Genomic DNA, 72,089 nt, shown 5'->3' on the forward strand with positions numbered 1-72,089 from the left:
TGTTGCTCTTTTAATATGTTGGCTACGGCTAGGGCATGGGAGGTGATAGAGGCAGAAGCAGTTTCAAAGTCCTCTATTCTTCGGCCCATCTGTTTAAAGTCCTCCTTTATTTCTGCAAGATCTGCTATAATGGGGTTCAGGGCATACAGAATTAACTCCTTCATGAAGCCCCTAGATACATTTTCAGTGTCCTCCTCGTCCGATGAGGACTCTCCCTCCCCCTCCTTACTGTAAGTAGAAGCAGTTCCCTGGGCCGGCGCCATCTTGGAGGATGGGTGCGGGGAGCGGGAGCCGCGTTCCTTTAGGTAGCGCTGCATGCCCGTCTGGTTTTTTGTTGCTTTGGGTGTGCAGGGTTGCTCTCCCCCCCTGTCCTTCATTATCCTCCTCATCTCCGTGGCTGTAAGCGGTGCTGGGAGACCTCTGTGAGCGCTGTACTGAGGGGGCTCTGGTCTCACGTGGCCATGTTGCTCTGTGGTCAGGCTCCGCCCCCCATTTCATGTTATTTAACACAACAACAAATAATGATGATGATGATTATCCTTTAGTCGCATCTGATCGGTCACTCCATGGATCTATGTTCTCCATGAATGGCAGTCTTTCAACAAACAATACAGATGCAGAATGCACTTTCTTAGAAAAACAACTAAACAGAAATCTTGTATATTTTGAATTTTTTGACATCATATATAGTAGTTGAACTCATTGATGAGGCCTACAAGTGAGCCAAGCATCCACATTTTCGAAAGATTTGCTATTTTTTGGAGTCAACCTAAAGGGAATTTCTGGGCAAAAACTATGGATAGTTAATTGCTGGAGACCTGCAGCTCATAAGTGCTGATTTTAACACTTGATCTAGGAAAGAGAGACATAAGAGTGGTAGAACCCTACTTTTATGTGTTTTGAAATCAAGATAGCAAGTTATCACCTATCCACATTGAGTCTCCCCAAGCAGTTATGTCAGAATAAATGGAGTGCTGCACGAGCATGCGTGGTCAACGCTCCATTGAACGGAAATAGCACAAATCTCCACAATCCCATTGAAAGGGAATGAAGAGTCAGCATGCTTGTGTGACCAGTGCTACATTCAGTGAGAGGATTAGGGACACAGGACCCCCATTCTTGGAATTAGTGGGGATTACAGATGATATCTCCCTCATTCAACTAGTTATCCGGTAGGTAGGAGATAACTTGCAATTCTGGATCAACTCCTTTTGATTTACTTTACAAAAATAGAATTCCTTACAATTATACAAAAATGTTCATCTTAATATTTTAATTCGATGACTTATGTTTTAGATACCAGTTTCTAAATGTTCTGAGGACTGCCCACCTGGTTATCGAAGAATCCTAATGAGAGGAAGACATAAGTGTTGTTTTGAATGTCTAAAATGTTTAGATGGAGAAATATCTAATGACACAGGTAATGGGTTTTATTTCATAGTCTATAAGATATTTTGATTACATTGGTAGTGCATTTTTCCAGAACAGTGGCGTTGTTACTGCCTAACACTGGGGGCATATTTACATGGTCTTTTGATGGTGCCCTGGGTCTTTTATTTCCAGCAATCAAAACATTCAATTGGATTCTGTCTGCCAGTGACTCAGGTATCTTCATTCCATACCAGTCTTATATATTTATTCATTTATTATTTATTGGGCTCTGTCTATCCTGTTAGTACAAGAGTCAAAGGGGTTTACTTACTAATAACATTAATCCTCTATCCACAGGAAATGGAATACATGACTGATTGCTGGAGATCTGATTGCTGGGACCCTGAGTAATCCCGACATCCTTACACCTCATGCTCTCAATGTTGATGGATTGGCGGACTCATGCGTGATCACCACTCAATTTACTCTTTGCGCTAGAAGTGAATGGAGTGGTGGTCATTATTGCTCACCACCAGTCCTTTCACATGAATATCTCAGGATGTGCAGATTTTGAGATCACTGGAGGTCCAAATGTTAAACCTCCAGTACTGTGAACAGGCCTTTTCGCCTATCCTATAACAGTGGATTCAGTTCATTATTGAGAAAATCCCAATAAGTATTTACTCCAATCACTGAACATTATTACAGTTTCATTGTAAATTTAAATCAATGAAAACATAATATTCTTTCATGGACAAAAAATTTCAAACTGGAGACACCAACTTAATTTCAATAAGAGAAATTAAGCCACTATACAGGGGTTTCTGCTCAAACCTCTGTGAATATTGGCACTGACAACATGCACACACTCTGGATGCAGGACAACAGACCCAGGTTGATCCACTATTGAAGGCTGGGTGTCTTTATCATTTTTGTTCTATTCTACTTATTTTGATCTTACATTTGTGCCCCTGATGAGGTAGCGAGGGCTAGGGCTGCTTAAGCATGTAGGGAAATTTCCAAAAAGATAGCTTTACAGCTTTAAATACAGTTACTGGAATAGGGACTATTATTGCATGGTATGTGAGTCAACACACCCTTTATTCATCCTGTGATGAGAATGAATAGAGGATGAGGGCCATACAGGCTATGAAAGGGTGATCAGATCTATCTAATGGGAGATCCACATTATGACTAGCTTTTCATATATAGTTCATTGCTTTTACTCTTGTAGCGGTTATAGTCCCCCTATGTAAAGGTAGCTGCTTGTTACTAATTAACAGGTCAAAAGAGGTGTTATCTCTCTTTAAGGAGAGCACCAAAAAAGTGTGTGGAGACATTAAGTTGGGGGAGGGTTTCACGGGGCAAGCCTTCATCTCTCCCCAAGGAGAACACACAGAAGGCATGTGAGAAGACACCTGAGAGGTGACTGAGTAGACTTATAAGGCCATGCATGCTCCTTTGGGTAATTTATGCAAATAAGGAAGATGAAACAATACCTCTGTAGTGCCAGCTATTAGATGATAGCATACCTTCAAATAATGATTGGGAATAAGAAACCAGATCAGAAAATTTTACATAGACAGCTGTCTTGAGGTGTTTGCCCCTCATCAGTGTGTAGTAGGTATCTGGCTTGGCTAGTGAGAGGCCTATGATGTTTTACAGACTTGTTAAAGAGTTGTACATTGATTTAATGGAATGCTACCATCCAATAGATGGGGCTGCAGAGGTACTGTTCCATCTTCAAAGTTTGGATAATTAATGGGGGTCATCTCATTCTACATCTGAGGGTATAATTGATATTTTTATGTTAGAATTAATAGTGTTATCAGATCTTTTTAATATGTCAATTAAAGTTACATTTCTATCAATAAAAATTACATTTTAGTTAACTCATTGATGTCACAAAATGGTAGTTGAGGATTTGGGACCTTTTTTATTAAAGTTTGTGGACTGGTAGAATTTGGGTTAATTAACTAATCACATTTTCAATTTTGCATTTGTTATAATAAAGTGTTCAAATAAAAAGGTGTTGTTTTATTATTTTATGTTTATGCAAAATATATATTCTTCCTTTATAGACAAGAGCTCATGCTACAGATGTCCCAGAGACCAGTGGCCAAATAATGAGAAGCAATGTGTATCAAAGGAAACAGAATTTTTATCATACACTGAAGACTCAATATCTCTTACTATAACTATTGTTACTGTACTTCTTTTTCTTAAATCTTCAGCTATCTTGGGCATCTTTATTTTACTTAGAGATACACCAGTAGTCAAGGCCAATAATCAAAGCTTGAGCTTCATTCTACTTGTCACCATTATGTTGAGCTTCCTCTGTGTATTTCTGTTTTTGGGCCACCCTATACGTATAACCTGTATGCTTCGTCAGACTTCCTTTGGAATCATCTTTTCAGTAGCTATTTCTTCTATCCTGGCTAAAACCATCACAGTCTACATGGCCTTCAAAGCCACCAAACCTGGAAGTTCCTGGAGGAAATTTTTTGGAGTAAAGATCACAAACTGTCTGATGTTTGTTTGTTCATTTGTCCAAGTGGTAATCAGCATTATCTGGTTATCATTTTCACCCCCATTCCCAGAAAGCAACTTTGACTTGCATTTTGGTAAAATTATTCTCCAATGTAATGAGGGTTCAGTGGTGGCATTCTCCATTGTTCTGGGTTACATGGGTTTTCTTGCTGCAGTCAGCTTCTTGGTTGCTTTCCTGGTAAGAAATTTACCAGATAGTTTTAATGAAGCTAAAAACATCACATTCAGCATGCTGGTTGTCTGCAGTGTCTGGATGGCTTTTATCCCAGCCTATATGAGTATTACTGGGAAAAATACTGTCATTGTGGAAATATTTGCTATAATATCTTCAAATGTTGGCATTTTGGGCTGCTTATTCTTTCCTAAGTGTTATATTATACTGGTGAGACCAGATTTAAACTCAAAAGAAATGTTACATCATAAATATAAAAAGGAAAATAAAGGTACATAATGTTTTTTTCAGCAAATCAAAAGATTCAAACTATTTCAGAAAGTGCATTTTGCTGATTTTGATATAATCTCACATTAATCTGTTTTATCAATGTGCAATTTTAATTATTTTTGTTAACACCCTGTTATGCGTTACCTATGGCTTGCTATTAGAGATGAGCGAGCGTACTCATTAAAGACAGATACTTAAGCGAGTATTGTCCTTTTCAAGTGCCTGCCTGCTCGCCCGCAAAGATTCGGGTGCTGGCGGGTGACGATGGGGGAGAGTGGGGGGAATGGCGGGGAACAGGGGGAATTTCTCCCCCTCCTCCGCTCACTCCAGCAACCCACAGCTCACCCCTGCTGGCACCTGAACCTTTGCAGGCGAGCAGGCAGGTACTCGAAAAGGACGATAATTGCTCAAGTATCTGTCCTTAACGAGTAAGCTCCCTCATCTCTACTTGCTATTCAAAAATCACTGATAGTGGCGACAATCAAAAAATATATATTCACTAAGCAAAAATGTAGATAAAACCAAACTTTATTAGATTCATCTAAAAATAGAGCGCATAAGTCCAATATATATATATATATATATATATATATATATATATATATATATATATATATATATATATATATAATATTATGACATACAATAATGAAAGAAACACAAAGATGTTCCACCACTATCACCCCAGTACAGACTGTGGGAAGGAAGGGTACTCTCAGTATGTTTGAGACATACTACACCTACAAGATGAACAAATAGTGGGTAAAGAAACATGCAGAACTCAAGTTTCTTATGGATAGACCCAACGCTTTTCTACTCTGAGTGTTTCATCACGGGTCTCAAAAACTGGTAATGACTAGAGATGAGCGAGCACCAAAATGCTCGGGTGCTCGTTACTCGAGACGAAATTTTCGCGATGCTCGAGGGTTCGTTTCGAGTAACGAACCCCATTGAAGTCAATGGGCGACTCAAGCATTTTTGTATATCGCCGATACTCGCTAAGGTTTCCATTTGTGAAAATCTGGGCAATTCAAAAAAGTGATGGGAACGACACAGCAACGGATAGGGCAGGCGAGGGGCTACATGTTGGGCTGCATCTCAAGTTCCCAGGTCCCACTATTAAGCCCCCCCTCCCAACAATTTTTACTTCTGAAAAACCCTCATTAGCAATGCATACCTTAACTAAGCACCACACTACCTCCAACAAAGCACAATCACTGCCTGCATGACACTCCGCTGCCACTTCTCCTGGGTTACATGCTTCCCAACCCCCCCACCCCCGCATGACCCAGTGTCCACAGCGCACACCAAAGTGTCCCTGCGCAGCCTTCAGCTGCCCTCATGCCACGCCACCCTCATGTCTATTTATAAGCGCGTCTGCCATGAGGAGGAACCGCAGGCACACACTGCACAGGGTTGGCACGCCAGGCAGCGACCCTCTTTAAATGGGGCGGGGCGATAGCCCATAATGCTGTACAGAAGCAATGAGAAATCCAATCCTGTGCCACCTCCATCAGGAGCTGCACACGTGGGCATAGCAATGGGGAACCCATGTGCCACACACTATTCATTCTGTCAAGGTGTCTGCATGCCCCAGTCAGACCGAGGTTTTTTATAAATAGTCACAGGCAAGTACAACTGCGCAATGAGAATTCCGTGTGCACCCACAGCATGGATGGCTCCCTGGAACCCACCGGCTGTACATAAGTAAATCCCATTGCATTGCCCATCACAGCTGAGGTAACGTCAGGTTTAATGCAGGTGGGCTTCGGCCCACACTGCATGCCCCAGTCAGACTGGGGTTCTTTAGAAATGGACACATGCAGTTACAACTCCGTGTGGACCGACAGCATGGGTGGGTCCCAGGAAGCCACCGGCGGTACATAAATATATCCCATTGCAGTGCCCAGCACAGCTGAGGTAACGTCAGGTTTAATGCAGGTGGTCTTCGGCCCACAGTGCATGCCCCAGTCTGACCGGGGTTTTTAATACATAGACACTGGCAGGTACAAATCCCTAATGTGAAGTCCCTGTGGACCCACAGCATGGGTGGCTCCCTGGAACCCACTGGCGGTACATAAATAAATCCCATTGCAGTGCCCATCACAGCTGAGGTAACGTCAGGTTTAATGCAGGTGGCCTTCGGCCCACACTGCATGCCCCAGTCAGACTGGGATTCTTTAGAAGTGGACACATGCAGTTACAACTCCGTGTGGACCGACAGCATGGGTGGCTCCCTGGAACCCACCGGCGGTACATAAATAAATCCCATTGCAGTGCCCATCACAGCTGAGGTAATGTCAGGTTTAATGCAGGTGGTCTTCGGCCCACACTGCATGCCCCAGTCAGACTGGGGTTCTTTAGAAGTGGACACATGCAGTTACAACTCCGTGTGGACCGACAGCATGGGTGGGTCCCAGGAAGCCACCGACGGTACATAAATAAATCCCATTGCAGTGCCCATCACAGCTGAGGTAACGTCAGGTTTAATGCAGGTTGTCTTCGGCCCACACTGCATGCCCCAGTCAGACTGGGGTGCTTTAGAAGTGGACACATGCAGTTACAACTCCATGTGGACCGACAGCATGGGTGGCTCCCTGGAACCCACCGGCGGTACATAAATATATCCCATTGCAGTGCCCAGCACAGCTGAGGTAACGTCAGCTTTAATGCAGGTGGGCTAAAAATTACTAGGATTACAATGTAGGCGAGGGCCCAAAAAAATTGGTGTACCAACAGTACAAATGTACTTCAGAAAAATTGCCCATGCCCAACCAAGAGGGCAGGTGAAACCCATTAATCGCTTTGGTTAATGTGTCTTAATTTGTAACTAGGCCTGGAGGCAGCCCAGTTAAAATAAAAATTGGTTCAGGTGCAAGTTTCAACGCTTTATTGAATTGAGAATTGAAACGTATAAACATTGTTTACAAAAGTTATATGACTGAGCCTTTTGGGCCTCAGAAAAGTTGCCCGTTCGGCGTGATTACGTAAGGTTTCAGGAGGAGGAGCAGGAGGAGGAGGATGAATATAATACTAGAGATGAGCGAACGTACTCGTCCGAGCTTGATACTCGTTCGAGTATTAGCGTGTTCGAGATGCTCGTTACTCGAGACGAGTACCACGCGATGTTTGAGTTACTTTCACTTTCATCTCTGAGACGTTAGCACACTTTTCTGGCCAATAGAAAGACAGGGAAGGCATTGCAACTTCCCCCTGCGACGTTCAAGCCCTATACCACCCCCCTGCAGTGAGTGGCTGGCGAGATCAGGTGTCACCCGAGTATATAAATCGGCCCCTCCCGCGGCTCGCCACAGATGCATTCTGACATAGTTCAAGGAAAGTGCTGCTGGTGCCGGAGCTGCTCCAGGGAGAGCGTTAGGAGTTATTTTAGGCTTCAAGAACCCCAACGGTCCTTCTTAGGGCCACATCTAACCGTGTGCAGTAGAGTGGAGGCTGCTTTTTGCAGTGTTGCACTTTTTTTTTTTCTTGTATATCGGCCGTGCAGAGCATTGCGTCCTGCAGTAATTTTACATTGTCCAGGGCCAGTAGTGGTGAGGCAGGGACAGAAGACATATTTAGTGTATATAGCCAGTGGGCCTTTCCAAAAACATTTGGGGAAAAAAATCTATTTGGGCTGCCAGTGACCGTCCTCAGTGTACAGGGTCTCTGCTGGGGGTAGTTGTCCTAATTCATACGCAGCCAGCTAAGTGTTACAGCAGACTTGCACAAAATTCTTTCCAGGCTCTGCTGTGCATTCCGTAAGCGAAGTCAGCCTCCAACCACAGGCCAATAAGCGGCACATTTAATTACAGCGTTCTGTTTCTGCACTACTGGTGATACAGCATGCTGAGGGGTAGGGGTAGGCCTAGAGGCAGTGGACGCGGGCGAGGACGCGGAGGCCCAAGTCAGGGTGTAGGCACAGGCCGAGCCAGTGCGGTGGCCAGGGGTAGAGGCAGGGCCAGACCGAATAATCCACCAACTGTTTCCCAAAGCGCCCCCTCGCGCCATGCCACCCTGCAGAGGCCAAGGTGCTCTAAGGTGTGGCAGTTTTTCACAGAGACGCCTGACGACCGACGAACAGTGGTGTTCAACCTTTGTTGCGCCAAGATCAGCTGGGGAGCCACCACCACCAGCATTCGCAGGCATATGATGGCCAAGCACCCCACAAGGTGGGATGAAGGCCATTCACCGCCTCCGGTTTGCACCACTGCCTCTCCCCCTGTGCCCCAACCTGCCACTGAGTTCCAACCCGCCTCTGAGGCCTGCACCCACACCCTCGCCTCCGCTGTCCTCGGCCCCATCCAGCAATGTCTCTCAGCGCTGCGTCCAGCCGTCGCTAGTGCAACTGTTTGAGCACAAGCAGAAGTACGCCACCACGCACCCGCACGCTCAAGCGTTAAACGTGCACATAGCCAAATTGATCAGCCTGGAGATGCTGCCGTATAGGCTTGTGGAAACAGAGGCTTTCAAAAACATGATGGCGGCAGCGGCCCCGCGCTACTCGGTTCCCAGTCGCCACTACTTTTCCCGATGTGCCGTCCCAGCTCTGCACGACCACGTCTCACGCAACATTGTACGCGCCCTCACCAACGCGGCTACTGCCAAGGTCCACTTAACAACGGGCACGTGGACAAGCACAGGCGGGCAGGGCCACTATATCTCCCTGACGGCACATTGGGTGAATTTAGTGGAGGCTGGGACCGAGTCAGAGCCTGGGACCGCTTACTTCCTACCCACCCCCAGAATTGCGGGCCCCAGCTCGGTGCTGGTATCTGCGGCGGTGTATGCTTCCTCCACTAAACCACCCTCCTCCTACTCCTCCTCCTCCTACGCAACCTCTGTCTCGCAATCAAGATGTGTCAGCAGCAGCACGTCACCAGCAGTCGGTGTCGCGCGGCGTGGCAGCACAGCGGTGGCCAAGCGTCAGCAGGCCGTGCTGAAACTACTCAGCTTAGGACATAAGAGGCACACGGCCCACGAACTGCTGCAGGGTCTGACAGAGCAGACCGACCGCTGGCTTTCGCCGCTGAGCCTCCAACCGGGCATGGTCATGTGTGACAACAGCCGTAACCTGGTGGCGGCTCTGCAGCTCGGCAGCCTCACGCACGTGCCATGCCTGGCCCACGTCTTTAATTTGATGGTTCAGCAGTTTCTGAAAAGCTACCCATGCTTGCCAGACCTGCTCGGAAAGGTGCGCTGGGTCAGCGCACATTTCCGCAAGTCCAAGATGGACGCTGCCACCCTGCGCACCCTGCAACATCGGTTTAATCTGCCAGTGCACCGACTGCTGTGCGACGTGCCCACACGGTGGAACTCTATGCTCCACATGTTGGCCAGGCTCTATGAGCAGCGTAGAGCTATAGTGGAATACCAACTCCAACATGGACGGCGTAGTGGGAGTCAGCCTCCTCAATTCTTTACAGAAGAGTGGGCCTGGTTGGCAGACATCTGCCAGGTCCTTGGAAACTTTGAGGAGTCTACCCAGATGGTGAGCGGCGATGTTGCAATCATTAGCATCACCATTCCTCTGCTATGCCTCTTGAGAAGTTCCCTGCAAAGCATAAAGGCAGACGCTTTGCGCTCGGAAACGGAGGCAGGGGAAGACAGTATGTCGCTGAATAGTCAGAGCACCCTCATGTCTATATCTCAGCGCGTTGAGGAGGAGGAGGAAGAGGGGGAGGAGCATGAGGAGGAGGGGAAAGAGACAGCTTGGCCCACTGCTGAGGGTACCAATGCTGCTTGCCTGTCATCCTTTCAGCGTGTATGGCCTGAGGAGCAGGAGGAGGATCCTGAAAGTGATCTTCCTAGTGAGGACAGCCATGTGTTGCGTACAGGTACCCTGGCACACATGGCTGACTTCATGTTAGGATGCCTTTCTCGTGACCCTCGCGTTACACGCATTCTGGCCACTACGGATTACTGGGTGTACACACTGCTCGACCTACGGTATAAGGAGAACCTTTCCACTCTCATACCCGAAGAGGAAAGGGGTTCGAGAGTGATGCTATACCACAGGACCCTGGCGGACAAACTGATGGTAAAATTCCCATTCGACAGCGCTAGTGGCAGAAGGCGCAGTTCCGAGGGCCAGGTAGCAGGGAAGGCGCGGAGATCAGGCAGCATGTACAGCACATGCAGGGGAACACTCTCCAAGGCCTTTGCCAGCTTTATGGCTCCCCAGCAAGACTGTGTCACCGCTCCCCAGTCAAGGCTGAGTCGGCGGGAGCACTGTAAAAGGATGGTGAGATAGTACGTAGCCGATCGCACGACCGTCCTCCGTGACGCCTCTGCTCCCTACAACTACTGGGTGTCGAAGCTGGACAAGTGGCCTGAACTCGCACTGTATGCCCTGGAGGTGCTTGCTTGTCCTGCGGCTAGCGTCTTGTCAGAGAGGGTGTTTAGTGCGGCTGGGGGAATCATCACGGATACGTGTACCCGCCTGTCAACTGACAGTGCCGACAGGCTTACACTCATAAAGATGAACAAAGCCTGGATTTCCCCAGACTTCTCTTCTCCACCAGCGGACAGCAGCGATACCTAAACAATACGTTGGCTGCACCCGCGGATGGAAGCATCGTTCTCTATCACCATAAAAAACGGGGACCTTTTAGCTTCATAAATCTGTGTATTATATTCATCCTCCTCCTTCTGCTCCTCCTCCTTAAACCTCACGTAATCACGCTGAACGGCAATTTTTGTTAGGCCCACAAGGCTCAGTCATATGACTTTTGTAAACAATGTTTATACGTTTCAATTCTCATTAAAGCGTTGGAACTTGACCTGAACCAATTTTTATTTTAACTGGGCAGCCTCCAGGCCTAGTTACAAATTAAACCACATTAACCAAAGCGATTAATGGGTTTCACCTGCCCTCTTGGTTGGGCATGGGCAATTTTTCTGAGGTACATTAGTACTCTTGGTACACCATTTTTGGGGCCCTCGCCTACAGCGTAATCCTAGTAATTTTTATGGGCTTCGCCTGCACTCATGGTACAGCAAGGTGTGTGGGGTTGGCCTACACTTTTGCTACATAAATGTAACTGGGGCCTTGTATATAATGCAACTACTGAAATGTGAAAAAGACTCTTATCTCCCTAAACTGCTGCAACGGGAATGCTACTGTGGCCTGTCTTGACTGCTACTACTACTGAAATGGAACTAATACTGTGCTCCCCCTATACTGCTGCTTCGGAATTGTTACTGGGGCCTGTCTTGACTGCTACTATTACTGAAATGGAACGAAGACTGTGCTCCCCCTATACTGCTGCTTCGGAATTGTTACTGGGGCCTGTCTGGACTGCTGCTACTACTACTGAAATGGAACTAATACTGTGCTCCCCCTATAATGCTGCTAGTGATATGTTACTGGGGCCTGTCCCTAATGCTACCGCTGAAATGTTACTAATTCTGGGCTCTGCCTATACCGCTACTAATGCTATGTCACTGGGGTGTGGAAACGGAGGCTTCCCAAAGACATAATGGTGCCGAGGCCATTTTCCACCATTGCGGTTACTGTTAAGGTGCATATAACCACGGACACGTGGAGAGGACACGTAGTGCCTCAAAAACATCCCCCTCCTCCTCCAACAATGAAAACATTCTTGGCCAATACATTTGCATTGGTCCGTCTGGTGGCAGTCCAAGAATTTCACCTTTACCGACACAACAAGAGAGCCCCCCCCCACCACGGCCCACTTAATCCTGGCCACATTCCGAAAACCAACTAAATAAAACCTCGCTACTAGGTCCGCAGTTTCCACCACATTTCCACCAACGCGGTTACTGTTAAGGTACATATTACCAGTCTGACTGGGGCATGTACTGTGGGCCGAAGCACACTTGTATTGTATGTGACGTTAGCTCTGCTGAGCAGGGCACTGCAATGGGATACATTTATGTACCGCCGATGGGTTCCAGGGAGCCACCCATGCTGTGGGTCCACAGGGACTTCACATTAGGGATTTGTACCTGCCAGTGTCTATGTATTAAAAACCCCAGTCTGACTAGGCCATGCAGTGTGGGCCGAAGACCACCTGCATTTAATCGGACGTAACCCCAGCTGTGCTGGGCAATGCAATGGGATATATTTATGTACCGCCGGTGGCTTCCTGGGACCCACCCATGCTGTCGGTCCACACGGAGTTGTAACTGCATGTGTCTACTTATAAAGAACCCCAGTCTGACTGGGGCATGCAGTGTGGGCCGAAGCCCACCTGCATTAAATCTGACGTTACCTCAGCTGTGCTGGGCACTGCAATGGGATATATTTATGTACCGCCGGTGGGTTCCCGGGAGCCACCCATGCTGTCGGTCCACACGGACTTCACATTAGTGAGTTGTACCTGCCTGTGTCTATGTATTAAAAACCCCAGTCTGACTGGGGCATACAGTGTGGGCCGAAGTCCACCTGCATTTAATCTGACGTTAGCTCTGCTGTCCAGGGCACTGCAATGGGATACATTTATGTACAGCCGGTGGGTTCCAGGGAGCCACCCATGCCGTGGGTGTACACCGAATTCCCATTGCGGAGTTGTACCTGCCTGTGACTATTTATAAAAAACCCCGGTCTGACTGGGGCATGCAGTGTGGGCCGAAGCCCATCTGTATTCAATCTGACGTTAGTTCTACTATCTGGGGCACAGCATTGGGACAAACTACAGGAGCAATACAGCGCTAATGAGACGTGCACAGCTACGCTTGCATAGGAGTCCGCTGTAGGCCCGCGATTGCTGAGGGTTTGTGCAGAGGCCTATGTCGTTGGCGCAGTAAAAGTCCACTTACTGCCTAGGATTGCTGAAGCTGTGGGCCGAGACCTATGTCGTGGGCTCGGTGCAACTCTGCCATGTTTGGCCACTCAGATCAATTTTTTGTTCATGTCTTGGGCTTCCTAGGACCCCCCTATGCTGTTGGTGCAAACTTAGTTCCCATCGCGGTGTTTGACCTGTCTGGCACAAAGGCCCTGACTGACTTGGGTAGAGGGTAGAGCGCTGACGGCTTTCCCCTTGCAGTGTGGATTGAGCTATGCGACACCTTGATAGAATGAATACTGTGTGGCAGATGGATTCCCCATTGCTATGCCCACGCTTGCAGCTCCTGATGGAGTTGGCACAGGATTGGAGTTCTCATTGCATCTGTACAGCATTGTTGGCTATCGCCCCGCCCCTTTTAAAGAGGGTCGCTGCCTGGCCCTGCCAACCCTCTGCAGTGTGTGCCTGCGGTTCCTCCTCATGGCAGACACACTTATAAATAGACATGAGGGTGGCGTGGCATGAGGGCAGCTGAAGGCCGCGCAGGAAAACTTTGGTGTGCGCTGTGGACACTGGGTCGTGTGGGGGGGGGGGGTTGTTCAGCATGTAACCCAGGAGAAGTGGCAGCGGAGTGTCATACAGGCAGTGATTGTGCTTTGTTGGAGGTAGTGTGGTGCTTAGCTAAGGTATGCATTGCTAATGAGGGTTTTACAGAAGTAAAAATTGTTGGGAGGGGGGGGCACTCTTGCCACTTTTGTGGCTTAATAGTGGGACCTGGGAACTTGAGATGCAGCCCAACATGTAGCCCCTCGCCTGCCCTATCCGTTTCTGTGTCGTTCCCATCACTTTCTTGAATTTCCCAGATTTTCACAAATGAAAACCTTAGCGAGCATCGGCGATATACAAAAATGCTCGAGTCGCCTATTGACTTCAATGGGGTTCGTTACTCGAAACAAACCCTCGAGCATCGCGACAAGTTCGACTCGAGTAACAGGCACCTTTTGGTGCTCGCTCATCTCTATTCTTGACGGAACTTTCTGACAAGCTACTAACTGACAGAGAGACTGGGTGCTAGGAGACTTAAAGGGGTTGTCCCGCGAAAGCAAGTGGGGTTATACACTTCTGTATGGCCATATTAATACACTTTGTAATATACATCGTGCATTAAATATGAGCCATACAGAAGTTATTCACTTACCTGCTCCGTTGCTGGCGTCCCCGTCGCCATGGTGCCGTCTAATTTCAGCGTCTAATCTCCCGATTAGACGCGCTTGCGCAGAAGGGTCTTCTCCCTTCTCTTGGGTCTCGGCACGAGCGGGGTTCTGGCTCCGCCCCTTCTACGCGTCATTGCGTAGCTCCGCCCCGCCACATGTGCCGATTCCAGCCAATCAGGAGGCTGGAATCGGCAATGGACCGCACAGAGCCCACGGTGCACCATGGGAAAGGACCCACGGTCCATCGTGGGTGAAGATCCCGGCGGCCATCTTGGCTGCAAAGAAGAAAGAAGCTGCAGAGACGGGATTCGGGTAAGTAAAATTATAATTTTTTTTATCACGTCCCTTGGGTTTGTCCCGCGCTGAACGGGGGGTCTATGGGAAAAAAAAAAGCCGTTTCGGCGCAGGACAACCCCTTTAAACCTGGTTATCAAAATGGGAGTAGATTGATGTAGCCAGGCTGTCTAGGGCAACAACATTAGATACAATGACTCCAATCTGCAAAATTTGGTCCATGCATCTAAACTCAGGGATATGTGGCAGGAGGTCAGCCCAGAGGGACGAGAATTCACACATTTTTCACATATGCATAATTCTTGGTCTAGAATAGACTACATACTTATGTCACCCCACTTGATGCCATAATTGACTACATTTATTTTATAGGGGACATGGTGTTTCAGACCTTGCTCCAGTGGTATTGTCCCTGTGCAAGGAGCTCCTGAGATGTGTGGATTATATATATGCAGATTCCCATCACATCTGGCAGAGGATGAGACTTTTTGTGCACTATTGAAGGGATGGTGGCTAGAATACATGTCAGATAATGAAGAACATTCTAATAACCCTCAGTTGCTCTGGAATGCGTCCAAAGCAGTTATGCGAAGCAAGATAATTGCCTATGTGATTTCTTTAAAAAGAAATATCAAGGACAAAATAAGTCAGTTCAGTGAACAATTATGCGATACATACACCCGGTTTCAGGATAGGCCAAGTGACCAGAATATGCAGAAATGGACAACAGCAAAAAAATCTTATGAAACATGGCTACATAAAAGGTAGTTATCCTCGTATTCACGAAAGGAAGCAAAACTATCTAAATATAGGAATTAGACAGGCAACATTATGGCTAATTTAGGAAGGGAGCCCTTTCATAGGTGAAGTAGCCGCAGTTAGCAGCACTATCCACTGGCTTTATAGCTTTCTGCCCCTGTGCAGAGCATCTCACAATATCCTTTCCTTGGGGGGGTTAAGGTAGCCGCAGTTATCAGCACTATTCACTGGCTTTTTAGCTTTCTGCCACTGTGCAGTGTCTCACAATACCCTTTCCTTGGGTGCGGTGAAATAGCTGCAGTTAGCAGCACTATCTACTGGCTTTATAACTTTCTGCCACTGAGCAGAGCATCTCACAATATCCTTTCCTTGGGAATCAAATAGAAAATAGCTATTAGCACAAAAAACTTTTCTGCGCTCAAAGAATTGTACGTTTCAACAACTGATAGTTGTCAAATAATAAACAGGAGTTACACTTACTCGGGAGGAGGGGGGTATGAAGACAGAAAGCCCCCTCCTTTTATTGATGTCTCCTCTCTGTCCAAGTAAACGTCACGTTCCAAGCGTGTAGGTAGGAAAATATCACTTTTATTCCAATGTACGGTAAAACGGGCAACGCGTTTCTGTGCCAACAGGCACCTTTCTCAAGCCATATTTAGATAATAAAACAAACATACATATATAGTCATATAAGTTAACTTACACTAGGAGTCATCTGTGTCTGCCGGTAGTCGCGGCGGTATTGGGGGCGTGTCAGGATTTGCCAACGTCATCACGGCCGTCACGTGATCGGCGTGTGGCGTTCCTAGGATCAGTTACATTGAGGTTGTTGTTAGAGGCGTGTCAGGTGTCTCCGATGTCATCACGGCCGTCACGTGATCGGCGCGTGACGTCCCCATGTTCCACATGTTGTGGGCAACGCCAAGTATATGGATGCAATGTCACGTTGAGCTAGCTGCAGTTATCAGCACTATCCACTGGCTTTATAGCTTTCTGCCACTGTGCAGTGTCTCACAATACCCTTTCCTTGGGTGCGGTGAAGTAGCCGCAGTTAGCAGCACTATCCACTGGCTTTATAACTTTCTGCCACTGAGCAGAGCATCTCACAATACCCTTTCCTTGGGAAGGTTGAGGTAGCTGCAGTTATCAGCACTATCCACTGGCTTTATAGCTTTCTACCACTGTGCAGAGCATTTCACAATACCCTTTTCTTGGGTGCGGTGAAGTAGCTGTAGTTATCATTACTATCCACTGGCTAGTGTTTAGCGATGAGACCTCTGCACTGAACTCATAGAATGGTATAGCTGAAATGGTGTGCAGTGGCCCAGGAAATATTAGAATACTGTTGAGCGATAAGACCTCTGCCTAATGCACTGCACACATAGAATGGCATTGCTGAAATGGTCTGCAGTGGCCCAGGAAAAGTTAGAGTACTGCTTAGCGTTCACAAATCTGCCTAATGCACTGCACACAAAGAATGGTATATCTGAAATGCTCTGCACAGGCCTAGATGCTTTAAAAAACGGTGCACTCCTGCTCCCAGCCAGCTACAACAGTAAGGCACACAATGAGGAGTAGCCCTAAGAAGGACCAATGGGGTTCTTGAAGAGAGGATGCCTACTCCAACACTTTCCCTATATCATCATCAGCACTTTCCCTAACCTCTGCCAGCATGCGTCTGAGGCGAGCCGCAGGTGGGACCAGTTTAAGTACTCGGCGGTCACCTGATCGGCCCAGCCACTCACTGCTGTTGGCAGGCAGAGGGCTGGCATGTCACAGCAGGAAGTGGTAATGCCTTCCCCGCATGTTTATTGGCAAAAAAATGGTGCTAAACATGTGGGGAAGGGAAATGAAATTCTCTCAAGTACGGCGTGTTGCTCAACTCGAGTACCGAACATCTCGAGCAGCCTAATACTCGAACAAGCATCAAGCTCGGACGAGTGTGTTCGCTCATCTCTAGCTGGGACACATTGGTGGAGGCAGTGGAGGACCATAGAGGTGAGGGTGTGGGTGCAGTCCCGGAGGCACTCATGCCTGCATCCTGGGAGGGGGATTGCATCTCTGTGTCAGGTTGTGACACTGGAGAAGAGACAATGGTGTGACCCGCAGGCGGTAAATGGCCTTCGCTCTACCTCATGGGGTACTTAGCCATCATATGCCTGCGCATGCTGGTGGTGGTCAGGCTGGTAGTGGTGGCTCCCCGGCTGATCTTGGTGCAGCACAGGTTGCACACCACTGTTCGTCGGTCGTCTGCGCTCTCAATAAAAAACCTCCAGACCTTCGAACACCTAGCCCTCTGCATGTAGGCTTGCTGCAAGGGGGTGCTGTGGGGAACAGTTGGTGGATTTTTTGCTCTGGCCCTGCTTCTCCCCCTTGCCACCCCACTGCCTCTACCAACCTGTTCTGCTGCAGCACTTGCCTCCCCCTCTGAAGCCCTGTCTTCAGTAGGCTTAGCAAGCCGGGTGGGGTCAGTCACCTCATCATCCACCAGCTCTTCCTCTGACTCCTCAGTCTGCTCCTTCCTCAGACTTACTGCCCTAACAACCACCTCGCTGACAGACAACTGTGTCTCATCCTTCTCATCCACAAATAGCTCTTGAGACAGTAATTGGAAGTCTTCACCCTCATCACCCAAATCAGTCTGTGAAAGTTCCACATTTCCGTCATCGGTCACGACAAACTCCTCACATGGCTGTGGAACCGGTTTCTCAGACTCAGGGCAGGGACCTGAGAAGAGTTCTTGGGTGTATGCCTGTTCATCATAATCTCTCCTTTTCCTGGAGTGACCAGGCTGGGAGGAAGGAGGAGAAGCCTGAGGATTCAGAGGTGCATTCCCTTGGGTGGCGTGAGTGGACTGCGTGGAAGACTGGGTGTTGAATAAAGTAGTGGAGGTGTCATTCGCTATCCACGTCAGCACCTGATCACATTGCTCTGCTTTTAATAATGGTCTACCACGCGGACCTGCAAAATGTTACATGAAGCTGGAGAGTGGAGATACGCGGCGCTCTACCAATCCCTCAGCAGCCGGCGCTGTTTTACCCTGCCCAGGATCTCGGCCTCTAACCACACCCTCATTTGAACGCCCGCGTCCACGTCCTCGACCTCGACCCTTACCCTATTCTTCACCATGTAGGAAAAAGGATAGAGCAGGGCTAGAAACAATTTAATCAGTATATACCGCTGATCCCTGGGGCTAATTCACCACCCACAGAGACTGGTAGATTTGAGAGACTCTGAGCAAGGCCAGAAAATATTTAACCAAGGTATAATGCTGCAAACTAGGCTTAAGTCACCGCCCACAGAGACTGGTCGATTTGAGAAACTCTGAGCAAGGCCAGAACAAACTTAACCAGTGTGTAGCACTGAGAACTAGGGATAATTGACTGCACACAGAGACTGGAAGATTTGAGAGACACTGAGCTGCGCCAGAAATAATTAACTCACTGTATACCTCAGATACCTAGCCCTAATTCACTGCCCACAGACTTGTAGATATGAGAGGTTGTATGCAGGGCCAGAAAAATTGTAACCAGTGTGTAGTGCTGAGATCTAGGGCTAATTCACTGCACAGAGACTTTTAGATTTGAGAAACTGTGAGCAAGGCCAGAAAAAATGTAACCAGTGTGTAGCGCTGAGAACTAGGGTGTTACGTGTGCTGCTGGGATCTGTAGTTCTAAGCTTCCTAGCAGCACAGACCTCACAGGGTTAATTGATTGAGCTGGCTGGGTGTGGTACTTCCTGCTAGCCAATCTCCTGAGTTTGTGCTCACATATAAACCCAGCTCCTGGTCAGTCTTTGTCTGGTGTTCAGGGTGAGCAGTCATGAATCCTTGTCTGTTGAAGCTTGCTGTGGGATCTATGTCTTGCTGGTTCATGTCCGTTTGTTCATTTATATTCTGTCAGTTTTGTGTTAGCTTGCTGTGTGACCTGCTATCTGTGTCCTGTCCTGTTGCAGCATTCTGTGTGAACTGTGTCCTGTTCTGCTGGACTCCTGGTTAGTGTAGGGACTAGCAGTATACCCAGAAGCTGTGAAGTGGCCAGCTAGCTTTCATGTTTTGCACAAAATGTCAACTAATACCTGGTATTTAGATTCCGCTTCCTATCTGTTACTAGTGGTTGCATTTTGACTGCTGAATGCTGTGTATTCTGTCTCTGTGTGTCCTGTTGTTCAGTCCCAGTCATGTGGCATTTGAATGCATCCTGTTCTGGTGCGTGGCTCCTAGGATCAGCTAGGGCTGAGATCTGAAGACCGCTGGGCTGCCCTTATTGGGGCAATGTCCCCACTCAGGTAGGGCCATGTCATCCTCCGGTAGCACAGGGTCAATTTGCCTGAAAACCATGTGACCCTGGTGAAACCTGTGTGCGTACCCAGTACTCCTTGGTCGCGATTGTGTGGGCCCCGTGCTTAGTTTGCCGCACAACCGTAACATAGGGCTCATAGGGCACACAGAGACTTGTAGATTTGAAAAACTTTGAGCAAGACCAGAAAAAATTTAACCAGTCTATAGCACTGAGAACTCGGGATAATTGACCACACACAGAGACTGGTAGATTTGAGAGACGCTGAGCTGTGCCAGAAATAATTAACCAATTGTATACCTCAGATACATAGCCCTAATTCACCGCCCACAAACTTGTAGATATGAGAGGCTGTATGCAGGACCAGAAAAAATTTAACCAGTGTGTAGCGCTGAGATCTAGGGCTAATTCACTGCACACAGAGACTTTTAGATTTGAGAAACTGTGAGCAAGGCCAGAAAAAATGTAACCAGTGTATAGCGATGAGAACTAGGCCTTATTCACCGCACACAGAGACTGGTAGATTTGAGACCCTCTGAGCTGCGCCAGAAAAAATAACCCACGGTATAGCACTGGTAGATACACTGCAAAACAGCACCCACACATGGGTATGTAGTGTACACCAACACATTTGGGCAGATTACAGCCGGGATGCTTGAAAAAGAAAATTGGTGAACTACGGGTCCCAGCCAGCCAAAATGCTAATGCTAATGAGAGGAGTAGTCCTAAGAAGGACTGTTGGGTTCTTTTAGTGAGGATCCCTGCCTAACCGCAGCCTAATCCCTACACTAACACTTTCATGCATGGTGCTCGACTCGAGTAGCTAGCATCTCGAGTAGTCTAATACTCGATGGAGCATGAAGCTCGGACAAGTGTGCTCGCTCATCTCTAAACATGACATATCTTGTAAATGAGTAACCAGATCCAAGAACAAGCAACAGTTTTCAACTCAACAAGCCTGATAATTAAAAACTCACATTTGGGCACAAAAAACAGACTTTAGGTCACTTTATTATGGCAGAGTTTTGGTCAATGTTTGACATCAGTATTTGTAAACCAAAACCAGAAGTGGCCCAAAAGCAAATGGGGAGATAAGGCACTATCACACTGCTGTTACTATAGAATTACAGATCTGCAGACCTCCTTTACTTTAGAAATACGTGTCTTAATATGCTCCTTAATTTTGAGATACTATAGGTAATTTTGTCACCATGGACTATGAGTTGGAGATGCACCAGATAGAGATGTCTTCTCTAAAGGACGAAATTCAGAGTCATTTGTGCAGTTAATAAAGATAAGGAGGGGTGTGCTCCTAGTTTCTCCATTGATGGGTCAGCCCAAGGTGTAAGATTTGGCAGAAGGGTAGAAAGAGGTTTGCATGGAATACCTCTGTGCTTTAAATTTTATCAGAAGAAGGTGAGGAAATTAAGGACACAGAAGAGAACCTCACTTCTATTGTAAACAGGACTCTCTTGGCAGCAGTACCAGTGCTTTCAGTCCTGAATAAGTTCTACTGCTAACAATGAGTGAACACCGCTCTAAGTCTCGGAAAGTTGTTAGAACCCCTCTGGAGAGGAATTCTGCCTTGTGATGTCTAAAGTTGCTGGAGCTGTAGAGGATGGAGGCATATAGTGGTTGTGTACCCTTTTGTGATCAGAAGTGGTGTGGGTGGAGATTGGGTTATAGGTGTGATACTGAAGCACAATATATATTCTCATTCTTGGCTTCTCTGAAGCACATAGGAGAAGTGGAGAAACCTATAGGATTTGATGGCAGACAGGGGGCACATATGCTTCCTCCCGGACCTCAGATGAAGCCAGACTGTGGACTTGGAAGACCTGCCAGGAGCCAGAAATACTTTTTTTTTTTTTTTTTAAGTTTTCAATTCTTTATTCAAATCTTTTTCAATACAGTAAACAAAATCAGACCTTGGACAGCTTTCGGTCTGGTACAGTACACTTTTGAAAACACTTCCGCTCACTGAAAAATGCGTCACGGGTACTGAGCATACTTATAACTATACTCCAAAGCCAGTCTTGGGTCAATCAAAACAAAGTTGCCGGGCGTGCAGCTTAAGTGGGCAGGGGGCATATAAAACATAGCATAAAACTCTTTATACCCCTGACTTGGACAACTGTAGGGCATAGACCCTGTTCCTGCAGGCTAGTTAGGCACATCTACCCCCTAGGGAGCACCGTGCCTATACAGAACCGTTGTCTTCAGGATTCTCCTGGAGGGGTTAACCTGCTTTGGCCTAACGCACGGCCTTATAACTCCACATACAACACAAAACACACAAGGCATTTAACGTAGGGTCGGGGGGGTGGGGGAAGGTAGGTAGGGGGGGGGGGGAGAATCATAGTGAAGGTGGTACCTCCAATTTTGCTTCTCGTGGGGGGTTTTCGTAGGAGTTTTGCTCTCGATCACCAGATGACTCTGAAATCGGGGGGAACCGATACTCGAATCAGGCGCTCCTCTCCGGTGCTCCTCGCATTGGGTCATCCTCAACGTCCGGGGTATGCTCTCTCCGCATATCATAGTATAGTGTTGGGCTCTCCACCAGGACAGGAATTCTCCCCAAGGGGAGAGGAAAGGAATGAGGGCCCGAAAGTACCTCCTCCCTTATCCAGTAGGGGGAGAGGGGGTCTTTCCACATCAGGGAGAGGGGCCCCATCCTGGAGTTCAACAGATGCGCTTCCACCACTCCCACTCCTTTATGAATTTCTCATGCGTGTTCCTTTTCCAACTAGTGAGTTCCTCCAAATTATAAATCAAATCAACTTTGTTTTTCCATTGGGTCACGGTCGGGGGTAGTTTTTGTGACCATAATGTTGGGATGAGAGCCTTTGCTGCATCTATGAGCAGGGCGATGATTTTGTCTTTCAAGGGATGGAAGTGTGGCGAAGGCCTCCACAGGAAGATTATCTCTGGAGAAAGCTTGAAGTTCGGTCTAATGCTTTGTATGGCGCACTCGATCTCTCCCCAGAACGGAACAACAATCGGGCAATCCCACCAAATGTGACGATACGAGCCGGTAGCAGCTTCGCAGCGCCAACACCTGTCGTGGGTGGCGAGCTTATGTTCATGTAGCCATTGTGGGGTTCTATACCATCTGACTAACGCTTTGTAATGGACCTATTGCATAATCACGCACGGGGAGAGACCGAACGCCAACCTCAGAATGAGTTTTATTTCCTCTGCGGAAAGGGAGGTATTTAGCTCCAGTTCCCACGAGGTGAGAAATGCAGGCTTGTACCCTACAGGAGGGTCGATAAAGTTTTTTTGTGCTTTCGTTGTTTGTTTCTTTTTAGGAGCGCCTTCTGTAAAGAATCTCTCAAAAGAGGTAGAAGGTCTGGTGGACCTATGCTTCTCAAGGAACTCCTTGACAGCTTTACTGATGTGCGCTTTGTGTAAGAACGATCCGCGAAGATTCGCTGTCAGAGACTGCCCCGCTTCCCACGGATTCCGTTCCGTTAGTGCCTGGGCATCTGCTATTTTGGCGTCCGCGAGTCCCGCCCAGATGTTCCTGGTGTTCGTGTCTGTCTCCCAGCCCAGTATGTTACATATGGTACTCAGGGGTGCTGTTGGAGAGGGGACGGGAGCTAGGCTGGACCTCAATGTGTCCCAGGTCTCACAGGGGGCCCTCAGGAGAGGGTTAAATTTCTTGGCGATGTAGCGGTGTCTGCTGGGGGACCATAGATCCTCTACCATGGAGTCTCCATGTGCGTTATCGGCAAGTTTTTGTAAGATGGGGTCTCTTGTTGGGTGTACTAGATCTAGCCAGTATGTAAGCTGTATGGCTTTGTAGATGTTATGTACGTTTGGGAAATCAATCCCTCCTTCCTCTCTTCTTTTGGAGAGCAAACTAAGCGCTATCCTTGGTTTTTTCCCCTTCCACACATATTTTGAAATTAATGTGTTGAGGGCCCGGAAGAATGAACCCGGGACATGGATCGGCAGTAATCTTAGTTTATATGTGATTATAGGGATCACGTATGATTTAATAACATTCTTCCTCCCGAACCATGACAAATATGGAAGATCGTATTTATTGAGTAAGCTCTTGTGGCAGGAGAGGAAGGATATTACTTGTGTAGAGGTTTTCTATCTTCTTAGTAATCTGTATGCCTAGGTATGCAATTGAATTTTCTTTCCAAACGAATGGCGACCCAGACCTCAGGGCGCTGCTATATTTCAGTGGGACAGAGACATTCAGTATCTCTGATTTTGTGTAATTTATTTTAAAGTTTGACATAGAGCCGAACGTTTCTAGGCTGTAGATTACCGCGGGGATGCCCCGTCTTGGGTTAGTTATTAGGAACATGATATCATCGGCATAAGCCGCTAATGAGAGCCTGTATCGGCCCAGCGTCAGTCCCTCGATATCTGTACGCCTTCTTATGTCCTGGAGCAAGGGTTCCAACGCTAAGACAAAGAGGGATGGGGATAGCGGACAACCCTGACGTGTCCCATTTCGTATGTCGAACGCTTGTGACAGGGAATTGTTAACTTTTAATCGTGCGTGGGGAGTGCTATATAGGGAAAAGATCGCTGATACCCAAGGAGCCGGGAAGCCAAAATGAAGAAGCACTCTCTCCAAGTATGTCCAATTAACGCGGTCAAACGCTTTTTCTGCGTCTGTGCTAATCAGGACTGTAGGGATTTTGTGCGTTTGAACAAACCTGATTGCGTGTAGGAGTCTGTGGGCGTTATCTTTGCCTTCCCTTCCTTTGATAAAGCCTGCCTGCTCCCTGTGTACCAGCTTAGGTATGTGGTCCTCTATTCTTTTGACCAGAAATTTTGCCCATAATTTCACATCAATATTTATAAGAGAAATTGGTCTGTAATTTGTGCAATTTTCCGGGTCTTTGTCACCTTTCTGTATGAGAGCAATGTGAGCTTCTAGGGCCTGCTTAGGGAATGTCTCCCCTCGTAGGAGTGAGTTAAAGATGTCCTTTAGTCGTGGGATGAGCGTGGATTTAAAAGTTTTGAAATATGTATCCGAGAAACCGTCAGGGCCAGGGCTTTTACCCGGAGGAATAGATGCTATGATATCCTCTACCTCCTTGTCCGTCGCAGGCGTCTGGAGGGATTGGGCATCTGTCTCGCTTAATTTGGGAAGCTCTAGCGTCTCCAGAAAGGTGTTTATTTTGTTCATGTGTGTGGCATGCTCTGCTGGGGTTTGCTGTTCTTTCAGATTATATAGTTTGTTATAGTAATCGTGGAACACTTTGGCTATCTCCTGGGGGGATTTCATCACTTTACCCGAGTGGTCTTTAATTGCATCAATCTGGTTTCTAGTTTTAGCTTTTTTAAGGAGTGCCGTCATGTATTTACTTCCTCTATTCTCCTGTATATATACTGTTTGCTTGAGAAAGATATGTTTTCTATTGAATCTGGATTGTAATAAGCGATTCAACTCTGTGCTCTTTTCTGTTAGCTCATCTAGGTTACTTTTGGCTAATGAAAGTTTAGCGGCTCTTTCGAGTAAGGCGATTTGGGAAAGTAGTGTGTCTATCTCTTTGTTTTGCTGTTTTTTACGCCTAGAGCCCAGGGCAATAAAAATACCCCTCATGTAGGCATTATGGGCCTCCCATATTATGGGCGTTCCGAGGCCATCACTGCCATTCGTTCGGAAGTACTCCTCCAGGGATTCAGCGAGTTTTTGTCTATCTTCCTCACCATCCAGTAAGGAATTGTTTGGACGCCAGATCCATTCTCCCGGGCCCCCACTTGGGATTCTAATGTCTATATGGATAGGTGCGTGATCTGAAATGGAAATTACCTCTATTTTAGCTCGCATTACTTGCGGGAGGATAGTTGTAGAGGCAAAGAGGTAGTCTAGTCGCTGAAAAGAATTGTGTTGTTGTGAGGAATGAGTGTAGTCCCTATTTAGGGGGAACAGTGTGCGCCAGACGTCGACCAGTCCTAGCTCCGCTACTGCCCTGATAACCTTGCTAATGCGTCCCTGTGAGACCTGGGAGTTGCCCTTGGAGGAATCCAGAAGGGGATTTAGTGTAATATTCCAGTCTCCGCCCAACACGATCTCCCCACTGGCAAACTCCTTGAGAATAGTGACCTGTTTGTGGAGCCACTCCGTTTGGTGGGTATTGGGAGCATAGAAATTTGCTATAGTCACTTTGACTCCATTAATGGAGCCCTTCAGAATTAAGGCCCTCCCTTCGTGGTCCGAGTATTCCGCTGAGAGGACAAAATTTACCAACTTATGGAAAAGAATTGAAACTCCCTTGGAAGCTGAGGAAGGGTGGGAGTTGTGGAAGGCAAGCTCAAACTGTTTGCCGGGGATGGAATAATGTTTACCTCCCTTAAAATGGGTCTCCTGAAGAAGTACAATTTTTGACCTATATTTTTTCAATAGTTGGGACACTTCGTACCTTTTCCGCGGCGTGTTGAGCCCCCGGACGTTGAAGGATGTGTATCTTAGTACTTCCACATGCGAGGTCATGTCGAGAAGAGCGATGATACCATATCACTGAAAGAGAGATTGAAAGGGTAATAATCTGCGAGCTCTACTACGGTTTGTTAGGGAAGCAAGATAATCCTGCTGCTGTCAGCCCTGTCGATCCTCTTACTTCCACTCGGCTTCTTTGGGACCAGGCAGGAGTTCGCAGCGAGTGGGTGCTATACTCGTACCTGGGTAGTGCTAAAAGATGAGGCAGTACGACTGGAGGTTAGGTGTTCCTGTAAAACCAGCAAGACTTACAAGGAAGGGGGAGGGGGGGGAGGAAAGAAGGGTAGGGAAAAAGGGTTTAGACAACACAACAAGACAAACAAATTCGTAACAGTTAGCTTTTTCTCTCACTATATAAGTAAGAGACGGACGTGTTCTGTGAAGAACTTATGGACGTCCGTTCTTGGGAGGCAGTATGAAACAGAAAAAAGAAAACTTGACGGGTGTTAACGCCTGTGTGCCTGATCCGGATGAGGCAGACGGGCACCCCTTATCAATAAGGGCAATACAAGGGAGAAGTCGTGGATAACCGGGTAGTCTCTAGGTCTTTGGTAGGGCGAGGAGACGAAAAACAGGGGATAAGGACGAGAGGAACATAGCCTCTTTTCTTGCCGGGCAGTCCTGGGCGAGTCGCTGGTGTTTCATGAGCATGCTCAAGTTACAGTCCTCTCGTTTCGTCGGGTATCACTAAAAATCAAGAGAAGGTGAGGGGTCATGTTCCAGGACAGTATCTTCAAGTATCGGTCTCCATGGCCTCCTCTCTTGACTTTTTCTTCGCTTTACTTTTAGGCGATTTCGAGTGGGTTACTACACTCCAGTTCTCCGCAGTCGGCAAGCGAGGAAGGGAGGGGAAGTCAGGCAAGGGGAGCCAGCTAGGGATGTCCATGGGTTGAAGATCCAGTGATTGCCAGCTATTGCGTAGGTCCTCGGGGGTCCTAATATTAATTCTTTTTCCCCTGTGGGTCACCCCCAGGCCAAAGGGGTATAACCAGGCGTATCTTAGATTTTTTGCCTTCAGGGCGTCCAACAGGGTTCTCAGGATTCTTCGTTTAGCCAGCGTTGTGGGGGAGATATCCTGATAGATTTGTATTTCCGCTCCCTCGTGACGCAGGCCTCTCTGCTTCCGAGAAGCATCCAGAATAGCAATGGCATCGGGGTATGCTAATAACTTGCAAATCAAGTCCCTTGGCGGGTCCCCTGCTGCTAGTGGTGGGCGTAGCGCCCTATGAACCCACTCTACAGTAATGTTAGCCGCTCTGTCCGCGCCCAAGAGTGTGGAAAATATTTCCATAGCCACCTTATGGAGGGCCTCTGCAGCCCAGGACTCGGGGACCCCTTTAATACGCACGTTACTGCGACGGCTGCGGTTTTCCAAGTCCTCCTGCTGCAGCAAAGCTCTGTTTAATTGCTGGTGCTGTGCTTGGAGGGCCTGAGCCATCTCCAGAGAGTGTGAAGTAATGACTGCAGCTGCCCCCTCCAGGTCCTCTACTCTTCTACCCATATGTCCGACCTCTTCTTTAATGACTGTGAGGTCTGCCAGAACGGGGCTCATGGCTCTGGCTATCAGGTCCCGCATAAAGCCTCTGGAGACCCCCTGCTCCTCTTCTCCCTCCGAGGATGACTCACCCCCTCCTGTGGTCCGCGGAGTCAGCTCGGCCGCCGGCGCCATTTTGCCTGGAGCGCGTGGAGAACGGGCAGATCTCTCCCTGAGGTACTTTTGCAGGTCCGCCTGCACCCGAGGTGGTTTAGGCGTTCCTGAGGTCTCTCCGCTGCTTTCCCTTGTCAGTTTGCCCATTATCTCTGAAGATAGCTGCCGTGGGGGGCCTTCTCTCCTGCCTCAGAGACGGAGCAGTTCTAACATGCGGCCATCTCTTTCCGCGGTCAGGCTCCGCCCCCTCGAGCCAGAAATACTTCATGCCAATGAAGGACCCACCAATTATGCTGAGGCTAGTAGGAATCTCCTCAGGATGTAAATCAATGTACTCAAAGTTGCTGGTTATATTGTTGTGACACCATATGGTCTCATTTAAGACTAGAGATGAGCGAGCACCAAAATGCTCGGGTGTATGTTACTCGAGTCAAACTTTTCGCGATGCTCGAGGGTTCGTTTCGAGTAACGAACCCCATTGAATCAATGGGCGACTCGAGCATTTTTGTATATCGCCGATGCTCGCTAAGGTTTTCATTTGTGAAAATCTGGGAAATTCAAGAAAGTGATGGAAACGACACAGAAACGGATAGGGCAGTCAAGGGGCTACATGTTGGGCTGCATCTCAAGTTCCCAGGTCCCATTATTAAGCCACAATAGCGGCAAGAGTGCCCCCCCTCCCAACAATTTTTACTTCTGAATAACCCTCATTAGCAAGGCATACCTTAGCTAAGCACCACACTACCTCCAACAAAGCACAATCACTGCCTGCATGACACTCCGCTGCCACTTCTCCTGGGTTACATGCTGCCCCCCCCCCCCCCGCATGACCCAGTGTCCACAGTGTACACCAAAGTGTCCCTGCGCAGCCCTCATGCCACACGCTGGCCTCATAGCCACACCACCCTCATGTCTATTTATAAGTGCGCCTGCCATGAGGAGGAACCGGAGGCACACACTGCAGAGGGTTGGCAGGGCCAGGCAGCGGCCCTCTTTAAAAGGGGCAGGGCAATAGCCCACAATGCTGTACAGAAGCAATGAGAAATCCAATCCTGTGCCACCTCCATCAGGAGCTGCACACGTGGGCATAGCAATGGGGAACCCATGTGCTTCACACTATTCATTCTGTCAAGGTGTCTGCATGCCCCAGTCAGACCGGGATTTTTTATAAATAGTCACAGGTAGGTACAACTCCGCAATGGGAATTCCGTGTGCACCCACAGCATGGGTGGCTCCCTGGAACCCACCGGCTGTACATAAATGTATCCCATTGCAGTACCCTGGACAGCAGAGCTAACGTCAGATTAAATGCAGGTGGGCTTCGGCCCACACTGCATGCCCCAGTCAGACTGGGGTTTTTTATAAGTAGACACAGGCAGGTACAACTCCCTATTGTGAAGTCTGTGTGGACTGACAGCATGGGTGGCTCCCTGGAACCCACCGGCGGTACATAAATAAATCCCATTGCATTGCCCAGCACAGCTGAGGTAACATCAGGTTTAATGCAGGTGGGCTTCGGCCCACACTGCATGCCCCAGTCAGACTGGGGTTCTTTAGAAGTAGACACATGCAGTTACAACTCCGTGTGGACCGACAGCATGGGTGGGTCCCAGGAAGCCACCGGCGGTACATAAATATATCCCATTGCAGTGCCCTGGACAGCAAAGCTAACGTCAGATTACATGCAGGTGGGCTTCGGCCCACACTGCATGCCACAACCTGACCGGGGTTTTTAATTCATAGACACAGGCAGGTACAAATCCCCAATGTGAAGTCCCTGTGGACCCACAGCATGGGTGGCTCCCTGGAACCCACCAGCGGTACATAAATAAATCCCATTGCAGTGCCCAGCACAGCTGAGGTAACATCAGGTTTAATGCAGTGGGCTTCGGCCCACACTGCATACCCCAGTCAGACTGGGGTTCTTTATAAGTAGACACATGCAGTTACAACTCCGTGTGGACCGACAGCATGGGTGGGTCCCAGGAAGCCACCGGCGGTACATAAATATATCCCATTGCAGTGCCCTGGACAGCAAAGCTAACGTCAGATTACGTGCAGGTGGGCTTCGGCCCACACTGCATGCCCCAACCTGACCGGGGTTTTAATCCATAGACACAGGCAGGTACAAATCCCTAATGTGAAGTCCCTGTGGACCCACAGCATGGGTGGCTCCCTGGAACCCATCGGCGGTACATAAATGTATCCCATTGCAGTGCCCTGCTCAGCAGAGCTAACGTCACATACAATACAGGTGTGCTTCTGCCCCAGTCAGAGTGGTATTATGTACCTTAACTGTAACCGCGTTGATGGGAATGTGGTGGCGACTGCGGACCTAGCAGCGCGGTTTTATTTAGTTGGTTTTCGGAATGTGGCCAGGATTAAGTGGCCCGTGGCAGGGGGATGGTGGGGGGCTCTCTTGTGGTGTCGGTAAAGGTGAAATTCTTGGACTGCCACCAGACGGACCAATGCAAAGGTGTTTGCCAAGAATGTTTTCATTGTTGGAGGAGGAGGGGGATGTTTTTGAGGCACTACGTGTCCTCTCCATGTGTCCGTGGTTATATGCACCTTAACAGTAACCGCGTTGGTGGGAAATGGCCTCGCCACCATCATGTCTTTTGGAAGCCTCCGTTTCCACACCCCAGTGACATAGCATTAGCGGCGGTATAGGCAGAGCCCAGAATTAGTAACATTTCAGCGGTAGCATTAGGGACAGGCCCCAGTAACATTTCACTAGCAGCATTATAGGGGGAGCACAGTATTAGTTCCATTTCAGTAGTAGTAGCAGTCCAGACAGGCCCCAGTAAAAATTCCGAAGCAGCAGTATAGGGGGAGCACAGTATTAGTTTCATTTCAGTAGTAGTAGCAGTCAAGACAGGCCCCAGTAACAATTCCGAAGCAGCAGTTTAGGGAGATAACAGTCTCTTTCACATTTCAGTAGTTGCAGTATAGACAAGGCCCCAGTTACATTTATGCAGCAAAAGTGTAGGCCAACCCCACACACCTTGCTGTAGCATGAGTGCAGGCGAAGCCCATAAAAGTTACTAGGATTACACTGTCGGCGAGGGCCCCAAAAAATTGGTGTACCAACAGTACTAATGTACCTCAGAAAAATTGCCCATGCCCAACCAAGAGGGCAGGTGAAACCCATTAATCGCTTTGGTTAATGTGGCTTAATTTGTAACTAGGCCTGTAGGCAGCCCAGTTAAAATAAAAATTGGTTCAGGTGCAAGTTTCAACGCTTTAATGAGAATTGAAACGTATAAACATTGTTTACAAAAGTAATATGACTGAGCCTTGTGGGCCTAAGAAAAATTGCCCGTTCGGTGTGATTATGTGAGGTTTCAGGAGGAGGAGCAGGAGGAGAAGGATGAATATAATACACAGATTGATGAAGCTAAATGGTCCCCGTTTTTGATGGTGATAGAGAACGATGCTTCCATCCGCGGGTGCAGCCTACGTATTGTTTAGGTACCGCTGCTGTCTGCTGGTGGAGAAGAGAAGTCTGGGGAAATCCAGGCTTTGTTCATCTTTATGAGTGTAAGCCTGTCGGCACTGTCAGTTGACAGGCGGGTACGCTTATCCGTGATGATTCCCCCAGCCGCACTAAACACCCTCTCTGACAAGACGCTAGCCACAGGACAAGCAAGCACCTCCAGGGCATACAGCGCGAGTTCAGGCCACGTGTCCAGCTTCGACACCCAGTAGTTGTAGGGAGCAGAGGTGTCACGAAGGACGGTCGTGCGATCGGCTACGTACTCCCTCACCATCCTTTTACAGTGCTCTCGCCGACTCAGCCTTGACTGGGGAGCGGTGACACAGTCTTGCTGGGGAGCCATAAAGCTGGCAAAGGCCTTGGAGAGTGTTCCCCTGTCTGTGCTGTACATGCTGCCTGATCTCCGCGCCTCCCCTGCTACCTGGCCCTCGGAACTGCGCCTTCTGCCACTAGCGCTGTCGGATGGGAATTTTACCATCAGTTTGTCCGCCAGGGTCCTGTGGTATAGCATCACTCGCAAACCGCTTTCCTCTTCGGGTATGAGAGTGGAAAGGTTCTCCTTATACCGTGGGTCGAGCAGTGTGTACACCCAGTAATCTGTAGTGGCCAGAATGCATGTAACGCGAGGGTCACGAGAAAGGCATCCTAACATGAAGTCAGCCATGTGTGCCAGGGTACCTGTACGCAACACATGGCTGTCCTCACTAGGAAGATCGCTTTCAGGATCCTCCTCCTCCTCAGGCCATACACGCTGAAAGGATGACAGGAAAGCAGCATGGGTACCCTCAGCAGTGGGCCAAGCTGTCTCTTCCCCCTCCTCCTCATGCTCCTCCCCCTCCTCCTCCTCCTCCTCAACGCGCTGAGATATAGACATGAGGGTGCTCTGACTATCCAGCGACATACTGTCTTCCCCCGCCTCCGTTTCCCAGCGCAAAGCGTCTGCCTTTATGCTTTGCAGGGAACTTCTCAAGAGGCATAGCAGAGGAATGGTGAAGCTAATGATTACAGCATCACCGCTCACCATCTGGGTAGACTCCTCAAAGTTTCCAAGGACCTGGCAGATGTCTGCCAACCAGGCCCACTCTTCTGTAAAGAATTGAGGAGGCTGACTCCCACTACGCCGCCCATGTTGGAGTTGGTATTCCACTATAGCTCTACGCTGCTCATAGAGCCTCGCCAACATGTGGAGCGTAGAGTTCCACCATGTGGGCACGTCGCACAGCAGTCGGTGCACTGGCAGATTAAACCGATGTTGCAGGGTCCACAGGGTGGCAGCGTCCGTCTTGGACTTGCGGAAATGTGCGCTGAGCTGGCGCACCTTTTCCGAGCAGGTCTGACAAGCGTGAGTAGCTTTTCAGAAAGCGCTGAACCACCAAATTAAAGACGTGGGCCAGGCATGGCACGTGCAGGAGGCTGCTGAGCTGCAGAGCCACCACCAGGTTACGGCCGTTGTCACACACGACCATGCCCGGTTGGAGGCTCAGCGGCGCAAGCCAGCGGTCGGTCTGCTCTGTCAGACCCTGCAGCAGTTCGTGGGCCGTGTGCCTCTTATCTCCTAAGCTGAGTAGTTTCAGCACGGCCTGCTGACGTTTGCCCACCGCTGTGCTGCCACGCCGCGCGACACCGACTGCTGGCGACGTGCTGCTGCTGACACATCTTGATTGCAAGACAGAGGTTGCGTAGGAGGAGGAGGAGGGTGGTTTAGTGGAGGAAGCATACACCGCCGCAGATACCACCACCGAGCTGAGGCCCGCAATTCTGGGGTTGGGTAGGACGTGAGCGGTCCCAGGCTCTGACTCGGTCCCAGCGTCCACTAAATTCACCCAATGTGCCGTCAGGGAGATATAGTGGCCCTGCCCGCCTGTGCTTGTCCACGTGTCTGTTGTTAAGTGGACCTTGGCAGTAACCGAGTTGGTGAGGGGCGCGTACAATGTTGCGGGAGACGTGGTCGGGTAGGGCTGGGACGGCACATCGGGAAAAGTAGTGGCGACTGTGAACTGAGTAGCGCGGGGCCCCCGCCGCCATCATGTTTTTGAAAGCCTCCGTTTCCACAAGCCTATACGGCAGCATCTCCAGGCTGATCAATTTGGCTATGTGCACGTTTAACGCTTGAGCGTGCGGGTGCGTGGCGGCATACTTGCGCTCAAACAGTTGCGCTAGCGACGGCTGGATGCTGCGCTAAGAGACATTGCTGGATGGGGCCGAGCACAGCGGAGGTGAGGGTGTGGGTGCAGTACGGGAGACGGTCGTGCCTGTGTTCTGAGAGGGGGGTTGGATCTCAGTGTCAGGTTGGGGCACAGGAGGAGAGGGAGTGGTGCAAAGTGGAGGCGGTGAATGGCCTTCGTCCCACCTTGTGGGGTGCTTGGCCATCATATGCCTGCGCATGCTGGTGGTGGTGAGGCTGGTGGTGGTGAGGCTGGTGGTGGTGGCTCCCCGGCTGATCTTGGCGCGACAAACCTTGCACACCACAGATCATCGGTCGTCTGCTCTCTCAGTAAAAAACTGCCACATCTTTGAGCACCTCGGCCTCTGCAGGGTGGCATGGCGCGAGGGGGCGCTTTGGGAAACAGTTGGTGGATTATTCGGTCTGGCCCGGCCTCTACCCCTGGCCACCGCACTTCTTCTTCCAACCTGCCCTGCTGCTGCACTTACCTCCCCCTTTGAAGACCTGTCCTCAGTAGGCTTAGCAAACCAGGTGGGGTCAGTCACCTCATCGTCCAGCTGCTCTTCCTCCGAATCCTCTGTGCGCTCTTCCCTCGGACTTACTGCCCTTACTACTACCTCACTGATAGACAACTGTGTCTCATCGTCATTGTCCTCCTCACCCACTGAAAGCTCTTGAGACAGTTGCCGGAAGTCCCCAGCCTCATCTCCCGGAACCCGGGAACTTTCCAAAGGTTGGGCAACGGTCCCAACAAACTCCTCCGGTGGGAGGAACCATTGCTGCCCAATCTGGGCAGGGGCCCGAGAACAGTTCCTGGGAGTCTGCCCGCTCCTCAGAATGTGTCATTGTAATGGAGTGAGGAGGCTGGGAGGAAGGAGGAGCAGCAGCCAGAGGATTCAGAGTTGCAGCAGTGGACGGCGTAGAAGTCTGGGTGGTCGATAGATTGCTGGATGCACTTTCTGCCATCCACGACAGGACCTGCTCACACTGCTCATTTTCTAATAAAGGTTTACCGCATGGACCCATTAATTGTGAGATGAATCTGGGGACGCCAGAAACTTGCCTCTCTCCTAATCCCGCAGCAGTCGGCTGCGATACACCTGGATCAGGAGCTCGGCCTGTGCCCACACACTGACTTGGGCCTCCGCGTCCTCGCACCCATCCACGTCCTCTAGGCCTACCCCTACCCCTCAGCATGGTGTATTACGAGATTAGCAGAAACAGAACACTGTAATAAAATGTGCCGCTTATTGGCCTGTGGTTGGTGGCTGACTTCGCGTACGTAACGCACTGCAGAGGCAGGAAACAATTATGCGCAAGGCTGGGTATTAATTCACCAACTACTACCCCCAGCAGAGACGCTGTAAACGGAAGGCACTGATAGGCAGGCCAAATATTGTATATTTTTTAACTTTGTGGGAACAACCACACTGCCTGTGATATACACTGTATTTCGATTGCCCTGTTGGAGGCTGTCTTCGCGTACGTAACGCACTGCAGAGGCAGGAAACAATTATGCGCAAGGCTGGGTATTAATTCACCAACTACTACCCCCAGCAGAGCCGCTGTAAACTGAAAGCACTGACAGGCAGGCCAAATATTGTATATTTTTTAACTTTGTGGGAACAACCACACTGCCTATATAGCCAGTATACCTCTTTTCCTGCCTCACTAGTACTGCCCCTATACTCTGTAAAATGACTGCAGACTGAGAATGCTATGGTCTGCACGCCCGATATACAAAAAAAAAAAAATTGTGCAACACTGCTCCCAGCAGCCTCAACAGTACTGCACACGGTCAGATGTGGCCCTAAGAAGGACCGTTGGGGTTTTTGAAGACTAAAATAACACCTAACACTCTCCCTATAGCAGCTAGAGCAAGACAGCACTTTCCCTGATCTCTGTAAGCATGCATCTGTGGCGAGCCGCGGGCGGGGCAGATTTTAATACTGGGGTGTCACCTTATCTCCCCAGCCACTCACTGCAGGGGGGTGGTATAGGGCTTGAACGTCGCAGGGGGAAGTTGTAATGCCTTCCCTGTATTTCTATTGGCCAGAAAAGCGCGCAAATTTCTCAGGGAAGAAAGTAAAAGTAACTCGAACATCCCGTGGTGCTCGTCTCGAGTAACGAGCATCTCGAACACCCTAATACTCGAATGAGTATCAAGCTCGGACGACTATGCTCGCTCATCTCTATTTAAGACCTTTTCCCCAATTTGGTAACCAGTGTGTGAGATTTGTACCCCCTTTTTTTAAAACAGGTCTGAGGAGCAGCAAAATTATTGTTCCAGCTTCTGAAGTGACCAAACATAATACACAATACTTCATGTTCAACACATCACATGCCACTGAAAATCTCAAGTTAAAGTTTGCTAGATCTTTCCACTAATTAATATTTCTTGGAATCTGGATTCCTGGGCCTTCAGAATATCAGAAAAATAAAAAAATGTAAATGTACTGAATTGGCAGTCTGTCAGAGAACAGAATTAAGAACTTCTATTCCTTTACTTTAATATGTTTAGGAGATATTCATAAAAAAGTCTCAGCTGGATATACTATGTCCTTTTTTAATTATTTGCAAATCTTCATTTGGATTCTGTAGCTTGAATTCTCACATGACTGTATACAGCAGAAGATGATTTTATTATTTAAACATCACATATAAAATTACCCTGAAAATACTCCCTTACCATCTCTCACATACACCAGCTACAGTATATAAGACGGCTCATTGTGAGACCTGCTTCTGTATAGAACACTCAGGATGCTGCACTGCAGAAATGTATCTGCTAGGCTGGGATTTTTCTATTGGGAGGAATACAAGAACAATCACTTACCTGTAGAGCTGCTAATATTTATCATTGTTATATCCAATGTCTTCTTACCAACCCAATGCCAAAAGCTGAGCTCAGGGCCTAATTGTTTTATTGAAAAAAATCCTTCTTTAAGCATAAATTATGTCCAGGCTGGAGATTTCATTTTCGGAGGAATATTCACTGTCCATTATTTTTATGACAGTTCATCACAACTGTTCATTGATACAGCTTGTAAAATGTAAGTACATTAATACAGGATTGGACATGTCTTAATTATTGATCACCACAGACTAAACAGTTGGCGAAACGCAAATATTAGATGCGTTCGTTTCCCACTCTGTATGTCCAAATGCACTTGGAAGCACATTTATTTGTTTGGATCTGATAGATACAGCAATTTGTGGTTTCCCGGGTATATACCTTTATTTTTACACTCTGCGCTGTCATGTTAGCTGAAATTACTGGAAAATTGCGTGAACGGGTACATTTGCACTCACATGTTCTATCTTTTGCAGGTGGAGGTATTTTGCACATCTGCAAAATGGACATGTGAACATTTCAATATGAAACCATTGGTTCTAATACAAGCAATATTTTTGCACAGCTATTTATGTGCAAAAAAACCTGCTCATCTGAATGTACCCTCAATATGCAGGTTTCCCGCATATGTGTGATGCGTACACGCATGGCTATTGATTTCAATTGGGTTTTTCGCTTCACAAATGTGCAGAAAATAGAGCAGCCGAAATCTGGGCGCAAAATACCAACCTGTGAATAAACTCATTGAAGTAAATGGGTTGTATTCACTGTGTATTGTGTGCACAAATTTTGCATGGGCATTATGCTGTGCAATAAGGGTCTTTTAATTTAGTATTACTGCATAAGGGCTCAGTCAGACGGGCGTTTTTTGCTGCGCCTCTTTTTTGCATTTTTGCAATCCGCATCTATTTAAATCAATGGTTTTCCATGGCAGCGGTCACATGTCTGTTTTTCTTACCTGCGCACAAAAATTTGCATGGGTAAAAATAGGGCTACAGATTTTAAAACGCAAGTAACTGCGTCATTCAGGATTTTTCGGATCTGAAATCCAAGGATGCTATAACATCCAGGGGTTTCACCTTATAGTCAATGGGGCCAAGGCAGCAGCACCAACCTCATTGAGAACATACAGTGAAGATCGCGGAGAGGTGAGTATATATTTTTTTATTTTTTTTTACATAGTCTAGGGATGATTTTCAGGAAAAAGCCCTTGCCCGAAAATCACTGCCAGGGTTGCTGGCAGCCCTTTTCTTTCAATGGGACTACACAAGTGCAGTCCCCATTAAAAGCAATGGGAGAGCATCGTGCTCCTGGGGCACAGCTGTTGCAGAGGATTTCTTCATCTCTGCAGAGAGTCACCTCATCACTGAACACTGTGACAGCATTGTCAAAGTGTCCAGTGACAAGGGGACTCCCTGCGGGGACGAAGAATTCTCCTGCCAAAGGCCCAATTGTAGGGCTGATATGTGACTGCTTGCTACATCCTCCATTTTTTAATGGTCTGAATAAAGAAGTATTTTTTATATATACTGTGATGCTGCCTGAATATAACGAATTCTCCTGCCACAGTTTTCACAGCTGTGCCCCAGGAGCATACGGATGCATGCAAATATTATCTAGCCCAGCTATTGATCTTAGCCTTTTAAGCCCTGCCACAGGCAGGTATTAATAGGCTGACAGCAGAAGAAAAATATACAACTATATTTTTAAAAGCCATCAGATAATTGGAAGTTCCAGTCCCCTAAGATGAATGAAAAGAAAAAGAAGCTTAAATAAGTTAGGACAAATTTTTTTTTTCTATAAATGTTGCAAAAAGTAAAAAAAATATAAAAAATGCATAAAAATGCAAAACTATGAACAAAATAAACATATACTCGAGTATAAGCCAACCCAAGTATAAGCTGAGGCACCAAGTCTTACCCCCAAAAACTGGGAAAACTTGTTGACTCAAGTATAAGCCTAGGTTGGGTTTATACTCGAGTGAGGTCCGTGCATTATTCCTTTTAATAGGGGCGCCGCTGCTGCCGGTGGCCCCAGTGAAAGCAATGGGCTGCGTACAGTGATTTTTGGGGAAGGGCTTTAAATATAAGCCCTTCCCTGAAAATCATCCCTAACATGTGTAATAAAAAAAATAAATACTCACCTCTCCGATGCTTTTGGGGCTCAGGTGAAACTGCATCATCGCCGTCCCTCAATCCCACCACAAACTGCATTATAGCCGCCCCTCCATCCCACCGCAAACTGCATTATAGCCGCCCCTCCATCCCACCACAAACTGCATCATCGCCGCCCCTCCATCCCACCACAAACTGCATTATAGCCGCCCCTCCATCCCACCGCAAACTGCATTATAGCCGCCCCTCCATCCCACCACAAACTGCATTATTGCCCTTCTATCCCACCACAAACTGCATCATGATCATCATCGCCCCCCCCCCACGCCCTCCCAGGGCCGGTGCCGAGAGAAGAAATGGGATGTGAATGCCACCACCAGGGAGGCCCTGCATGCCTCAGGGAACAGAGCAGCAGCGGCGCAGAAGCTCACTCATCCACAGCCACCAAGAGAGAAATCTCTGCAGCGGGGAAGCAGTAAATCCAGGCTGTCACCGCCGGAATGGTGAGTGCAGCTAATCAGTCACTGGGGGCGTCACCTGGCTACACACACCACTTCTGGCATGGACAACACAGCGGTGGCTGGTGTGCAGAAGGAATGAAGAACGGCGATATCATCAGACCACACACAGAGGCTGCAGGCACACCCAGATGAGCAGGAGAGACCGGTCACTAGGTAAGCAGCATGGTTGGCACCGTATTCACTCGAGTATAAGCCGAGGGAGCTTTTTCAGCACAAAAAAATATGCTGAAAAAGTCGGCTTATACTCGAGTATATACAGTAGTTGGAATCACCCCATCACCACATTTTCAGCCCCACCATTTCAAACAACTCTGAAACTAAAATCAGTGTTTTAGCCTTCACACCACAACGATAATCAAATAGAAACTTTTTTACTCCATCTCATTCTATTGAGAAATAAAGGTGCATACTTCGTCAAGACCCATAGCTACATAACAATATCCTGCCTATTCCAAGAATCCCACTTAGGAGGACACGAACCCCCCCAAAATATTTTGGCACCATTCAGGGTAAAAAAGAAAAACCCTCCTACTTTTAAGTTTAATCCCCCCCTCAATACTAGCTCTACTAGTTAGGTTATTTACTTACTGGAATGCTCATGTGGCCTGCAATACATTGGAAGAAATACACAGTTTTTATGCACTAATGAAATAAACAAACATAGGTCGAAATCCAGTAATGATTTCTAAAATCCAGTGTTTCACGACATGCAGTAATAGCGCACAACTCTGATTTTAATGCTTTTATAATCACAGTGCTGAGCCGGTACCATTAACCCAAACATAGATTTGATGTTTAAAAAAAAAAACATTACATGTACTAGATCTATTAATGAAATACTTAAGAGCCACTAGGACTGAATGAAAGCTTCGAAAATATCTATGATTAGTATCTGTGATTATACACAATCCATATATAATAGTCATGTTAAAAAACTCTTTTATTCATCTTATGAGATATATGAAATAAAACAATACCAGAGATCTCATGTAACTATTTGCTTTATTTTCATCATTTATTTGGAAATATGACACTGATGTTCAGTTTATAATCATTGTTTAATTTTAATCAATTGATCATCATTCTCCCTCTTTTTCTAATTTATATATGAATTCTACTAGCACAGCCTGCATGTATAAACATCCACAATAAGGCTTTGTTCACACAAGGCCAAAACGTGCCAAAACACATGTGAATAAAGCTGAGTACCCATTGTTGCCAGCGGCCCCATTGAAAGCAATGGGCTACAGGCACCTTCTGCAGTGATTTTCGGGGAAGGGCTTTAAATATAAGTCCTTCCCTGAAAGTCATCCATAGCTTGTATAAAAATTTTTTCTTAAAATATACTCACCTCTCTGCCGCTGTCGAGGCTCAGCGCGTCTAGCTGGCTTGGTCCCCGACACTGTAATGCAGTTCTTTCAGCAAGTGGGGACTTAAAATCCTTGCCTCCTAAAAGGGCTGTGTCTGATTGGCTGAGCGCTCAGCCATTCATTGAATTCACATTTAATGAATGGCTGAGCACTGCCTGTGATTGGCTGAGCGCTCAGCCAATCAGACACAGCCCTTTAAGGAGGCGGGAATTTTAAATGCCCACCTGCTGAAAGAGCTTCAGTACTGTGCCGGGGAGCCAAGCAGCTAGATGCACCGAGCCCAGACAGGAGTGGAGAGGTGAGCATATATATTTTTTATTTCTTTACACCACCTGGGGATAATTTTCATGGAAGGACTTAAAATTAAAGCCCTTCCCTGAAAATCACTGCAGTGCGTGCCTGTATCCCATTGCTTTCAATGGGGCCACCGACAGCACTGGCGCCATTGAAATCAATGGGAGAACATCTCATTCCTCTCTCACAGCTGTGACAGCTGTGGCAGGGAATTCTTTACTCCCCATGGGGATTCGCATTGTCACTGAACACTGTGACAGTGCTGTCAAAGTGCTCAGTGATGAGGGAACTCATCGTGGGGAATATTTACACGGAGCATGGACCCATGATGCACGCATGTCCTATCTTTTACAGGTGCGCACATTTGTACGCCTGTAAAAAATGGACATGTGAACACACCATAGGGAACCAATGGTTCTAATAGACATGCAGTTTTGTGTGCACATAGATGCGCACAAAAAAAAGCTAGTGTGAACGAGGCTTTACTGACATTCTGTCAGTATTACTATTTATTTCTATATCCAGATCTGTCATTTCAGCATTAATGTGTCTTTTTAAAAAGTGCAAAAAAAACAAACACCGACACTGCAAGCTTTAAAAGCACACGTGAGAGGTGCTTTGTTTGAGATTTATTTTTTCAACACAGCTAAATTTTGTAATTTTCACCCTATATTCTCAACCTACTGCCAGAGTTCAGGTCAATGTTCAAAACCGTTCTTGATTACAGATGGAACATAGAGATGTTATGTATGAATTGGGGTAATACCAACTTTCTTCAGGGCTTTCTGTAGTTCGACCAGAAATCTCATGATAATTTGGTGACCATCTTTTGATGTTGTGAGGTCAAAGGCAAAAAGCATCTCAAAGGAAGCTTTTTAGAGCGTAGAGCATCCACAAAGGATTTTAAAATGTGTCTTTTGGACAGTGTACTTCCAGTTATATCCTGGAATAATAACATTTTGTTACCTTCAAAGACAATATCTTGGGTTTCTCTTGCTTTCTGCAAAATGGCTGTAGTGTCTACATAATTGAAGAGCCCACAAATAATGACACGTGGAGGAACAGAAGTTGTTGGCTTGGTTGTAGAGCTTTGTGAATGCACTCAATAATGATTGTTTCAGCTCTTGTATTGCCTAGAAGGAATTGAAAAATCTGTAAAACGGTGATGGCTCCATTGGCTATTGATTCTAAAAATTCCTTGAATCTCTTGTTTTCCTCCCACTTGTGTTCCTCCAGTCCTCTATGATGAGAAGGACTTGATTAATGTAGTCTTGTTGAGACAGCAAATTGCTCTGCACAGCTTCACCGTTTCATAGGATTTAGCAATGTTGTACTCTTTAATGCTTCTCTCCTATGGCCAATTTGTTTTATGTTGAATTTTATGTTAAAAATTCTTTCATCAGTCGAGAGAGTGACTGTATTAAAATCTCTTTAATAAAGGATCAAGAGATTGGGTTGTTATCCTGGTCTTTAGTATAATCAGAAGTATTAGACACATAGTCTGCGTCCAAGTCATCAAATTCTTGTCCAGAAAGGGTGGTACTTCACATGCTTGTGTTAAGGACCGCTACACATGACCAGTCACATTAACCTTTCAGGCCTTGGGTTCCAAATTAGTTCGTACCTGGATGCATCAAGGAGGCCAAAAACCATATAATTTATAGTTATCAGTTCCCACAGATACGTAGAGATGAGCCACGGCAAGTATACAGCCCACTCTCCTTAAGGCGCGTACACTGAAAGTTTATTCACTTTGGTATAGTTCTAATACAGGAAAGGAATACGTCATTAGTCATGGGGTTAATCTCATTGGGTTAGAAAAACATTAAGAATCATGCATTGTTCAGCAATCAGTGTAGTGAGAATATATCTGTTATGTTCTCAAGTGTCTGTTTCTCCCAGCGTTATCTTGGTCCTCCCTGGTCCTCCCTTGTATTCACTTTGTTATTCAGGTGGCTGTAGCACAGTCAGTTCCTTTGTTCAAGTCTCTGAATGGAGGTGTGGGAGGGCTTCTTCTGATAACAACTTTGTCCAGACATGGTTCTCATGAAAAAGAACAGAGACACATCATTAGACATTGCACCGAATCTCATGCTCTAAAGCTATTTCTGCTTGAATTATTGTTTCACTACACACAAGCTTATTTACATCTTATAATGCTCCATTTTGTATCTAGCGGCCATTTTGAGACAGATTCTTTATTTTTTATGGACCTGTACTTTCTCAACCCCCCCTAGAAACTATCTCAAAATAAATGATACTTTATAACTTCTACAGGACGGGGTAAGGTTTGCTTTCCCTATTTCTAGCTTATGATCTATGCCCTACCTATCATTGTTGGTCAGCTGTTCAAGGGCTAATCCCTTCCCCGACAACTAATCCTAACTAACTAAACGCAAAGACCTGATGGACACAGAAGGTATCTACAACACACATGCTATTCTATTCTAATGGCTGGGAAACTAGAGTGGTCACCCCTGCTTCTGCTGAGACAGATCCATAAGGGGACAAATCGCTCTGTTGTATCATAGGCATATAGCCTGGGGTCTCTACATTTACGTATACGGGGGCGACAGGTACCATCTGATCTGTAAGCTTAGCACAGGAGCGTTTTATGCAGGGTACAATACAGACAGAAAGTAGCAGGAGTATGATAAGAGTAACCAGAATCCCTATTCCTATCTGCATTAAGAATTGTTTCCATTGTCCGGTCCATGCAAACCACTCATCCCAGGGGTTAGTTATCCCAGAATTACGCTTCAGTTCTTCTGACAATGTGGCCAATTTCTTTATTGCGATAGTCACTTTACCTGTGGGCCCTGTGTTATCTGGAATATATGTACAGCAAGTTTCACCAATCATTTTACAAACACCACCTTTCTCGGCTAGTATCATATCCAGAGCCATTTTGTTCTGGAAAGTCATGGTGGCTGTGGGGCCTAATTGTTCAGCAAGCCCTTGAAGTGCATCTCTTGTATAGTTCACGAACCTTTGTTGGTTGTTATATGTATCAACATTCTTATTGATGGTTACTATTCCAAACAGGGACTCAAATCCGGCCTTAACTTGATCCCTGGCTTTAAACTCATCTGGCACCCCCCTTGGCACTCCTGTTGCATCTATATATACAAGTGGATCAAACCTGCCACCTGGATCATCAATTTCTCTCTTAGCACGATGCGGTGTTGGATTCTCACCCTTAGTGTAGTCTTATTGATTGTATTAATTTGTTCTGGTCCCTGAAACAGGGGGCTAGTGTACAGTAGTTAAAGGTGTGTGTGGCTACTTGTGTGTGTTAGAGGAATTGTACCACAATGTCACTGTGACAGCCACTTCCGCCCAGGTCCCCAACCCTGCCCATAGCCTGTAAAGGATATGCAGGATCATGAGTTCTGTGCTCCGGGACCCAGGGCCTTTTTGCAGTGCGAGGTGTGGATCCAAGTGGACTTTCTTTCGAGCTTGACTGCAGTTGGGGTGGTGAACAACATCTGGTAGGGACCTTCAAACCTGGCCTTTCTCTCAAACTTTTTCACATAGACCCCGTCACCTGATTTTTAGATTGTGACACTCGTCTGTATGACCTGAGAGAGAAGCAGAGACTACAGAATGTGTTATTGACAATTCCTTGGAGAGACCTATGACAAAATTAACAAGAGAATCATTTCCCAAACTCGGCTACTGTGGCATGTACCCTCCGGAGAAAAAGAAAAACTAATGGAAGACACTCAATTCAAAATTTGCCCGTTTCCTCCATTGGCTTTTGGATCTGCTTTCCCACTACTCCATGGATGGTAGAGTGTGTGAAAAGCCTGGGATATACCCAAAGCAGACATGATGTGTTGCATTATTTCACCTGTGAAGTGTGTACCTTTGTTTGACTCAATCACTTCCGGTACCCTGTATCTGCGGATTACCTCATTCATGAGCTTCTGTGCGGTTACCTGCTTATTTACTTTGGTAACAGGGTAGGTCTCCAACCTAAAAAGAAATCAACAACAACAAGCACATATTCATACTTCCCAACAAGTGGGAGCTGAGTGTAGCCAATTTGCAATCCCTGAAATGGGTAGAGTGGTCTAGGCAAGTGTTATGTGGCAAATTTACTTCTGCCCTGCTGCTTACGGCAAAGATCATGCAAAATTGGACAAATGATGCAGCAGCTACAGAAAACCCAGGAGCCACCCGTCCTTGTTCAAGCGCCATCATTGCTGCTTTGAGAGGTGCGTCTTTCCGTGCATCAGCTGGGCCATCATGGGGCACAGGGACAGTGGTAGGCAAGTTCTGTTGACTGTTCGCCATACACCGTCTTGTTTCTGTTGCTCCCATATTTAGTCCATTTGTCTTTTTCCTCTTTGCTGGCTTGTAACTGTAAAGTCTTTAGCATATCAAAGTCCAAGTTTTTATCAATGTCCAAAGTTTAGTCAATGTCCAAAGTTTTTGTCAAATTCTTCTTTTCTTCTTTTCTTCCACGGCTTGAGGGCCGCTGCCTTTGTTGTGTGGTCTGTGATGGCATTGCCTCTTGCTTCTCCAGTGTAGGAATTGGTGTGAGCTTTCCACTTTGTTCGGTAGAAGTAGGGCCTCCGTGAGACTCTGCACCGCTGCACCATTCTTAATTGGCTGTCCTGCTGAGGTAAAAAACTGTCTGGCTTTCCATGTTGGGCCGTAATCATGAGCTATGCCAAATGCATACCGGGAGTCAGTGTAAATGTTTGCTGTCTTACCTTCTGCCACTCTACACGCCTCAGTGAGGGCCTTCAGTTCCGCTTCTTGTGCTGAGACATGCGGAGGCATTCTGCTTTTAGGACATCTTGTTGTGTGACCACTGCATATCCAGTGTGGAGTCGTCCATCCTCACCCTGGGACCATCTATAAAAAACAACTCAAAATATGCATTGTTAACAGGGGCTTCAGTAACCTCTTAAAACTTACATTTTCTTGTTGCATCACTGCTAGACAATCATGCTGATATTCTATTTCAAATAGATCAGAATCTTTGCTGGGGAAAAAAAAAATTAAAAATAGCTGATCTGCAATATCTAGATCACCTATGCCTTCTCCTCCTCCCTGTGAACCAGGATACTCAATTGAAAGAAGAGTAGCCAGGTTCAAAGTAGTAGCAACATTGGAAAGAATAGAAAGAGCACATTGTAGCCGGATCTGACAGGCCAGAGATAAGTGCTTGGGTTGCACTTGCGTGAGTATGCTCCGAATGACATGAGGGGTGAGGACCACTAAGGAATGGGGGGGTGTAGTCTAATACCACCTCAGAAGGTTTGTCAACCATTGCCTGTACTGTTGCCACCGCACAAACACATGAGGGAGCTCCTCGAGCCACTGGATCCAGCCTCATGGAGTAGTATCCAAGTGGCCGTGGTTGTCCTCCGTGCTTTTGTGTCAACACTGCCGTTACATGGCTAGAAAGTTCAGTACAGAAAAGGCTAGAAAGTTCAGTACAGAAAAGAGTAAAGGGTAAAGTGTAGTTGGGAATACCCAAGACTAGAGAGCTGCTTCAGAGGTGAGAGAGAAAAGAATAATTGAAAGACAGTCATAGAGTGGTTGCATGAGAGAGGAAACCGAGTGGATCCATGGGCGGCAGTATGAAACAAGGCCCAGAAAGGTGCGGACTTTGGCAACGGATGTAGGTACAGGTATGGCCTGGACAGCAGCCTTTTGTTCCTCTGTCAGATGTCCAGTTCCTTGGGCTAAGCAATGACCCAGGAGAACAACCTTTGTTTTGCAGAACTGGAGTTTGTCTTTAGAGACTTTACAGACATTTTCTGCAAGTAAAATTAACAGTGAAATTGTGGCCTGTTGGCAGGCTTCCAGATCATCAGCACACAGCACCTACATGCGGTAGGTGGCTGACTGACACCTCATCAGCACACAGCACCTACATCACACAGCACCGACAGCACACAGCACCTACATGCGATAGGTGCCTGGCTGACCCTTTAGTGTCTTTTCTGGACTGGAAAAAAGAGGGGTGTTTGTTGGAGCAGTTAGTTTACAAAACTCTTCTGAACCGCCACCTGAGGTCTCAACCCGTACCGATCCATCTGGTGAGAATTTGATGGATGCAGATAAGGCCTGTAAGATATCAGTGCCAATAACAGCTACATGAATTACAACAGGGCAGAATAATCTACAAACACCTATTAATATTTGGAATGTGACATTCTTCAAGCAAATTCATTATTAAAGGGGTTGTCCCGCGGCAGCAAGTGGGTCTATACACTTCTGTATGGCCATATTAATGCACTTTGTAATGTACATTGTGCATTAATTATGAGCCATACAGAAGTTATCAAAAGTTTTATACTTACCTGCTCCGTTGCTAGCGTCCTCGTCTCCATGGTGCCGACTAATTTTCGGCCTCCGATGGCCAAATTAGCCGCGCTTGCGCAGTCCGGGTCTTCTGCTGTCTTCAATGGGGCCGCTCGTGCAGAATGCCGGCTCCGCGTAGCTCCGCCCCGTCACGTGCCGATTCCAGCCAATCAGGAGGCTGGAATCGGCAATGGACCGCACAGAAGAGCTGTGGTCCACGGAGGGAGCAGACCCCGGTGGCCATCTTCAGCAGGTGAGTATGAAGACGCCGGACCGCCGGGATTCAGGTAAGCACTCTCCGGTTTGTTTTTTTAACCCCTGCATCGGGGTTGTCTCGCGCCGAACGGGGGGGGGGGGGGGGTTTAAAAAAAAAAAAACCCGTTTCGGCGCGGGACAACCCCTTTAATCTGATCCTACCTGCAAAGTCTCATCAAATTTGAGGAAACAAAAAACTTTTACTAGCTGCTCAAGATTCTCAACCCCTCCCATTACGTACTTTTACATCATCTAGCTCCACCCCTTTGATACTGGCCGATTGCGTCTTTCTTCACACTTTCGTTCAAACTCCACAGTCTGCCCATCCACATCACAAACAAGCAAAGTCTCATGCAGAAGGAGAAAAAACACTTTTATCCCCAGTCAATACCTGCATCACACATCTTACATTCATCAGAGTCCAAACACGGGGCATTAACTCTCATCCGTTCATGCGGTCAAATCTGGCTCTCTCAGTCAAATGCCTATGAATTACCACACACACAATGTTTGCGCTGTTACAGAGTTCAGGAAATTGTGGATACATTGCACTAGGATGCACACCGTTCACACCAGGAGATAACGCGTATGATGCAACTGTCCTCATCTTGCAAACAAATGCATTCAATCACTACCACCTCTCCCTGGAATCAGACAAACTTTAACTGTCTGTAATACTAGAGATATACAACAGATTCCACAGCAACCACTTCATCACTAATATTTCCCATAAAAGGAACACACATTTAGCAATTATGCACACGTCCAACCAGTCACAGAACTGACATTTACACAACAGCAAAAATATACCTTAGAATTACCTTTCCTATTTTTAAGACAGTAAGATTCACTGGATTCATTACGGGTTCTATTCTATTCAAGCAAACATAATTACTGTCCAGGGTTCTCTGCTCTAATCTTTGGCCTTGAGAAGCACACATTCCTTCTCTGCAAATCTCACTAAACTCTGTTCCTCCTCACTATACCCCCCCCCCTTTTGGAGACAAGGGGGGTGACTTGCAGCTGCGGCTTTTCACAAATCAAGCATTAACCCTTTATCTATTCCTGTATGTATGTATATACTGTATATATATATATATATATATATATATATATAATCACGTATTGACCCTTTCCTTCCTTCTGTAAACTTTTCTACTGCCGTCCGCGATCCTAGCACCCATAGTGACCTTTCTTCTCAGCAGTATCTGACTTATGAGATATGGACAACACGTACAGCAATGACACAGTGTTAGAACATTAAGACATACAGGACAAACAGCAAGGTGGTTAATTGCACATAATTGTCTGCAGATTCTGCATGAACTTGCTTCATGTCATAGGGAGACACAGACTAGAGGATTCCCTTTCTCCTCCATTTTCCCCCTTGCAAAGTGGAAAAGATTTTTTTCAGCAACAACTACATTTGTGGGCAATTTTAAGCACAAACCTACTTGGGATGGGGGTGCTAAACACAGACTGCAGACCGGGAGGAGGCTATTTGCAGGCGCGATGAGGGGACTTGAATGTTTCTATGCAAAATTCAGAAAAGGCACTCGTCATTGCAGTGCGTAGAATTGGTATGCCAGGTAAAAACATACATAGATGGGAGGTCAGAGGCCAGCTCATTTCTGCTGCGGAGCTTAGATGACACCTGAGCGGCAGCTGAAGGTATTGTTATAGCAGATGCTAAAATGGCCACTGGGCCATGGCTGGCGCTGAAATGGCCACCGAAGGTGTGGCCTGACTGGGCGATGGTGACGGGAGGGTCCAGGAATACTACATACTAGACACGTATCAAGATTTACCGACTGGTATTGGCCCCAATAACAACATGGCCATCTAGGGGCAGGGCAAAGGGAGAAAGACATCATCCATGACACGGCCGGGGCGGTGCCCTCAGATGGTGAAGAAGGGCTGCCTTCCTTTGTCTTCAACTCAAAGCATATGAATAATCGCCATCTTGAAACTGCAACTTTCTTACTTCAACTTTACGTCACTTACTGAAACATTTGAGCAAACTTGAGCAATCGTATATCAACCAAAATTCCTTCATTATTAGCTAACACACTTTTCAAGCCTTCTCCGACAGCCCCCACCTTTGCAAAACAACTGTCAGCTCTCTGTGAATATGAACTATTCCCTGCATTTAGACTCATAAATAACACATATGCTGGGACCTTCTGATGACGCCACATGTTCTGCATTTTCAACTCCTCTCTACATACTACCAACTGGACAGGATCCAAAAGACCATCATCTACAGTCTTTTTCTTAACAATTTAAACATCGTATATTACGACGGCCTAATTATGAGTATCTATAACTGCCTGAGACCCTGGTATGTCTTTAGCCTTATGCTCAATCACGTAATGTAAGAACTCTAACGTCTGACGCCCTTTCACATAACTTCTTAACTTTCTTAACATACTCTTTGCCTGCTCTACATGACACCAAGTGGACAGGATCCAGGAGACCCTGATCAGTAGTCTTCTTCTTAAAGAACTTCAACATGTTATTACGTATGATACAACAAGACGTAGTGTTCAAAGACTTCCGCGCCAAATAACTTATACAACAAGACGTAGTGTTCAAAGACTTCCACGTCTAAATGCCCTGTCCTTGATGACGTAGTGTTCCCAGACTTCTACGTTCGATACAGTTAAACAGCCAAAATGCCCTGTACCGTTAAACAGCCAGTCCTAATGGACCCACAAAATGCCTGGTACAGTTAAACAGCCAAAATGCCCTGTACATTTAAACAGCCAGTCCTAATGGACCCACAATGAAAACACATATATATGTATATAGTCAAATTACAGATTCTGTCCCTCGGTGTCACTTAAGAGTACTGAGTCACTGAGGTAACAACATCTATTGATGACAGCTTAACAATTGTACATTGAAATAACGACTGACCGCAGGACAGACTACAATCAAACGTGCCAAAACAGACCACGGTAGACATCATATATATGTGACTTACCGCGCTGTATATAAGGGTGATCAGTCCTATGACTTTGGCACGGCTGATATCATCAGTCCAGGTCTGTGTCGTAGTCCAATGGTTATCATCAGCGTCAATCAATAAATCCTGCTGACTACGCCAGTTGTTAAGGACCGCTACACATGACCGGTCACATTAACCTTTCAGGCCTTGGGTTCCAAATTAGTTCGTACCTGGATGCATCAAGTAGACCAAAAACTATATAATTTATAGTTATCAATTCCCACAGATACGTAGAGATGAGCCGCAACAAGTATATAGCCCACTCTCCTTAAGGCACGTACACTGAAAGTTTATTCACTTTGGTATAGTTCTAATACAGGAAAGGAATACGCCATTAGTCATGGGGTTAATCTCATTGGGTTAGAAAAACATTAAGAATCATGCATTGTTCAGCAATCAGTGTAGTGAGAATATATCTGTTATGTTCTCAAGTGTCTGTTTCTCCCAGCGTTATCTTGGTCCTCCCTGGTCCTCCCTTGTATTCACTTTGTTATTCAGGTGGCTGTAGCACAGTCAGTTCCTTTGTTCAAGTCTCCGAATGGAGGTGTGGGAGGGCTTCTTCTGATAACAACTTTGTCCAGACATGGTTCTCATGAAAAAGAACAGAGACACATCATTAGACATTGCACCGAATCTCATGCTCTAAAGCTATTTCTGCTTGAATTATTGTTTCACTACACACAAGCTTATTTACATCTTATAATGCTCCATTTTATATCTAGCGGCCATTTTGAGACAGATTCTTTATTTTTTATGGACCTGTACTTTTTCACTTGTGCATCTAGAAAATTATGTTTTTTTTCTCAAATATTTATCCACTTCGGTCCGGCTTTTTTGAGGTTCCGAAGTTCCTGTTAAGTCATCATTTTTGTCTTTCTCCAGTTTTTCCATTGTGCTATGGATATGTGGTTATTAATAAAACTCTGCTGTGGTTTTAAATGAAAAAATGTTTTTAAGTAATTTCATTTAGATTAGGTCATCCATCCAAACCCAGGGAGGTCTACTTAAATGCAGTAGTGATAGGTTAGTATTTTGCGGTGTCTCTCAATACAAATCAGGGAAGTTTCACCCTTATTCTTTCTCCCACACCATTTCCATGTTCCTCTAAAGTGTTAAGTGGTGCAGTAAAACAATGAACAAAAGCTTAAAAGAACAGGGTTTTTTTTTAAGCTTCTAGAAACACTGTTCTCCTGTTCAAATGGGAGTTTGATAGGAGTTGCAGTTTAGGTCAGATTAAAGCTTTTTCTAACACTAGCAGCATCCTGCCTGATAGATTTATTGATAGCTAACAGGCCATGAGTCACATGAGGGTTCTATGCTTAGCAGGAACAAAAAGTCCAAGAAAACAAGCTTTTATATGACTTTGCTGACAGAAAAATTAAAAAAAAGTTAAATTTCTTGGAACACATGGATGAAAAAAACATTTGGTGGTGAAAGGGTTAAAATCTCTACATCAGGCAGGGTATAACACAAAATCTGAAGTCACATATTTATACATACAAGGCCATAGGAATAGTGTGGTAAATATAACATTGATGAAAAAGCAAAGCCATCAATATGAAGAGTAAGCAGTTGAAGCCGTAAATAGTTAGGGCAGCTCCTAGACAAGTACTGAAAGATTTTGGCCTAACTGAGATCTAGTCCATGGTTATGATGCCCTTAAATGATGTACAGTAGAATGATACAGTAGAATCCTGCTAAAGATTCATTCTCGATCGCAGTATGTGAGAGGGTTCTTAAGCTTGTACTGCAAGTCTACTGCATACCAATACTTTCATATAGTGTTTGCTGTTTGTTACTATACCTCACTCTGATATTTAAATTCTAAGTTTCTCCTTGATGCCTATTTGCAGCCCAATACCCTCATTCTATCAATATGTTCTGGCATTTATATTTGCCATTGGTGAGATTAACAACAACCCACATATTTTACCCAATGTGACCCTTGGATACCATGTGACTGATTCCTGTAATAATGAAAATAAAGCCATGGAGGGTGCCTTACAGATTTTATCCGGTCTAGGGAATATAATCCCAAACTATTCTTGTTTCAATAATGGAGTAATGGTTGGTGTAATTGGTGATCAGTCATCCAAGACATCATTGTGCATAATAGAACTTTTAAATATTTATGGATATACCCAGGCAAGTATCATGTATTACACAGTAAGTAATCAAAACCAAATCAATGGCCGGGTTTTTATTAGAAAATGTATTATTCATGATGGCTAATTGTTTTTATGGTTGTAAATTGCCATTGTTTACTGAATAGAGTTTTCCTACTGATAAACTGGAATATAACACTTTTGCTAAGTTCACACTATCGTTTTTTCAACTGATCCAGTTTTATTAAAAGCATAAATTAAAAGCATCTATAATAATCCACTTGCATTCATTTTTCAGCATGTAAGTTTCATGCCTCTTCATTGCATGTGGTCTAGTGGTTAGCACTGCTGGGTTCAAAGGGCAATGTTAACTTTGATAAATTCCATCCAGCCATCACCTTTTGTCAGATTTGACCCTGCAACTCCAGCATGGCACGGCACCAGTTGTAACCACTGAGTCATCACACATGTTCTTTCTTTGCCAGAAAAAGAGAAGAAAAGAAGAATTCTTACTGACAACAGTGCTAAGTAATGAGCCGCTATGCTTGTTTTTCCTTCTCTATCTCTGTTGGAGGAGGAAAAGAAACACAAAGAGACCATACAGAGTGCATGCGGATGTTGTATTTCACAAATCTGAAACTAGGACCCTAACTCAGAAAGACAACAGCAGTGAAGACTATGCCTTCCTCTTTCTCCTTTTTCCTTCTCCTCCAAAGTAGAAGAAAAATGTGAAGAAGGGGAAGGGGAAGGAAGACAAGGAAGGTCTTCTCCTCCTCCGGAGAAGGAAGAAGCAACAAGGTTTGATGGCTCTGTAGCTTCTACCATTGCCTTGTAATACTAGAGTTCTACGTTTACGTTTGACTATGAACAACATCTGCCTAGAGGTTGTGTATTCTCATTGTGTTTGCTCTTCTCAAGCATGGTAGCTCAGTCATTAGTACTGCTGCCTTGCCATACTGAAATTGTAGGTTCAAAACTGAGCATGGGTGATAGCTGTATTGAGTTTTGCAAAGTTGTTGTTGCCATTGATGAGCTTTGAACCTAGAATCCCCGCATTGCAAAGCAACAGTGGTAACCGCTGAGCCATGTTCATAGAAAATTCCATCTGCCTCCTCCTGCACAAAAAGGGTCCATCTGTATTCTATTTCTGAAACTGGAAAGAAAAGCGCAGCAGTCTGTGCTTTCGTTTCTGTAAAAAAAAAAATGGAATGAAGATAGAAAATGCAGAAATACAGGTGGTATCTGATGCTCACAATTAGTGCTCAAGGTAATTGCAGCTGTTAATCCTTCAAATCCTGTCCGTTACTAATGGAAAGTTACCAGACCATGAGGTTGAGCCATAAGGTAATGATGATTGCACACACATGTGACTCTGTAAAGGTGATTGGTGGTGGTACAACTGTAATTGTGTTATATGTTGGAGTTTGTTGTATGGTACCCTTATGCTTGACAAAGACCCCAATGGGGTCGAAACGTAGCAAGATTTTGGAGGAATAAATTACTGCTTTGCATTACGCCCAGGATGCTGCCATTCCTTTATTGAGACATTAATTGGGCAAGTACCATTAAATACTTCCGATCAGAGTTTAGAGATCCCAAATGGCCTCGCTGCAATGAGATTGCGGGGTGCTGTTCGGTTACCATTGCAACCGGGGGCCTTCTGAAGTCTCCTAGTATTGCCACTGCAGATTGCCTATGATGCCATGTCTGTAGCGTGGCAGCATAGACTGCCTATTAGATTGCAGTAAAATGTAATATAAACTTACATAATACTTCAAGAGAGATCAAACTATCACAAGTTCAAATCCCCTATGACAACTAACGAAGACTGAGTAAAATTTATTCTTCTAATTATTAGAAATTAAAGGCAATAAAAGTTTATCCCTTCCCCTATCCCATATTTCTAATTAAAAAAAAAAATAAAAAATTGCTGCATCAATAAAAGTCTGATCTATCAAAATAATACATTATTTATTCCACATGATGAAAGTCATCAGAAAAAAATACACACCATCAGAAATTGCGTCCTGCGGCAGATGTTTCCTTCATCCCCGCTAGTAAAAAGAATTCTCTGCTGCTACATCTGCCACATCTGTGACAGATGCAGCAGAGGAATTCTTCAATTCTCTGCCATAGCTATCTCACATGACAGCTGCAGTAGAGGGTCCTGCTGCCGGCACCCCGTGATTGGTTTTCAGGGAAGCAATTGAAAGATACGCCCTTCCCTGAAGAACAATAATTTTAGTGTTAAAAAAGAACAAACTTACGTGTCCACCGCTGCCATGTCCCTGCGAGGATGAAGAACACATCTGTTGCATGTGGCAGATGTTTTTTTCATCCCCGCGAGAGAAAAGAATTCACTGCTGCACCTGCCACATCTGTGACAGAAGCAGCAAAGGAATTCTTCATCCCCGCAGGGAATAAAGAATTCCCTACCACAGCTGTCACAGATGACAGCTGCGGTAGGGGATCCAGCCTCCGGCATCCTGAAATGGCTTTTCAGGGAAGGGCTTTATATATAAGCCCTTCCCTGAAAAACAATAAGAAATGGTGAATAAAATTTAAAAAAAAGAATGTTTACCTTTCCTCAGCTGCTGGGGCTCAGCCGCGTCCAGCCCGCTCTTCTCCCTGCACTGCTCTCAGTAGTATTCAGCAGGCGGGGATTTAAAATCTCAGCCTGCTGAATGGGCTGCCTCTGATTGGCTATTGAATGACAGCTGAGAGCTGCCTCTGATTGGTCCCTGCGCTCAGCCAATCAGAGGCAGCACTCACCTATTCATGAATTCATGAATGGGTGAGTGCTGCCTCTGATTGGCTGAGTGCAGGGACCAATCAGAGACAGCTCTCAGCTGTCATTCAATAGCTGATAGCTGCCTCTGATTGGTCACAGTGCTCAGCCAATTTTTTTACATGAAAATTATTGTTTTTCAGGGAACAGTTTATGTTTAAAGTGCTTCCCTAAAAACCAATGACGGGGTGCCGGCAGCAGGATCCTCTACCGCAGCTGTCATGTGTGACAGCTGCGGTAGGCAATTGAAGAATTCCTCTGCTGCATCTGTCACAGATGTGACAGATGTAGCAGCAGGGAATTCTCTTTACTAGCGAGGATGAAGGAAACATCTGCTGCATGGGGACATGGCAGAGGCGGAGAGGTAAGTTTATTTTTTATTTTCTTTACACTAAAATGATTGTTTTTCAGGGAAGGGATTATATGTAAAGCTCTTCCATGAAAAACAATTTAGAGGTGTCAGCAGAGCATTGTTTTCAATGGGGCCGCCAGCAGCAGCCGCTGCTCCATTGAAAACAATGCAGAGCATGGGTCACCTTGAAAAATGCTCGAGTCTCCCATTGACTTCAATGGGGTTGGTTACCTGAAACAAGCTTTCGAGCATTACAAAAAGCTCGGCTCGAGTAACGAGCACCCGAACATTTTGGTGCTCGCTTATCTCTAATAGAAACGTAAAAAAAACACCTTTATAAATTATGTATTCTCACAATCATATTACTGCATTGTGTACGCCGTAAAGACAACACCCCCCACAGATGGCAAAATTGATTTTTTTTTTATTTTACTCCCTTTAAAAAATGTTTACGTTTTTTCAGTACTTTACATGGTACATTAAAAAGCATCATTGAAAAATACACTTCATCCTGCAAAAAAGAGGGCCTCAGTGTGCGTTCACATGAGCGTGTTTTGGTGTGTACATACGCACGCACAAAAACACGTTTCTATTTGCAACAATGCATTCCCTATGGTGTGTGCACATGTCCGTACTTTGCAGGTGCGTGCCTGCAAAGATAGAACATGCATGCACCATAGGGAATGCACACATTGTTTTCAATGGAGTCGCGGCTGCTGCCGGCGGCTCCATTGAAAACAATGGTCTGCCAGCTCCCTGCATTCTTTTTCAGGGAAGGGCTTTACATATAAGCTCTTTCCTGAAAAAATAAATTTTAGTGAAAAAAAAAAATGCAGGCATTCTCTTCAATGGAGCCGCTGCTGCTGCCGGCAGCTCCATTGAAGACAACGGTCAGCTGGCACACCTGAATTGTTTTTCAGGGAAGAGCTTCACATATCAGCTCTTCCCTGAAAAAGAAAAATTTTAGTGTAAAAAAAAATTTATATATATATTACTTACTCGAGTCAGCTGAGAGGAGTATTGACTGTGCTGAGGAGCCGGAAGTGACGTCAGACACCAGGAGCAGCGCACCGAGACAGAGGCACGAGCGGGGGGCTGAAGGGGACAACGGAGCAGCTCAGCAGCTGATACCGGCGCCGAAGCAGGTGCAGGGGCAGTAGGAGAGACCGGAGCGCAGTAGCCGGCGCCAAGAGGCCACCAGGAGTCCAGCGCCAGCAGCAGCGGAGGGGACCAGAATGGAGCAGCTGAGACAGGAGGGCAGAGTGAGCGGCCGCTGGGACAGCGGGTGACGTCACCAGGAGGAGTGGAGGAGCTGATAAGTATCTTCTGTGTGTGTTTGTGAGCTAAGTGTGTGTCTTCTGTGTATCTGGTTAGTTGTGCCTTCTGTGTGTGTGTGTGTGTCTGGGGGTCTAAGTGTTTGTGAGGAGAAAAAAAATTTTTGTGAACGGTTGCGCATAAGTGTCAGCGGGTAAGCGGTTGCGCGAGAGCGGCAGCGTGTGAGTGGTTGCACAGAGGCAGCAGCGTGTGAGCGGTTGCAGCAGCGTGTGAGCAGTTGAGCGGTTGCAGCAGCATGTGAGCAGTTTGCAGCAGCGTGTGAGCGGTTTGCAGCAGCGTGTGAGCGGGTTGCAGCAGCGTGTGAGCAGAGGCAGCAGCGTGTGAGCGGTTGAGCGGTTGCAGCAGCGGGTGAGCGGTTGCAGCAGCGGGTGAGCGGTTGAGCGGTTTCAGCAGCGGGCGAGCGGTTGCAGCAGCGTGTGAGCGGAGTGTGAACAAGTCTATCTTCACTACTTCCGTAAGTAAATTGTAGATCCCCATTAGGATGAGCTCCATGTCTGGCAATGTCATCCAGTGTGCTACTTGTGCAATGTATGCGGTCCTTGATCAGCCGATCGAGGGTGCATACTGTTGCGCAAGATGCGTGCGCGTCGCACATTTAGAAGCCCAAATTCTGGATCTAAATGAGCAACTGGCAACACTGAGAGCCATTGACAACATGGAAAGGAGTTTGCTGCTCACTGAGCAGACACTCGCTGGGGTAAAGGTTGGGGCGGATGGTGCTACGGAAGTGCAGGGGGAGCAGGCAGTCAGCTGGGTGTCAGATAGAAGGAGGCGTAGAGGGAATAGATCCAGGGAGGCTGGTCCTGAACTGGCACAACCCAACATGTCTGCAACATTGGCAGATGAGGGCGATGCCATTACAGAGCCAGCACCGCTGCAGCATGACATGCCCTCTGAACGCCAGGGGGATGACTGCTCCGGTGAGACGGGGACGGGGAGTGCAGGGCAGGCTAGACAGGTTCTAGTGGTGGGGGACTCAATTATTAGGGGGACAGAGAGGGCAATCTGCCATAAAGACCGGGATCGTCGAACGGTGTGTTGTCTTCCTGGCGCTCGAGTTCGACACATCGCGGATCGGATTGACAGATTACTGGGAGGGGCTGGTGAGGATCCAGCCGTCATGGTGCACGTTTGCACCAATGAACAAGTTAGAGGTCATTGGAGGGCCCTCAAAAATGATTTCAGGGACTTAGGGTCCAAGCTTAGGGCACAGTCCTCCAGGGTAGTTTTCTCGGAAATACTACCTGTACCTAAAGCCACACTAGAAAGGCAGCAGGACCTTAGGGAGGTAAACAAGTGGCTCTGGAGTTGGTGTAAGAAGGAGGGATTTGGGTTCCTGGAGAACTGGGCTGACTTTGCTGTCGGCTACAGGCTCTACCGTAGGGACGGGCTGCATCTTAATGGGGAGGGTGCAGCTGTGCTGGGGGATAAGATGGCTAGAAGGCTGGAGGAGTGTTTAAACTAGGGACTGGGGGGAGGGTAAAATGAGAAATTGTGGGGTAGCCAGTGTAACTAGCGATCCGGGTCCAAGCAAAGGGAATGGGGGTCGAGCAGGGGGTGGGGTTAGTACAGTTAGAACTGATAGATCAGCCATAAGTACGAATAGCAACAAAAGAAATTTAAAAAACAAAAAAAATTATATAAATTGTATGACCACGAATGCAAGAAGTCTGATTGGTAAAGTGGGTGAGCTTGAAGCGAGAATGACTGATGAAAATTATGATATAGTCGGAATTACGGAAACATGGCTTGATGATAAGTGCGATTGGGCGGTGAATTTGCAGGGGTACAATCTCTTCAGAAGTCACCGAAGGAACCAGAAAGGGGGAGGGGTATGTCTGTACGTCAAATCGAACTTGAAGCCGAGGCTACGGGAGGATATAGGGGTAGGAGACGAACAAGTGGAATCTCTGTGGGTAGAAATACAGGGAGAAAAAAAATAACAAAATCCTGATAGGGGTCTTCTATAGACCACCAAAAGCAACAGAAGAAACTGAAAACTTACTACTAAGGCAAATAGAAGAGGTGTCAAAGCGCAACAAAGTAATTATCATGGGGGACTTTAATTATCCAGATATAACATGGGAGAAAGAAACCTGCAAATCTCACAGGGGTGATAAGTTCTTGAGAGTAATTAAAGACAATTACCTGAACCAACTTGTGCAGGTACCAACAAGAGGGAGGGCCATTCTGGACCTAGTACTAACCAACAAACCGGAACGTATAAAGGGGGTGCAGGTTGAGGGGCACTTGGGGAACAGTGACCACAATATAATCAACTTCCAGCTGTCAATCAATAGGAAGCCTTATCAAGGAGCGACAAAGAAACTAAACTTTAGTAAAGCAAAATTTGATGAGCTTAGAACTACTATCGGTAACATTAATTGGGACAACATCCTCAAAAATAACGGTACAGAGGACAAATGGGAAAAGTTCAAAAGGATCCTAATCACCTCATGTGAGCAGTTCATTCCCTTTAAAAATAAAAGAAACTCAACTAAAAGGAAACCAATGTGGCTCGACAAGACGGTAGAAGGGGCAATAAACGAAAAAAAGAAAGCGTTCAAACTACTAAAGCAAGAAGGCAATGAAGAAGCGCTAAAATCATACAGGGAAAAAAACAAAATATGCAAAGATAAGATCAAAACTGCCAAGGAGGAAGCAGAAAGACGGATCGCTAAAGAGAGCAAAAACAACCCGAAGCTATTTTTCAACTATATTAACAGCAAAAGGATTTGCAGGGAGAGCGCTGGCCCTTTAAAAAACAATGTAGGAGAAATCATTGATGATGACGAAGGGAAAGCAAATCTACTAAACAGTTTCTTCTCAAGTGTATTCACAAACGAAAAGGAAATGCCACACGAGATGCAGGGGAATAAAACGAACCCCTCACAAAATATCTCATACCTAACGCAGGAGGAGGTGCGGAAGCGTCTAAAGAAAACTAAAATTGATAAATTGCCGGGCCCAGATGGATTACACCCAAGGATACTAAGGGAATTAAGTGACGAGATAGCTTGGCCGCTATACCTAATATTTCTAGACACTATCAAGACCGGTGTAGTACCATTGGATTGGTGCATTGCCAACGTGGTTCCAATTTACAAAAAAGGGAGCAAAAGTGAGCCTGGTAACTACAGGCCAGTAAGTCTCACTTCAGTAACGGGAAAAATTTTCAAGGGGATTCTGAGAGACGCCATCAATGAGTACCTCAAGGAGAATAAGGGAATAACTCCTCACCAGCATGGATTCATGAAGGGTCGCTCATGTCAGACAAATCTGATCAGTTTCTACGATGAAGTAAGCTCTAAGCTGGACCAGGGAGAATCTATTGATCTCGTATATCTGGACTTCTCTAAAGCCTTTGACACCGTGCTACATAATAGGCTAATATACAAAATGAGGCAGCTCGGACTGGGTGAAAATGTGTGTAAGTGGGTAAAAAATTGACTCAATGATAGAAAGCAGAGGGTGGTAATAAATGGTTCGTACTCTAATTGGACCACAGTCGCTAGCGGGGTGCCACAGGGTTCAGTATTAGGCCCCACTCTGTTCAACATATTTATCAATGACCTGATAGAGGGGCTGCACAGCAAAATATCAATATTTGCAGATGACACAAAAATATTCAATTCAATAATACAACGGAGGACAATGTGCAGCTACAAACGGACCTGGATAAGCTGGGGGCTTGGGCAGGAAAATGGCAAATGAAGTCCAATGTTGAAAAATGTAAGACTATGCACATGGGCAGGAGAAACGGATGTCACCAATATTCACTTAATGGGGTACCACTAGGGAAAAGTGATATGGAAAATGATCTGGGGGTATTAGTGGATAATAGACTAAACTGGAGTAACCAATGCCAGTCAGCTGCTGCAAAGGCAAATAAAGTCTTGGGGTGCATTAAAAGAGGTATAGGGGCGAAGGACGAGAACATTATCCTTCCATTATATAAGGCACTTGTCAGGCCTCACATTGAATACTGCGTACAGTTCTGGTCACCGGTGCTCAGGAAAGATGTCACAATTAGAGATGAGCGAGCACCAAAATGCTCGGGTGCTCGTTACTCGGGACGAAATTTTCGCGATGCTCGAGGGTTCGTTTCGAGTAACGAACCCCATTGAAGTCAATGGGCGACCCGAGCATTTTTGTATTCTGCCGATGCTCGCTAAGGTTTTCATGTGTGAAAATCTGGGCAATTCAAGAAAGTGATGGGAACGACACAGCAACGGATAGGGCAGGCGAGGGGCTACATGTTGGGCTGCATCTCAAGTTCACAGGTCCCACTATTAAGCCACAATACCGGCAAGAGTGGGCCCCCCCCCCAACAACTTTTACTTCTGAAAAGCCCTCATTAGCAATGCATACCTTAGCTAAGCACCACACTACCTCCAACAAAGCACAATCACTGCCTGCATGACACTCCGCTGCCACTTCTCCTGGGTTACATGCTGACCAACCACCCCCCCCACGACCCAGTGTCCACAGCACACACCAAACTGTCCCTGCGCAGCCTTCAGCTGCCCTCATGCCACGCCACACTCATGTCTATTTATAAGTGCGTCTGCCAGAGGAAAAGCAGGCACACACTGCAGAGGGTTGGCACGGCTAGGCAGCGACCCTCTTTAAAAGGGGCAGGGAGATAGCCCACAATGCTGTACAGAAGCAATGAGAAATATAATCCTGTGCCACCGCCATCAGGAGCTGCACACGTGGGCATAGTAATGGGGAACCTATGTGCCACACACTATTCATTCTGTCAAGGTGTCTGCATGCCCCAGTCAGACCGCGGTTTTTAATTCATAGACACAGGCAGGTACAACTCCCTATTGTGAAGTCCCTGTGGACCAACAGCATGGGTGGCTCCCTGGAACCCACCGGCGGTACATAAAAATATCCCATTGCATTGCCCAACACAGCTGAGGTAGTAATGTCGTGCTTAATGCAGGTGGGCTTCGGCCAACACTGCATGCCCCAGTCTGACTGGGGTTCTTTAGATGTGGAAACAGATGCATTTATAATTCTCTGTGGACCCACAGCATGGGTGGGTGCCAGGAAGCCATCAGCGGTACATAAATATATCCCATTGCATTGCCCATCACAGCTGATGTAACGTCAGCTTTAATGCAGGTGGGCAAAAAATTAATTGGATTACACTGTAGGCGAGGGCCCCAAAAAATTGGTGTACCAACAGTACTAATGTACGTCAGAAAAATTGGCCATGGCCAACCAAGAGGGCAGGTGAAACCCATTAATCGCTTTGGTTAATGTGGCTCAAGTGGTAACTAGGCCTGGAGGCAGCCCAGTTTAACGAAAAATTGGTTCAAGTTAAAGTTTCAACGCTTTTAAGAGCATTGAAACGTATAAAAATTGTTTAGAAAAATTATATGAGTGAGCCTTGTGGCCCTAAGAAAAATTGCCCGTTCGGCGTGATTACGTGAGGTTTCAGGAGGAGGAGCAGGAGGAGGAGGAATATTATACACAGATTGATGAAGCAGAAATGTCCCCGTTTTGGATGGTGAGAGAGAACGATGCTTCCATCCGCGGGTGCAGCCTACGTATTGCTTAGGTATCGCTGCTGTCCGCTGGTGGAGAAGGGAAGTCTGGGGAAATCCAGGCTTTGTTCATCTTGATGAGTGTAAGCCTGTCGGCACTGTCGGTTGACAGGTGGGTACGCTTATCCGTGATGATTCCCCCAGCCACACTAAACACACTCTCTGACAAGACGCTAGCCGCAGGACAAGCAAGCACCTCCAGGGCATACAGCGCGAGTTCAGGCCACGTGTCCAGCTTCGACACCCAGTAGTTGTAGGTGGCAGAGGCGTCACGGAGGACGGTCGTGCGATCGGCTACGTACTTCCTCACCATCCTTTTACAGTGCTCCCGCCGACTCAGCCTTGACTGGGGAGCGGTGACACAGTCTTGCTGGGGAGCCATAAAGCTGGCAAAGGCCTTGGAGAATGTTCCCCTGCCTGCGCTGTACATGCTGCCTCTTCTCTGCGCCTCCCCTGCTACCTGGCCCTCGGAACTGCGCCTTCTGCCACTAGCGCTGTCGGATGGGAAGTTTACCATCAGTTTGTCCACCAGCGCCCTGTGGTATAGCATCATTCTCGAACCCCTTTCCTCTTCGGGAATGAGAGAGCAAAGGCTCTCCTTATACCGTGGATCGAGCAGTGTGTACACCCAGTAATCCGTAGTGGCCAGAATGCATGTAACGCGAAGGTCACGAGAAAGGCATCCTAACATGAAGTCAGCCATGTGTGCCAGGGTACCTGTACGCAACACATGGCTGTCTTCACTAGGAAGATCACTTTCAGGATCCTCCTCCTCCTCCTCTTCCTCCTCCTCAGGCCATACACGCTGAAAGGATGACAGGCAAGCAGCATGGGTACCGTCAGCAGTGGGCCAAGCTGTCTCTTCCCCCTCCTCCTCATGCTCCTCCTCCTCCTCCTGAACGCGCTGAGATATAGACAGGATGGTGCTCTGACTATCCAGCGACATACAGTCTTCCCCCGGCTCTGTTTCCGAGCGCAAAGCGTCTGCCTTTATGCTTTGCAGGGAACTTCTCAAGATGCATAGCAGAGGAATGGTGACGCTAATGATTGCAGCATCGCCGCTCACCACCTGGGTAGACTCCTCAAATTTTCCAAGGACCTGGCAGATGGCTGCCAACCAGGCCCACTCTTCTGTAAATAATTGAGGAGGCTGACTCCCACTGCGCCGCGCAAGTTGGAGTTGGTATTTCACTATAGCTCTACGCTGCTCATAGAGTCTGGCCAACATGTGGAGCGCAGAGTTCCACTGTGTGGGCACGTCGCACAGCAGTCGGTGCACTGGCAGATTAAACCGATGTTGCAGGGTCCGCAGGGTGGCAGCGTGCGTGTGTGATTTGCGGAAATGTGCACAGATCCGGTGCACCTTTCCGAGCAGGTATGACAAGTGGGGGTAGATTTTCAGAAAGCGCTGAACCACCAAATTAAACACATGGGCCAGGCATGGCACATGCGTGAGGCTGCCGAGCTGCAGAGCCGCCACCAGCTTACGGCCGTTGTCACACACGACCATGCCCGGTTGGAGGCTCAGCGACGCAAGCCAGCGGTCGGTCTGCTCTGTCAGACCCTGCAGCAGTTCATGGGCCGTGTGCCTCTTCTCTCCTAAGCTGAGTAGTTTCAGCACGGCCTGCTGACGCTTGCCCACCGCTGTGCTGCCACGCCGCGTGACACCGACTGCTGGCGACGTGCTGCTGCTGACACATCTTGATTACGAGACAGAGGTTGTGTAGGAGGAGGAGGGTGGTTTAGTGGAGGAAGCATACACCCCCGCAGATACCACCACCGAGCTGGGGCACGCAATTCGGGGGGTGGGTAGGACGTGAGCGGTCCCAGGCTCTGACTCTGTCCCAGCCTCCACTAAATTCACCCAATGTGCCGTCAGGGAGATATAGTGGCCCTGCCCGCCTGTGCTTGTCCACATGTCTGTTGTTAAGTGGACCTTGGCAGTAACCGCGTTGGTGAGGGCGCGTACAATGTTGCGGGAGATGTGGTCATGCAGGCCTGGGACGGCACATCGGGAAAAGTAGTGGCGACTGGGAACCGAGTAGCGCGGGGCCGCCGCCACCATCATGCTTTTGAAAGCCTCCGTTTCCACAAGCCTATACGGCAGCATCTCTAGGCTGATCAATTTTGCAATGTGCATGTTTAACACTTGAGCGTGCGGGTGCGTGGCGTCGTACTTGCGCTTGCGCTCAAACAGTGGCGCTAGCGACGTCTGGACGCTACGCTGAGAGACATTGGTGGATGGGGCCGAGGACAGCGGAGGTGAGGGTGTGGGTGCAGGCCAGGAGACGGTAGTGCCTGTGTCCTCAGAGGGGGGTTGGATCTCAGTGACAGGTTGGGGCACAGGGGGAGAGGCAGTGGTGCAAACCGGAGGTGGTGAACGGGCATCGTCCCACCTTGTGGGGTGCTTCGCCATCATATGCCTGCGCATGCTGTTGGTGGTGCCTCCCCAGCTGATCTTGGCGCGACAAAGGTTGCACACCACTGTTCGTCGGTCGTCAGGCGTCTCTGTGAAAAACTGCCACACCGTAGAGCACCTTGACCTGTGCAGGGTGGCACGGCGCGAGGGGGCGCTTTGGGAAACAGTTGGTGGATTATTCGGTCTGGCCCTGCCTCTACCCCTGGCCACCGCACTGGCTCGGCCTGTGCCCACACCCTGACTTGGGCCTCCGCGTCCTCGCCCGCGTTCACGTCCTATAGGCCTACCCCTACCCCTCAGCATGGTGTATTACCAGTGATTTGATTTCCCATGCAGGAAAAAAATTGGCGCAAGCCTGCAGCCAAAATAGAATTTTTTCCCTTGTTTTTCAAAGGACCAGCCACACTGCGTGTATTCAATGAATACTACTAAGTTTAAGAACTGTGTTGTGGCCCTGCAAATGTGTCAGAGAACTGCAGTGATGCAAAGTTATTCACTACAGCAGATCAGGGATTTCCCATGCAGGAAAAAAATTGGCGCAAGCCTGCAGCCAAAATGGAATTTTTTCCCTTGTTTTTCAAAGGACAAGCCACACTGCGTGTATTCAATGAATACTACTAAGTTTAATAACTGTGTTGTGGCCCTGCAAATGTGTCACAGAACTGCAGTGATGCAAAGTTATTCGCTACAGCAGATCAGGGATTTCCCATGCAGGAAAAAAATTGGCGCAAGCCTGCAGCCAAAATAGAATTTTTTCCCTTGTTTTTCAAAGGACAAGCCACACTGCGTGTATTCAATGAATACTACTAAGTTTAATAACTGTGTTGTGGCCCTGCAAATGTGTCACAGAACTGCAGTGATGCAAAGTTATTCGCTACAGCAGATCAGGGATTTCCCATGCAGGAAAAAAATTGGCGCAAGCCTGCAGCCAAAATAGAATTTTTTCCCTTGTTTTTCAAAGGACAAGCCACACTGCGTGTATTCAATGAATACTACTAAGTTTAATAACTGTGTTGTGGCCCTGCAAATGTGTCACAGAACTGCAGTGATGCAAAGTTATTCGCTACAGCAGATCAGGGATTTCCCATGCAGGAAAAAAATTGGCGCAAGCCTGCAGTAAAACGTAGCTGGCTGCGTCTGATTTTTTTTAACGTTCTGCACGCAGCACACACGTACCCAGAGCCCTGAGGACTGTCAGAGGCAGGCGAAATAGAATTTTTTCCCTTGTTTTTCAAAGGAAAAGCCACACTGAGTCTATTCAATGAATAATGTATGTCTTCTGGCCCTGCCTACACAATTCTATCCCTGTAGTATTAATGCCGGGTGCAATGGTCTGCACAGCCGGTTTTGAGAAAAAAAAAAAATATGCAACACTGCTAACAGCAGCCTGGACAGTACTGCACACGGATAGATGTGGCCCTAGAAAGGACCGTTGGGGTTCTTGAAGCCTACACTCACTGCTAACACTCTCCCTGCCTAACCACCACTTCTGTCCCTATTGCAGGGCGCAATGCTCTGCAGATCCAATTTTGAAAAAAAAAAAATACAGTGCTAACACAGTACTGCACACTATTAGATGTGGCCCTGAGAAGGACCGTTGGGGTTCTTGAAGCCTACACTAACTCCTAACGCTCTCCCTACAGCAGCTCCAGCACGATAGCACTTTCCCTCAGCTAACTCACAAGGCATCTGAGCCGAGCCGCGGGAGGGGCCGATTTTTATACTCGGGTGACATCAGATCTCCCCAGCCACTCACAGCAGGGGGGTGGTATAGGGCTTGAACGTCACAGGGGGAAGTTGTAATGCCTTCCCTGTCTTTCAATTGGCCAGAAAAGCGCGCTAACGTCTCAGAGAGGAAACTGAAAGTAACCAGAACATCGCGTGGTACGCGTTACGAGTAACGAGCATGCCGAACACCCTAATATTCGCACGAATATCAAGCTCGGACGAGTACGTTCGCTCATCTCTAGTCACAGTGCTTGAGGGGATTCAAAGAAGGGCAACTAAACTAATACATGGAATGACGGGACTGGAATACCCAGAGAGGCTATCCAAATTGGGATTATTTACTCTAGAAAAAAGAAGGTTAAGAGGCGATCAAATACCCATGTATAAATACATGAGGGGACAATACAAGGATCTCTCCCAGGATCTGTTTACACCCAGGACCACGACGGTAACAAGAGGACATCCGCTACGATTAGAGGAAAGTAGGTTTCATCACCAACATAGAAGGGGATTCTTTACTGTTAGAGCAGTTAGACTGTGGAACTCTCTGCCTGAGGAAGTGGTGATGGAAAAATCCATAGAGGAGTTCAAAAGGGGACTTGATGTCTTTCTGGAGAAGGGCATTACAGGATATAAATCTTAGGTTAATTGTCAATCCGGGTATATAGGAAGGTAGGAACTATTAGGGGTTGATCCAGGGAACAGTCTGATTGCCATTAGGGAGTCGGGAAGGAATTTTTTCCCCAAAAGGGCTAATTGGCTTCTGGCCTTGGGGTTTTTTGCCTTCCTCTGGATCAACATGGGAGGATAGACAGGTTGGACTGGATGGACATTGTCTTCATTCAGCCTTACATACTATGTTACTATGTTACCTGTCCGCTGCTGCTGTGTCCCCCGCGGAGATAAAGAACACATCTGCCGCATGGGGCAGAAGTTTCCTTCATCCCCACTAGTTAAAAGAATTCCCTGCTGCTACATCTTCCACATCTGTGGCAAATGCAGCAGAGGAATTCTTCAATTCTCTACCCCAGCTGTCACACATGTCAGCTGTGGTGGAGGATTCTGCTGCCAGCAATTGATTTCAGGGAAGGGCTTTAGATATATGTAAGTGGTTTAAAAAACAAAAAAATAGATACTCACCTTCCTTCAGCTGCCAGGCTCAGCCGTGTCTTCTCCTGCTGTCCCCTGCACAGTGGTGCTGATTTATCAGCAGCCAGGGATTTAAAATTCCCGCCTGCTGAAAGAGCTGAATGTGATTGGCTGAGGTGCTCAGCCAATTCCAGGCAGCTCTCTCCGAATGAATGACGGGCGAGAGCTGCCTGTGATTGGCTGAGCACCTCAGCCAATCACGTTCAGCTCTTTTTAGTAGGCGGGGACTTGAAATCCCCTCCTGCTGATAGATCAGCACCACAGTGCAGGGGACAGCAGGGGAACAGGCAGCTGTGCCCCCACAAGTGAAGGGAGATGAGTATCTATTTTTTTCTTTTTTTTAAAACCACTTTTACTTGATTTTCAGGGAAGGGCTTATATTTTAAGCCCTTCCCTGAAATAAATTGCCGGCAGCAGAATCCTTCACCGCAGCTGACATGTGTGACAGCTGCTGTAGAGAATTAAAGAATCTAAAATCCCCACCTGCTGGTAGCTCTGATTGTGATAGGCTGAGCAGTGCAGCCAATCACAATCAGAGCTACTAGCAGGTGGGGATTTTAAATCCCTGACTGTTGATAGTTCAGAACTACAGAGCTGGGGACAGCTGCAGAAACCGCGGCTGAGCCCCGGCAGGTGACTATAATTATTTTTTTGCTTCTGGGGCTCAGCGGCGACTTCTGCCGCTGTCCCCGGCTCTGTAGCGCTGCTCAGCTACCAGCAGCTGGGGATTTAAAATCCCCACCTGCTGGTAGCTCCGATTGTTATTGGCTGAAGCGCTCAGCCAATCACCATTAGAGCTACCAGCAGGCGGGGATTTTAATTCCCCGGCTGCTGATAGCTGAGAGCTACAGAGCCCGGGACAGCAACAGAAGTCGTCGCTGAGCCCCGGCAGGTGAGTATTTTTTTTTTTCACTATTTTAAAAGGCTTTTCAGGGAAGGGCTTGTGGAGCCCTTCCTTGCAAAGCCATTGACAGCTGCTGGTGCTCAGCGGCGACTTCTGACGCTGGCCCCGGCTCTGCAGCGCTGCTGAGCTATCAGCAGCCGGGGATTTAAAATCCCCGCCTGCTGCCAGCTCTGATTGTGATTGGCTGCTGGCAAGTCTTGTTGCCTCTTCAAAAGGACTCAGCATGCAACATGTGTCTCTGATCAGCTGCCAATGCTTGAGCTGAGAATTACACTGGTTCAAAAAGCCCTGCGTTTGCTGTGTGAGGAATGCATTCATGGCTTTTCGCTATTCATACAGATGATCGAACACCTGCAAAGTGCAATTCTTGTGCATTGGAACATATCAAGCATTGTTCGGGGAGAATTGAACTAGATGAATTGGAATTTTGGGTTAAAATAGGTGGAAGAAACATCAACAACCTTTGTTATGCAGATGAAACAACTCTGCTTGCAGAAACAGAAGCTGGTCTGAAGCTGCTGATATGTAAGATTAAAACTGAAAGTGAAAAAATGGGCCTCTACCTGAATTTAAAGAAGACTAAAATTATGACAAAGAATGGCCAAATTCAAATCAAAATTGATAATGAGGTCATAGAATACGTGCAAGACTTCGTCTTCCTTGGCTCAAAAATTGACCAGGCAGGAGAATCTATGCCAGAGATAAAACGTAGGATAGCATTGTGGCGAAGAGCAAGGCTAAACATGGACAAAAACTAGAAAAGTAGTGATATCAGCATAGCAACTAAATGCAGGATAGTGCAAACCACCCTTTTCCTCATAGCCAAATATGGATGTGAAAGCTGGACTGCAAAAAATGCTGATAGAAGGACAATTGATGTGTTTGAGCTGTGGTGCTGGGGAAAGCTGCTGTGTATGCCCTGGACAGTGAGAGTAACAAACAGGAAAGTCCTGAATTGTATAAAACCTGATATATACCTGAAGGGCAAGATGCGCAGGCTCAGACACGCGTATTTTGGCCATGTAATGTGAGCAGAGTCGCTAGAAAAATCTATAATGCTCGAACAGATCGAGGCGTGGCCAGCGGCCAAGATGGACGATCGCATGTGAGTGAAGCTCCCCAGGGGACTATATTATCCTGTAATCTATCCTGGCCTCCCTACCCGAACTGTTACCCTGGCGGGTTAATCCTGACCTGCTGATCCTGCTGCAGGTGGCTGGCTTGGGCATAAGCGGTTTCCCTGCCCCTGGATGATCTGATCTGGACCGCGCGCTGGACCTGAACTGCACGCCAACACCCCACTCGCTGGTGTCTGCCGTCTTGTACCACCTGTGCTTGGTGATCGTCGCACTCCACCCGGCGGATCCCGCTGGAACCTTGCTGAGCGCTACCCTCTTCCTCCGATGCTGACCAGAGAGCAATCCACCTCTCGTCCGGATGCGGGAATCATCTGGAGCGCTGCAGGCGGGACTTGCAGGAGAGTGAGGGTTATGACTGCGTTGATCGCCTGACCGTGCTGGGCCTCCTTGTGTGTGGCCCTGGGAGCTCAGTGACCCAAACAATCTACACACCTGTGGAGACGCCGGAGAGGGAGACTCCTGTCCAGACCCTGGTTCCCGCGGACACCGGCGGCAAGTAAGTCCCTGGTGAAGGCTGTGGAGGGAGGCTTTGTATTTAGAGGAGACACTAGGATTGTGACCATAGGCGGCAGGAGCATAGGGCCTGCCGTGGTAGGCTCTTTGAACATCTCTGGGAGGACCCCCCTCATGCTGCCTGGCGCCATCTTGTGCCCTTAGCAGCAGTATTTCAAGCAGTGTCCTGGCTTGTCGGCTGCTGCAGTCTGTGAAACCTCTTTATACTATTTGACCCTGCCCGAGCCTGTGATTTACACTCTCCACAACGGATATGGCTTTCTGTGACCCCTAATTTGTGGGCGCGGCAGGCTGTCAGGCTGCCTTCTTGCTCCCTTGTTGTTCTGCAGCTGGACGAGACCACTGTGGGGACTGCTCTAATAGTGACCAGGGACTTTACTCACTACCTCCGTCCAACTACTATAACCTACGACATGGTGGACTCTTGTTGCACTACTCATTTAAAGTCCCATGTGAGAACTCGGTATTTATTGAACTGACATTTTACCTTTTTCTCAAGTGATATGGTCAATTCTACTAGTCTACTACTGTGGCACAGAAGTGCTAATACACATTCTGTTAATGGTCTCGGCTTCACGACTGCCTAACCAAAGGCTGCACCACTGCGGAAAAATTAAAAGAATTTTCACGTACTGATACACCCGATCACACGCCGTGTTCAACGCGGACTGTCCAGGCAAGAGATAAGGAGAGCAATCCTGGGCAAGGCCCAGAACCAACTGTGCGCCAACTATTAGAAGCAATTAACACCTGCAAGTCCTCCCTCACGGGCAAGATAGAGGAGGTTAAATCAGATGTTACTCTATTAAGACAGGATCTGCATAACATGCGGGGTAGGATACATGAGATGGAAGACCATGTCTCTGGCTTGGAAGACTCCCTGCGTCCGCTACCGGCGGCAGTGCAGAAAGCCATAAGACAATCAGAGTTTTGTCAATCCAAAACAGATGACTTGGATCATTTGCAGAGAACTGGGTTAAATCCACATTGGGAGACGACACCTTCTCTGCCTCCTTTACGGTGGAGAGAGCTTATTTTTTTTCTCAGACACCCACGATGCATCACTATTAAGCGAGACATCAATTGTTAGCTGTTCAGACTGTTTCAGTTTAGTTCCTATTAGGTTGCAAATAAGTCTGTGCTGGTATAATTTTCTTTCTAATACGTGCAAGACGCACCTCTATTTAGAAACTCCGACTGTGTTATATGCCATTATGTTTTCCAAAGTCGTTGTCATGTTTTAGTTGGAATGTGCGAGGTCTGGGTATTGCTACCAAACGAAAAGCAGTTTTCTCCTATATTAAACAAGTTAACCCCCACATTGTGGGTTTGCAGGAAACTCACCTTACTATAGATTAAGCTGACACCCTTAAAAAAATGTGGGTCCAGTGGATATGCCACTCCTTTCATACTTGCATCTCTAGAGGAGTCTCACTCCTTATCCACAAATCATTAAGGTGGAATCCCATAAATGCTAAAAGCGACCCAGAGGGTAGATTCATGTTTGTATATGCAGAAATTGATTCTAAACCCTATGTTATTTTATGTATATACAACCAACCTCATAACAACCTTTACCATTTACAGGCTGCTTTAATGTTTGCTCATCAGTTTCCTTCGGCTTATGTTATCTGCATGTGGGGCTTCAATCAGGTAATGAACCCAGCTAAGGACAGGTTCCGTTCATCTTCCGGAGACCATGTCACAATAGCTCTCCTATGCAACAGCTGTTTGACAGTGTGGACTGGGTAGACCCTCAAATTCACGTGTTATTGACCGGCCAAAACACGCTATCAAGAATAGACTATATATTATGTTCCTCGACACTGGTGCTCTACCTATCTAATATAATTCATTGCCCACGAGGTATATCGGACCATAGCCCGATATTACTATGCCTAA

General features: G+C 47.0%; 1 protein-coding gene across 1 annotated transcript; it reads left to right on the forward strand.

Moving 5' to 3' along the window:
• The first annotated feature begins 315 nt into the window (after nt 1–315).
• On the forward strand, nt 316–23,351 carry LOC136573484 (vomeronasal type-2 receptor 26-like). The gene is made up of 4 exons (XM_066574773.1): nt 316–399; nt 1,297–1,420; nt 3,453–4,364; nt 22,987–23,351. The coding sequence occupies exons 1-4, from the start codon at nt 316–318 to the stop codon at nt 23,349–23,351; spliced, it is 1,485 nt and encodes a 494-aa protein (XP_066430870.1).
• Nucleotides 23,352–72,089: the final 48,738 nt, after the last annotated feature.

This window comes from Eleutherodactylus coqui, chromosome 7 (genome assembly GCF_035609145.1).
Source record: "Eleutherodactylus coqui strain aEleCoq1 chromosome 7, aEleCoq1.hap1, whole genome shotgun sequence".
Taxonomy (NCBI): Eukaryota; Metazoa; Chordata; class Amphibia; order Anura; family Eleutherodactylidae; genus Eleutherodactylus; species Eleutherodactylus coqui.

What these genes read in the sequence shown, in the direction of transcription:
- LOC136573484 (XM_066574773.1), top strand. Translation starts at nt 316, where the DNA reads ATGCCCGTCTGGTTTTTTGTTGCTTTGGGTGTGCAGGGTTGCTCTCCC. An exon ending in TCCTCCTCATCTCCGTGGCT is followed by an intron (nt 400 to 1,296) that starts GTAAGCGGTGCT and finishes CTTATGTTTTAG; the next exon opens with ATACCAGTTTCTAAATGTTC. An exon ending in ATATAAAAAGGAAAATAAAG is followed by an intron (nt 4,365 to 22,986) that starts GTACATAATGTT and finishes GTTTCTTTTTAG; the next exon opens with GAGCGCCTTCTGTAAAGAAT.